Raw genomic sequence first — 72089 nt, 5'->3', positions numbered from 1 at the left:
CCGAGGACGAAATGCCACATGAACAATTTCAACTCAGCCTCAAGGTGGCGCTATAACTGGCCGAAAAGTGTTTTTACCTCTAACTGCACGGATCTGTGGATAACCTGGTGGAGACCTGTGCCCGGAAGGGCACTTTTTCTAGTTTATCATGATTTTAGCCTCTCTGTTAATTGATCTATTACTGAAAATCATGAATTTAGTTTTATTTAAATTTAGTGATAGTTTATTAATGTCGAACCATTTCTTTAATATTGTAAGCTCATTTTGAACTGTATCCAAGAGCTGATCAAGATAGATAGATAGATAGATAGATAGATAGATAGATAGATAGATAGATAGATAGATAGATACTTTATTTGTTTTGTGCACAGCAGTCATCAGGATATTCATAAAACATGCAAACAAACAGATCACACAGTACATAGACAAAGAAACAGTGCCAACAGAAGGCCACCAGTCATAGTTCCATGAGGCATCACATCACACTTTATGCACGGAACTGAGACGGGGCCTGCTTGTTCATAAGTCCTATACTTATGGGAACAAACGATCTTGAGGCCCTAGCCTGCAGGGAAGGTACCATATACTGTCGCCCTGATGGTAAAAGATGGTATTGGCTGTGTAACGGGTGTGTGTTGTCCCTAGTAATAGCTTTCCCCTTCCTGAGTACCCGGGTCTCTTTTTTGATTTTTTGATTTATATTTTTTTGTCCCACGATTTTGTAACCCATTTTTCACCCCTGTGTAAATCATCCTGTGATGTGATCCTGGGCTCTACACACCCTCCGCCAACCTAGGGAGAGCAACGGACTTAACTCATGCTTCCTTCATGCTTGAGTGTCCAAGTTGCTCCTTTACACCCGACAGGGGGGAGTTTTCCTGGTTGGACGTAGCGCGTGGAAGGAGCACGTTATTCCAACCAGTTCCTTTCCCCTCCATCAGGCGTCCCGGCTGGCCAGGGGGAGGCAGTTTAGAGACCAGGATTACTGCATGTTTTTGTGAGGGTACCTACCCTAGGGGACACGGGGAGAACATGCAAACTCCACACAGAAAGGCCCTTTCGCCAACCCCGCCTTCGGGTATGGGCACTGATGACGCGGAGGAGGAAACACGCCGCCAGCACCCACAGCGCCCCGAGCGGGAATCGAACCCAGGACCTTCTAGCTGTGAGGCGACAGCACTACCAACTGTGCCACCGTGCCCCTTGTCCCTCGAGTACCCGGGTCTCATACATTGCGGTCATACTCTCAAATCGTACCCCAGCTATTTTGCTGGACACGCTGATGATTTTATGGAGTTTGTTCTTATTAACCAATGATAATGAGCCATACCATGAAACAAAACAAAATGTCAATGCACTCTCCACAAAGGATCGATGAAAAAGTGCCATGATATGTTTTTCAACGTTATACTGTCTCAGTCTGCGCATAAAATGCAGCCTCGGCTGACCTTTCTTGTAGATGGAATGAGTGTTGGAATTCCATGTCAGCTTGGAATCAATCGTTGTACCCAAGTACTTATATTCGTCCACAATCACTACCCCATTGACCATTGACAATGACTATTTCCTGGTGTGTTACTTCAACTGCACAGAGCTGCCTTGGACCATCTTTATAGTTTTCCACCTTCTTACCTCCTTCCACATTGATTTTGACTCATTCAAGGTATAGAACTTTTAAAGAACTTGTCTGCTGGACAGGAAGTTGGCACGCTGAGTCTGATGCAATTTGTATGCTATGAATGAACCTATAGCCCTCTATGGATGATTGGATGGATCTATACTTTTTGAAATTGTTGAACTTTTATAATGGAAATCAATTGGTACCCAAGTACTTATATTCGTCCACAATCACTACCCCATCCCCACCAATGGCTATTTCCTGGTGTGTTACTTCAACTGCACAGAGCTGCCTTGGACCATCTTTAAAGTTTGCCACCTTCTTACCTCCTTCCACATTGATTTTGACTCATTCAAGGTATAGAACTTTTAAAGAACTCGTGTGCTGGACAGGAAGTTGGCACGCTGAGTCTGATGCGATTTGTATGCTATGAAAGAACCTATAGCCCTCTATGGATGATTGGATGGATCTATACTTTTTGAAATTGTTTAACTTTTATAATGGAAATCAATTGGGCTCTCTTCAGGCTGGAACCTTGCCCACATTTGGACTCATACGTCATAATTGTACACGGCTGACATCACAGGCTGGCCACATGAAGACCGACATCCACATTGAGACCACGTTATGCATGTTATGTTCATCACCCAATTTTCTTTTTGAGGGGCGCTCACTGCCGCGACGTCATGTGGACAGGCAAGTCTAGGGACTTTTTATGTTTGCTTTAACTATGCCCCCCTGTGACGTCAAGTGGAAGCCACAGTGGATGCCCCTCACGTCACACGAGTGTGATTGTGTTCTCTAGCTGTGGGTCAAGGGGCATAATCCTCACAAAAGGACCTCTATTTTCATCCACCGTGGAGCAGCAGTGCATAATTGGACCATCTCCATGTCGAGTGCACTTTTCACATGCTGCTTAAATGCTCAGGGAGGGAGCTGTCCAGCACCGAGGGGATGGGGGGGGGGGCCCGAGTGGAATAGTAAGAGAGTGGCGACACGCTTTGATGGGCTATAGTTCCAAACATTGGAACTATCCCATTGAGATAGAATTAGCACTTCCGCATTCCATTGTTTCAATGGGAGTCAACGCTAGTGTTGCCACTCTCTTATACTAGATTACCATGTGTCGCCTCTGGCTGAGAGAGCTGGGTGGCAACAGGATCAGCAGCGGCGGGGCTTTAGTGTGTCAGTGTGGGCTGTCAGGCTTAATGCAGAGAACCTAATTGGGGTGAGGGGCGAGCTGTCTTCAGTGACGTCTATTGAAAGGAGCCTGGCCGGCGCTGCATGCATGCTGGGAGTCGTTGGCGACGTCGAAGCGAAGGTCACACGGAGTGCAGCATGCGTTGGGGGAAACGTTGGGTTTCGTGTGCAAACAGGTGTGCTCACACTGTGAATAGTGAAAATGTCAGGGAGAGAGAGAGAGAGAGAGAGAGAGAGAGAGAGATGAGGCTTGAGCCCGATCTCACCCAAACTTGATGGTGAAATAGCACGGATTGGCAATTCCGTATATTATAGGCTACTACTGTTTTGACCGCGACAGAGGCGTGGCTTTCACTAGTAATTGCAGTTCCGTGCTACTTCACCGTGTTTGGGTGAGATCGGGTTTGACATTAATTACGATTCTGTGTCTTGGGTTACAACTCGGACGGGGCTGAGTCGGTTCTATACCGAACTTCGCAACGTGCGACGCGGCAACTCGCCCGCAGTTGCCGTGTCGAATAGTCCAGTCTTTAAGTTGGTCAAGTCAGTATTTAGATATTTGATATTCATTTTAGCTGCCTCAACCCCTTCCTATACAAACCCATTGTAACTTCAACCTCCATTTTAACAATAATAGATTCATCGAAAACACCCGTCCTTTTTTCTGTGAATGATACTCCCTTCCCTTCATTTTAAATAGCTTTTTTCATTTATTTTTAATAATTGCTTTGTAGAAGGAGGGAGACACGCACACTGCCACTTGCTGGTTCAAGAGCTGTCCACAATATGCAATGTTTCCGTCTTTTGACCTTCCTCAGGCATGGTGCGCCGACGCACCTGCGTCAATTAGTAAGTAGAGTGTGCGGAAGTCTCTCCTCAATAATAATTGCTTTGTAAAATGAAAAGCTTAAAGTTAAAGAATATGGCTTCATAAAAAGTATTACAAATAAATAAAACGGCAAAAACACAGGCACCTCACATAAGGAGGGTAGTATGAGTCACCAGAAAAAGGACGGGTGCTTTCAATTAATCTATGGTTAAAATGGAAGTTGAAGTTACAATGGGTTTGTATAGGGAGGGGGTGGGCCAGCTAAAATTAATGATTATCAAATATCTAAATACTGAATTAAGCAACTTAAAAAAGATCTGGGGTGTTCACATAAGCCCGAGTAGATGATAAAATGGCAAAAGGTTTTTTTTAAAGTGAAATATCCTGTGGTCAGATGGTCAGATGGATAGGCCACGGACGCCTTCATAATTCTTCAAATCCAGAAAAGGTTGAGAACCATCAATCTTCTATCTAGTAGGCCTACTGTAGGCTATACTACGAAGGTGCAGACACATAATTGACTAATGTGTTAATCAGAGTCGTTTCATGCTCAGCTTGACTTGGCTCGGTTTAACATGATCCAGCAGAGTGAAACAACCCACAGTGAATAAACGGACCATGAAAGCTATTTAATTGAGAACGTGCCGTGGTGCTCCATCCCCACATCTTTCATTCAGTGGATGCTGTTTGTTGGCATAGAACAGGTGGTGAGTACGGGCCAGAGTCATAGAACAGGTGGTGAGTAGGGGCCAGAGTCATAGAACAGGTGGTGAGTAGGGGCCAGAGTCATAGAACAGGTGGTGAGTACGGGGCCAGAGTCATAGAACAGGTGGTGAGTACGGGGCCAGAGTCATAGAACAGGTGGTGAGTACGGGCCAGAGTCATAGAACAGGTGGTGAGTACGGGCCAGAGTCATAGAACAGGTGGTGAATAGGGGGCCAGAGTCCGGGGTAACAGTGCATTCTCTATGCTACTCTCATTTTTAAAATGCCCCCATTTGTAACTAAGGAGTGTGTGCATAAAGCATCACGCTTGCGCAAGCACGGACGCACACACACACACACACACCCAAACACACACACACGCACACGCACACACACACACACACACACACACACACACACACACACACACACACACACACACACACACACACACACACACACACACACACACACAAAGACAAAATAGCCTTGAGATGAGAAAGTTGTAAATTGCTCCCATGGTGGAGAGGAGCAAAATGTATCGGGTGGAATTCTTTTACACTAGGTTTACAGAGTGTTTATAACATCGTTGGGAGGTTAAGTGACTATCAGACACAAAATGGGACACACACAGACACAGTCCCCAGGTAGAGCCTCCCCTACGCAGACAAGTTTGTGCAGGAAGCGCCGACAATATAATCCGGTAACTGTATCTGGACACAAAATAAGTATGTGACAATGAACGCCTCCTGACTCCCATCTGGCATTACTATATAATGCTGAGTAGCGCAAATGTCATAATGGAACATTCCACCTCAGGCTGATATCCTACACTTAACACACAAACAGCTAGACACAGGATGTCTTGGAAGTCAAAGAGAGCGAGTTGTACAGCAGAAACATAGCCATTATCTTCTATACCAGGGGTTCGCAATGTTTCACAATGCACCGGAAATGCTTTGGCCATGTCTCAGGAGTTGAGACCCCTGTTCTATACACTGATTGATTGACAGACAGACAGAGACAGAGACAGAGAGACAGACAGACAGACAGCACACTCTCTACTGCACAATGGTAGAAGTTGATCAACTGATCAGCTCGTCGTCGGTCACAGTCACGCCCAGAAAGTTAAAGTTCGAAACCCTCTCCACCTCCTCATTTCCCATGAGGAGTGGGGAGTGGCTGAGATGTCCGGACCTGCGGAAATCAATGATAATTTCGCAGGTCCGGACATCTCAGCCACTCCCCACTCCATCGGCCCTTTGGCCCTGAAAGCTTCTATACTTTATATAACTTGTGTATAATAGGGATGTGAACGACTCAGTATATGGCAAATTGATTACTCGAGGCAATTTACCGACGTGTTGATTGATTAAAAAAAAAAAAAAAAAAAAACTACACAGCAGTTGAGATCTGGTTGAGGAGAGCGCTATCGGCCGTTATGCTATGCTATCGGCTATGCCCCAACTCTCAACTGTCTTTGGCCTGCAGTGTTGGCCATATTTTCTGCAGTATGTCTCTCTCTCTGGCAGTGCTAGATCGTGTCTGTAGTTTGGCATTCTTCACAGCATCTGCTTTCAAAATAGTGAGCGGTATTGTCATATTGTCACACACTGTAAGACTCTGTTGGCAACCTGTCCATGCGTCAGTGGTATAAGTGCCCACTTTTCCCTATTTGGAAACAAAAAGACGCGTCCCGTAATTAACTGATACGGGACGCAGGTTGTTCCGTATGTTAATGTTCGGGGAATAAATATGAATGACGGCGTGATTTATTTGACAACGCTCTCCTCCTGCGGTTGATTACTTGGGGATCGGGATGCCTCCTCCTACTCCCAACAAGAAAGCAGACCTGAATGTGCATCTGTATGGGGGAGGGGTACACAGTGGATTTTTGCTGAAAAAAGATTAAGTGCTAGCGGGCAGAAAAGTGCTAGCAGGCATGGCCAGATGATGACTGTAAGCACCGCTCGAGGGCTCGTCCAAGGACAACCTGCTGCTAAAGTCAAAGTCGTACACTTTAGTGACACACGTTACGGCAGTGAAATTTGTTCTCCGCATCATCTCTTGGAGCGGAGAGCCGCACCGTGCGCCGCGCTCGGGAATCATTAATTGATTTGACCCCCATTCCAAGTCCAACCCATTGATGCCGAGTGCCAAGCAGGGATGACCCTGCCGGGGATCGAACCCCCAACCTCCCAGTTTCAGGGCAGACACTCTAACCACGAGGCCACTGTCTGGTCTGCAGATATATTTTAACTAGACACTCCTGGTTCACGTTCCCAATCACCACCACATCACACCTGCGAGTAACGACTCACCTTGTTTGTTCTGCTTCACATCCTCCAGATGCCGACGTACGTCCTCCTTTCTCCTCAGTCCTCTCGCTCCCCATCCCCCTCAGGCAGTGGTGGTAGCAGAATAGTTTTTTCCCCCGAAGTCTCCTGAACTTGAACACAGTATTTTGCGTTGAATTGATTTGATTCTAAATCCATGTCGTACGCCGCATCTCCACTAGCTAAAGAGTGCTGGGTTGCGCCCAGCAAATAGCTGATCTACAAGTAGATCAGCTATTTTTGTCCAAAAGTGCCCTCTCACGAGACTTTAGCCCCTGCTCCTCTAATACTCTCTGCACGTCCCTGTGTGAATGTGCACTGACCTGTGTAACACCTAAACCTATAACACACCCATTATTATTGCATTAGCTGCTGGTGCTGCTATGTTGCTTACTATCCTACTGTTTTTTGTAGTTTTAAAAAGAAATCTGCTGTAGTCTTTAAATGGAAAACAAACACCAACATCAGCCTACGGTTGAATGCCCCTTTTAACCACTTGCCTCTCTACTTTACACCATGTCTGTCTCACTGTCTTTGACCTCTCTCTCAGCAGAGATCAACGTTCAATTTGTGCCCGCCACCCCAGACACCTTGTCCATGACCTTCCCCACCAACAATACTGATTCACACAGCCTTGTGTATGAGTGCTACGTGTGTGGCTTAGTGTGTGTGTGTGTGCGTGCGTGTGTGTGGGCGTGTATTACCACATGAGCTGGGGTCCATGGTGATGGATTAGGGCTGGAACTAATGTGCTCGTCCACCTGTGAAATGAGAACCAGGGGAGAGGGAGCAGAGGGGGGGGTCATCACACTCACATCCAGCATCCCACGGATGTCACAAACATGACACGTCATGATGGTCTGAACGAACACACACGGATGCACGCACGGTCGCACGCACGCATGCACACGCGAACACGCACACGTGAGCACACACACACACACACACACACACACACACACACACACACACACACACACACACACACACACACACACACACACACACACTTTCAACACTGGCACATATACACACATGCACACATATTTACACATACACATAAGCAAGATTGCTTAAAACACACTATATGCACATGCACGCACGCACACAGACAGACAGACATACACATCTCAGTCATATAAGGGTCAACATTGTTTTCTTACTTACCAGTAAACAAACCAACATACAGTATAAGTGTATACACAGGGCATCTGCACATTTCTAAAGTTACAATTTAATGACCTTAAGACAATTTGGATTGTCAATTATTACAAAACATTCAAACATTGTGAAAATAGGCAATCTACAAGCACATAACGCTGCAATGTGCGCTTGGAGTTGGCTATTTTCACAATATTTATCTGTGTAACGGAGTCAAACTAAATGTAATTCCAATTCCAAGGGCACAAATATGATTATTGTTTTGGGGGGGGTCGCGGCGCTGAAATGTGTGGGAACCCTTGTCTTAAGTTACAGAACAGCTACAGTAGGTGCTCGGGTGGGTGCTCCAGTAAAGTATACTGCACCATGTCCAGGGAGTTGAATCCAGCACGGGGCAGCTGGCGTCCATACGAACACAATTTGACCAGCTCTCAGGGGAGGGACGCTGGGCGAGGAGGGTGATCTTTGTCCTAGATTTCCTACAGGATGTGCCTGGAGGCGTCAGGACAGCCAGTAGGACACCACACCAGTGGTAACACAGACATCTGCAGGGAGAAATTAATTGGGTATAAACTAATTGGCTGCGCTAAATAAAAAGAACGAAAACAACGACAACAAAAACATCCACTTAGCAACCAATGGTAGACGTTGGCCGCAATACCAAAAACTGAGGTCACACATCCGCAGCATTAATTGATTTAATTACGGACAAACATCTGAAGGGATAACCTTTGCAGGGATAGCAACAGTCATTCCTTGATGTGTTATGCAGTAGCTTTGAGTGAGAAACCTACAAGCCAAGAAAGAAACCTCGACACACTGTAACGTGTTTCACCGCAGCATAAAGCAGGCTATAAAGATGGAATGCAAAAAAATGCTAGAAAATGTTAAAATTATGTTTTTTTATGTGGACACGACCACCAGTTAATTAAAGATGAACACACACACACACACACACACACACACACACACACACACACACACACACACACACACACACACACACACACACACACACACACACACACACACACACACACACACACACACACACACACACACACACACAATTTCTTATTGTGCATATTATTCTCATTGCTTATTTCCTTCCTGCTTGGTCCTGCCTTATCGCTGCGATTTATTTTCTAGTTTTAACTTATGTTTGGCTCAGAACACGCTGAGAATCATCCCGATTATTCATTATTAGACTACAGAATAATCGGGATGATTCTCACTAGCGTGTTCATCGCAAACCTTTGGGTAAATAACCACGGTTATTACATAACCTCCAGTTAACTCCGTAGACACCTACAAAACAGAAAAAACACAAACACAAACATCACGGCACTCCATGTTTAGGTGGTTAAAGGAGAATTCCATACTAAAAGGCTTTCTTACCTTTCTTTGTAGTTGTTACGTCCCCACCAAAGAGGTCCAGGTGTTATTTTGTGCAAAAGCTCCTTATTGGCTATTTCCCCTACCATAAGCCCTAAATGAATTGCATTGAATTGAATGGGATGTATGGGGTGTTGTGCTAATTTGCTTATTTCCATCGAAATAAGTAGTAAAGTGTGCCACTTGGGTTATTATTTACATTATGAAGAGAGGATATATACAAAAAATATATAATTTTGAGCGATGGAAATAAGCGAATTAGCACAAGACCCCATACATCCCATTCAATTCAATGCAATTCATTTAGGGCTTATGGTAGGGGAAATAGCCAATAAGGAGCTTTTGCACAAAATAACACCTGGACCTCTTTGATGGGGACGTAACAACTACAAAGAAAGGTAAGAAAGCCTTTTAGTATGGAATTCTCCTTTAAGCGTACTGTACATACTGTACAAGCGGTAGAGTTTCACCAGCAGGGTTTAGCACACGGTGGCAGCACCCATCTGAACGGCCGGTCAGACGGGATCCGCTCCTAATTTCCAATGGCACATTAGTCCGACAACGTGGCTTCGTGCACGCCGTCAGAATAATTGACGCTGACCCTGTCAGACACGCATGCATCCAATCACACAGAATAATATTCAACCCTGTCCATCCAACACTGCTGTTTATTCTGTGAGATGGGCTTTGGCTCAGCCTCTGCAATAACAAAGGCCTGCGCTTTGTTCTCGCACCAAGGGAGTGCCAACTCCAAGTTCACTGAGCACTGTTTTCTCTAATTACTCTTTTAAAGTGAAGACTGGTGCAGTAAACAGGTTGTGCCTTGTCCATCTGTTCGCTGTCGGTTAGCCGGTGTCACCGTGTGTGAGTCGCTTTTGTGCCCTGGTTGCTTCCTGTGTGTTTGTGTACACAGAGAGATAGAGTCTGAGTGAGTGAGTGAGCGAGCGAGCGAGCGAGCGAGTGAGTGAGCGAGCGAGCGAGCGAGCAAGTGAGCGAGTGAGCGAGTGAGTGAATGTGTGTGCGTGCGTGCGTGTGCGTGCGACGTGCGTGCGTGTGAGTGCAACAGTACAATGCATGCGCTGCTGCTCCACGGATAAGTTTGTGTGCGCACGACCACAGATGTCCAAAAGCTACTCCTTGTGATTTACTCTAATGCGCTGCTGTGCTGCCGCCCTGTCGCCCTGTCTGTGATTCCCCAATAGCTTGGCATGGGACCACACACAGCCTCTGTGCATCATTTCATCAAACTTTCCCCTGACAGTGTTCAACACAGGGGGCAGTGAAGCCAATAGTGTCTGAAGCCAGTAGGAAAGCCTGACTTGGCTACCGTTGCAGTCTATGATCGGGACCCCCCCCCCCCCCCCGCTCGAGTCAAAATAAAAACCAACGAAGAAGAAGGGGGTAAGTCCCGCCTCGTTGTCTGGGCCAGCCAATGGCCAGCTGGGCCCAAACGGATCTAGAAAGATGGCGATTTACTGACAGGCTTCATCTTACGTCCATATCAGACCCTGAGAACGCTTTGTCCATATTGTTTTACAGTCTATGGTTCAACATCATTCACTGTGTTCCTGACTTGCACAAGCAGTCTGACGGCAAATTACACAGTCAGAAACTTTCAGAGAAATTGAGTGTGGCATGAGCTGGGATAGAATTAATAAATCATATTTGTTCATACATTAGTAAGGAGGGGAGATGATGAGGTGGAGGGAGGGCTGCGCCCATTGCCATCGACAGAACATATAACATCAATATTTAACTAGTGTAAACAGATGAGCCGTGCATACCGCATGCAGACTACGCTAGCTATCATCAGCCACGTGCGTGTCCGTTCGCAAGTGTGAGCAGGCGCGCATGCACGTACTGTATTGATGCATGAGTGAGTGTGCATCGGTTATGTGTGTGATGTGCATCAGTGAGTGTGGGTGTGCTGAAAAGTTTGATGAAGTCCTCATTGGCATGATGCCTTTCAAACACACAGCTTGTCTGTTTTTTCAGCGGATTACCCTCAAATAACACAGTAATAATGCAAGACAAATTCCACATTGATTCGATTCATACTATCCGACGGGTGCTTTCACTTCTCGTCTCCATGCAACTTAACATGCTCAAGCATGCAGGGGAGGTCTGAACTGGAGCCCTTTTTTGGGTGTGAGTGGGGTGGGGTTGTTAGAGGTGGAAGAGGGGCTCCTGAGACTGCAATCGCCTCAAGGTCAGCCGGAGCCCATAACACACACATCACAGTGATGCAACATGACAGGGTTGTTTGCGTGCCTGTTACACATCTTGTCACCGACCACACAGGGGACATATAAATGAGAGCTCCTCCACGTTCCTTAGCACCACTCGAGTCTCTGTTATTTCCCTGGAAGGGAAACGAGGGAATAGATGAGAAGCTGCCCCAGTAATTTGCATATAGATATATTAGCATCATAGATATCATTATGTCTGCCACGATGATACCATTTCAGTATTCCACCAGGTGACTGGCTACCTTTCCCTGCCAAATCATGTTTAGCTTGAGTTTGACGAATATTAATTGAACCATGACAAGAAAGATAAAGCATCAATGAAGATTGCATTAATGAAGATTGCGTCAATAAAGATTACGAAGATTTTGGCAGTGAAGCTTGCATCAGTGACAGGCATCACATGAGGCTACTTGTTTAATGACAAACGTTTAATGACAATAGGCTTTCGCCTTTATTTAATATGTATTATGGAGGGACAGACAGTAGGCTGAGAGGAAATGGGGAGACAGATGGGGGGGTGACATGCAGTAAAGGGAGTCGAGCCCGCGGCAAACTGCCAGACTGGATTGCCAGCCAAGGTGCCTTGACTGCTGAGCCACGGCCCAGGCCGAAAATATAATAATTAACATTAAATGTTGTGGTATTTTGTTTTTTAAACCTTGAAAATGTTTTCAGTGTTGTTACTGTTGTTGTAACAACGTAAAGTAGAACAAAAAGAGGAAGGAACGCATCTGTTTGGCCACAACAAGGTGCTCATTTGGTACAGCTTTATCAAACCCTCACCCTAACCCCCCACAGGGCAGCACACCTACACTTTGGGGTGGGATTGAAAGGAGAGGGTAGAGTTCAGGATGACATCCAGGTTGCGAACTTCAGGGGATGAAGAGATGGAACAGCCATCCACCTGGAGAAGAAAATGTCCTATCTTCTCAAGTTGCGTCTTGGGACCCATGACCATGAGTGAGTCATTGGGAGGCATACTTTGGTTAGACATACCATTGGTTAGACATAGCATTGGTTAGACATAGCATTGGTCCGACTGGATTAAGGTTGGTGAGGGGTGCGTTAAGACGACTGGATTCAGGTTATTTCATGAAGGCAGTTGACTATGGACTGTGGGGGGAGCAGAGTGGTTGGTGTAGTGCTGAGATACAGCTGTGTATCCAATACGCCTTCTTCCAACTCAAAAACATTTCCAGACTCCGCCTGTCACTCCCAAACTCCGTTGCAGAGACCCTCATCCACGCTTTCATCTCCTCCCGGCTGGATTACTGTAATGGTGTCCTGTTCGGCCTCCTCAACAAGTCCCTTGACCGATTGCAGTATGTGCAAAACTCGGCTGCCAGAGTGCTCACCCGCACAAAACGCTGGCAGCACATCACCCCCACACTCAAACGCCTCCACTGGCTCCCGGTTAAGTTCCGCATCAACTACAAACTGCTCCTCCTCACCTACAAATCCCTCCATGCCCTTGCCCCACAGTATCTGACAGACATCCTCAAGGACTACACCCCTGAGCGGAGATGGAGCTCCTCACCATCCGTCAGGCAAAAAAGCGGACCCTCGGCGAATAGAGCCTTCTATGTGGCAGCCCCTGCCCTCTGGAGACATTTGTTCACTCAGGCTTTTGGCAATTAGTTTGTTTTAGTTTTTCTGTTTTGTAAAGCGTCCTTGGGTTTCTTGAAAGGCGCTATATAAATTGAAGTTATTAGTATTACAGCTGCGTGACAGAATGGATGCACAAAAGAATGAGACCAAGACACAATTGTTGAACATTTTAAATGGCTTCAATAAAGTGGCTAATGGCATTCCAGGACTAAAAACTGCACTTGCACGTTGCGGCACAACAGCCTTCATCAGGGTGACGGATGAAGGCAGTTGTGCCGCAATGTGTATAGTTGAAGTCAGCGCCGTCGCTACGAATACGTGCAATACGCTCTGCGTGTAGGGCAACAGGCCGGGGGGGGCAACAAAATGTGGCAAAAAGTGCCAAGCCTCATAATAACAATTTTCTCCGCAACTCGGACGTGCAATGACGAAGTAGCCGATCTGAATGAGGAAACACAGCGCTCTTGTCGGGAGGGGGGGCAGCCCTACAGTATGCGATTAGGGCAACCAAATGGTCAGCGACGTCCCTGCGTACAGTTTTTAGTCTTGGAATGCATAAGCCATGCACTTTAAGGCATTTTCATCAAGAGTGCCTTGGTCTCATTCTTTTGTGCAGGAACATAAAGTATAATTTAAAAAAAGTATAATACGGAACCCAATCGGTTAGTTGTTTAACCGATTTAACATTAAAATAAACATTCTCTGAAAATGCACTTAACACAGCTCCAGAGGTGAGAGAGTGAGGAAACCACCGACTCACCCATTGTATTTAGGGACTACAGATCAGAGTCTGTGAGGACTACTGTATCCACCAAAAAGGTACGGTGCTTTCACAACAACAAGCCCTGGCTCAATGGGGACATTGAAGCCCTGTTTAAACAGGAAGAAGAGGGCTTTCACGGCAGAGGACACCTAGGGAGCCAAGGCCATTCAGAAGGAGCTCAAGAAGGAGCTGAGGTGGCCAAGAACAGCTAGAAAGACAAACTGGAGCGTAGGCTACAGGCCAACAGCTCCAGACGGGGGTGTGTGTGCGCGTGCGTAAAATAGAACTGTATAAGGCACTGGTTCCCAATCTTTTTAGCTCGAGACCCAAAGGAGAAATGTGATGTCTCTACTACTTATTTTTTAAACCCACAATTTTGAAAGCCTTCACCCAGTGAATTATTAATGTTATCCTGGGGTCTACACTCTCTGCCAACCTGGGGAGAGCAACGTACTGACCTCATGCTTCCAGAGTCCAAGCCGCTTCTTTTCACCTGACAGGGAGGAGTTCTAGTCATTGGTTAGACGAGTCATTAGTCCTATACAACCTATCTCAACCCTTAACGCATCCCTCACCAACATCAGCGCTGGAAGGGGGGTGCGGAGGGTGCTCCAGCACCCCCTGCTGGTGGAGAGGAGCATCTTTTGACATGTCTATCAGAGCGTGCTGAATGCAGAATGCACAGCGAGTGAGTTGACAGATAGACACAACATGACGAGACAGCAAAGACCTATTGTAGTTTTACTTTCACCTGCACCAGGTTTAAAGAAATATAACCCAAACAACAACACAATAAGAGTCACATACTGTTACTATGATTAACTCTGTTAACTAGGTCCTAAATAAGTCATTATTAGGCCAAGTATACCCGAATAAGACCCGAAATTTTTCGCGCGGCCGAGCGCCCACCCTTCAGCTCCCCCTGGTATAAATACCTTCCAGCGCCCCTGCTCACCAACCTTAATCCGGTCGTCTTGACGCACCCCTCACCAACCTTAACCCGGTCGTCTTAACACACCCCTCACCAACCTTATGTCTAACCAATGACTAGTCTTAACTATTTTTTGTGAGGTTACCTAGATAGTACCTATACCCTATAGGAGACAATGCAAACTCCACAAAGAAAGGCCCTTTTGCCAACCCCACATAGGGTATGGGCACTGATGACGCGGAGGAGAGAACACGCCCCCAGAGCCCAGATCGAACCCAGGACCTTCTACTGTAGTTTTCCACTACTTCTTGAACATTTGGAGTGCAGCCACTCCAATGACCAGCAATGTACATATTACTGTATATTCATTGTTGCTAGACTGTACTATACCTTTATATTCAAACACTGTTAATATGTTGATGTACTGTACTGCATACTGTACTCATTTACACACACAGTTGATTTGACCTAAGGGTGGCACTAGAGGAATGGCCATGAGGGATCACGAAAGTAAGTAGGGTTAATCCTCCAGGGAGCATGAACGTCCATGCATCCTTACAGCCAGACATCCTTAAGCCCCGGCTTTTTGAAAATTAGACATGAATTGAAGACAGACAGAGAGACGGACATCGAAGGGCAGACAGAATGACAAATGGAGGAGCGACACATACAATGCAGATATGATAAGGGGCAGGCAGGATAATAGGTGAGGAGAGAGAAGGAGAGAGAAAGAGTTGGGTGAGCATGGCAGGAAAGTCTCTGGAGAGGGTAAATGACTTGTGTCAGGCCCCTAGCACTGTATATATTGGAATTAATGAGGGAGAATGTTCCTGCAGGGAGATCTTGATACCATGTCAATTATTAATATACAAGAAGGCCTGAGACAAAGGAAGAAAGAAGGAGAGTGAGACAGACAGACAGACAGACAGACAGAGGCTGGTGGTAAAGCAAACCATGGAATTGCAGAGGAGGGTTGCGCAACACATGTTCGCATTCATGCGCACACGGGGAGGAGAGAACAGTCTGCCATTTTAGATGTACAGTATGTGTGGGTGTACAAAAGGCTGCCTGTGGACTGGGTTCAGTGTGCTCACTGCTCATTAAGTGTGGGTCATTGAGTGCACGCACGAACCTGCAGACTTAATCAATGATAATGAACCTGCACGTAGTTTGAGAGACTTTCTTTCCCTTCTCCCCGAGTCAGAAGAGAAGTGTGTTCAGACTGTCCAGTTCACATAGAGTGGTTTCTCCAGCAGTCCTCAAGTTTCTTCCGTTTGTGTGCGTTCATGCATATACTGTACACCACATAAAGGAAGTCTATTATTGTACTGTACTGTGCTCAGTCAAGACCAAGTAAAACACTTGAATGCGAGAAGTTGTCTGTCCTACAGTATGTTGTGTTCTAACCGGCACCCCTGGGTGAAATGGAGAAGCCAGACCAGCCAGCCAGTATAGACATTACCAATTATACAGTCCTTCTTTAACCCTCACTAACAGTGGGGTTGGTAAATAGAACCAAGTGTGCAATGCTCACACCTGTCACATGGTAACGATTAACGATTAATGAACGATCAGCAATATATAGTATTCATGTCAAGTCAGCAATCCTATAAGTATGACAATGAAAACATAGAACAAAATCTAAATGTTTTTCAACCGTCCGGGCACCTAGGCTGCTGAGCCAGCCTGGCGACATTTCCTGTCGGTCTATACTATAAAAAAATAATTGCAATTATCTCAAATAATTGTGATTATCTCAAATAATTGCAATTAGGCGATTATGTAATAATTGTGACGGCCCTATTTATGGGAGTCCCAGACAGGCCCAAATGTATTCACTAAAATGTTCTAGTGTCCCCCTGGACACAGGGCTCCATCTTACCCCTTATCCCAAAGCCATTGTTTACTATTTTAAAACATTTAAAAATAGTTCAACTACATCGACACGTTGTTAGCTTGTAGATCGGCTATTTGTACTATTTTAAAATGTTTTAAAATAGTAAAAAATGGCAAATAAGCTTAGGGATAAGGCAGGGGTAGGCAACCTTTATTATCAGGACAGAAGAGCCATTTTTGGCCCAAAAACTTATTACAATTCTATCTGGAGCCGCAAAATATGTTTGCTTTAATAAAGCAAACTTTAAGTATTTGCGATTTTTCTGGTCTTTCAATATTACATTTTATTGTTTGCTAATTTCTCAAGTATACTGTACCAGTAAGCCAGCAGCATTGGTGGTGAAAACAAACAAAGAATCATGAATACATTCTGCTATTCAGCTATTTTCCTTCATTCAATTTGATTCTTATCTTTATCTGGTTTATAGGCAATATCAATATCAAAATGAAAGAATAACTGTAGCCTATGCCTACTACAATAATAAATTATGATTAAATGTAAAACCTATTCCTTTTCATACTACTTTGCTGTAGCAACTGGGAGCCACAGGATAGCATCTATAAGAGCCACATGTGGCTCTAGAGCCGCAGGCTGCCTACCCCTGGGATAAGGGGTAAGGGGTGGCGCCAGATATACAGTAGGGCTGTATATGCACTCCATAAGTTGTTCTCATTGGTCTTTCTGTTCCATTTCTTTGTTATTCTTCTCATCTCCTTGGATACGTTTAGGGACCATTATATACAGCAAAGGTATTTGACCTTTGGTTTTCACCCTAGATTTTGTAACAACCAATAGAGTATGATTAGAGAACGGTATAAAGGTCCAGACTCCAGAGGGATCATACGTGGAATCAGAAAGGTCAAATATAGCTATGGGCCGGATCGATCTGAGCTTTAACAGTAATCAGTAACGATGTTTTGAATTGATTCTAAATCTCACAAGGAGCCAGGTGCACCAATTTCTGTGATGTGTTCAGTGCCAGTTCACTGGCTGATGCAATTTGAATCATGGAGAGACTTTTCGTCAATGAGAGAGTGCAGGCAGGCTTTACAACATAAACTCAATACGCTTGTTTTATTAATCCCACTAATCCCGCTACCTGGTGAGTGATCTAACTTTGACATCCCCGGTGGTTAACTCCCCCTTTCCTCTTACAAGACATTCAACAACTAGGAGAAGCTTCTGACCAGAAATCTATGGTCTTTCCTTTTTCAATATGTGACAGAGAGCTCTTTATTTGAAGGACGTTTTGGCACATCCAATCATTGATTTAATTAATGCACTGAAGCAGTGAATAGTCACTCAGTGAAAGAGCTATGTAAATTTGAGTGTCATCCACATAATGGTAAGCAACTTTATAATGTTGCATAATTTGTCCCAACGGGAACAAGTAAAGCTTGAATAAAAGAAGCCAGAGGGAGCAACTCTATAACATAGGTCACTCAAATACGTGCAGTAGTTAACAAAAGAGCAAAAGTAGGGATGCACCGATCCGGCTTTTTGGCATTCGATAACCAATTTCGATACATGGGGGTCCAGTATCTGCCGATACAGAGTACCGATCCGATACCCCCCACAAAGAAACGTAATAACCTATTAAGCTGTATGCCTCACTGTGTGGAGTCTGGAATCATTATTTTGTGTAAGGCAACATCAAGGCTTGACTTAAACTTATTATTATTACTTTCCCAACTTTGTAAAACAAAATGTAACAAACACAGATATAAATGCACTGAATTATTTATTAAATAACTGTGCAACAATTAGACCAGGTTAATGTGTGCGCAGGCTAGCCTGGCTGCATTCCACATGTTATACTGTCAATACTACACTGCTGTGTCACAGAGGAGGTAGAGTTGTTTTCATACTGTAATTACACATAATTATCGGATCGGATCGGATCGGATAATGGATCGGCCACCGATCCGATACCCGATCTAGACTTTTAGCCTGGATCGGCGCCGATCTCCGATACGAGTATCGGATCGGTGCATCCCTAAGCAAAAGTGCCTGTATTTTGTTAACTCATTGAATGCCAAAAAGCTCACACACACACACACACACACACACACACACACACACACACACACAGTCCATGGCTTCTTTGTTTTGCCCCCCTTTCCCCCCACCCCCACTCAATTATCTATTGGCGTGGCTGTACCAACTTTATGGAGTCTAAGTAATAGCAAGATTGGCTAAAAGCAGAAGGAATGGGAGTGGAGACAAAGTTCTATTAATGTTTCCTTTGTAATGGATATCATGAATAGAAAAGGGAATTATGCCTCAGCCGTGCAACTGACAGAGCATTAGAATAAACCCCGCTATTTAGGACAACAGTTAAACACTAAATACACTAAATACACTACCCCATCCACTTATTTGAATAGCAAAAGCAAACTATTGAACAATGTGCCTCTGCATATTCACAGTTATAATTGAAGCCAGACTGAGGCCATTTATTTTTATGAAGCGTCATAAAACACCATCCGCATGGATTCACAAACAAACGCATAAACTCAAATACAAAGCTGGCACGCACGCACACACACACACACACACACACACACACACACACACACACACACACACACACACACACACACACACACACACACACACACACACACACACACACACACACACTCTCTTACTTACTGCATTTTCCTTCACTGAATGCTAACAAGGCTGAATCAAACAGTACAGTACATTTTCTCTCAGTTAAGTACGGAGCCGAGTAATGGAAAGGAAGGGATAGGGAAACAAGCCACAATAGATACCTGTCAGAGGGAAGTAGAAACCGAGCAAGAGAGAAAGGAACAAAGACAGACACAAAGGGAACAGCTGACGGCCAGAGAGAAAGGGGACGGAACAAGAAAATCTCTTTAGTGTGCCCAGCAAAGACCAGCCTACAAAAAAAATGGAAATATAACCTCTGTTTGTTTCTCATAATATTGTGTCTGTTTTATCCAACACAATTCAATAAAGTCCTAGACACTTCAATAACCAATTCAACTCTAGCCAACTCCAGAGGGGTTATCCGTGCGCCGAGATCAAACTGTTATTGAAAAAGCTCACACGCTATTCCAGCCTTCCGTATATGAAATATGCCCCAGAGAGTCTCCGAATAAGGTCAGGCCATGCAAGCTGATATTGAATGGCATGGCCGGGCGGATAAATGGTAATATTGATATGTACAGGTTCATGGCAATATCAATATGGCCCCACTCTATATCTATGTAACCCGATAGACCAGGTGCCTATTACAGGACCTTGTGTGACATTACTGCATGCAGGGCTCCATTCTTTACAGGAAGGAGCCTGGCCAAGTTAGACAAGCTGCCTGCACTGTCATGGAGGAGAGGAGAGGAGAGGAGAGGAGAGGAGAGGAGAGGAGAGGAGAGGGGAGGGGAGAGGAGAGGAGAGGAGAGGAGAGGAGAGGAGAGGAGAGGAGAGGAGAGGAGAGGAGAGGAGAGGAGAGGAGAGGAGAGGAGAGGAGAGGAGAGGAGAGGAGAGGAGAGGAGAGGAGAGGAGAGGAGAGGAGAGCCGTTATAAACTAGCACCAAAGTCCTACCTGGGTCATGTTTTTTTTTCCCATTCTGAATTCCCATAGACTTGTTTATCGTGTCAAATAAGAACTATGTTCCAAAAATAAACATATGAGCACAGCGGTTGACTCATGAAGCATCTTTCCGCCTCCCTGAACGAGAGACTATTTTATATATTTATTTATTTATTTTTATGGTGACCGCTTTTCTTTTCTTTATTTATTTTCAACAGTTCTCCATACAAAATTACCCATTATCAACAACACTGTCGAACATATTCACAGATAACCCTAAGGAACCGATGCTTTGATGGCTTTTAAATGCCACACCATTTCGATACTGCAAAATCAAACCATGATAATCAGTGTGATTGCATAAAGTAAACTCGGGAGACATGTCACCTTTCCCTGCATGGTCAAGCTGTACTTACTGCATCAAGACAGATATGTTAAAATCCAATGACAGTTGTTGGCGTATTTTGTCTTGTGACGAGACAGGTATAGGATGGGGTTTCATTTCACTGGTCCTATCTATCCCTCCTGTTCCATCAGCTTCTCTTGTGTCATTGTCACAATCTCCTCCATCACCTCTGCTTTTAAAATGTCTTTGACCTGGTGATGAAGAGAAGACTCATAGCAGAAGAAAATACTGGTGTCGTGCAGTTGGACTTTGTGTGCAGACAAGGCTAGTAAGCAGTTCCTCAACCGTGACATCACTTCTCGATCCGACAAAGACACAGGCTCGGTGTCCCCAGCCACCTCGTCCTGGTGTGAAGGGGTTGGGTACAGCCACACAAAGCCATTGTTTCCCAGAATGATGGATGCTCCACAGGGAAGGATGTGGAAATGGTGTTTTTGCCTCTTGATCAGGGAAGGAGAGATCTGCACCAACACTCCCTGACCCAGCTTCCCATACTTTTAAGTGCGGGTGTGAAGCGATAGGGCTCCATCTGAAAAGACGGACTGTACCTCTGCACTTATGAGATCTCCTTCCTGGAGGAACTCACTCATGGTCAGTTCGTCTTCTGCTGATCTTATCCTCAGTTCTCCTCCAGGCGGATTAACTGAATGTAGCAGGAGAACCGAGTCCAGTCGGGAGTTGATCTCAACCTTCCAACGTCTTTGCTGCACCTCAGTGATTCGGCCAACCACCACATCTCCAACTTCTCCACAGTATCTCGTCTTGAGAGGTCTGACATAGATCAGTTTGTCTACTCTTTGCACCTGTCCAGCAACAGACGCTGTCAGGTTCTCCTCATCCATGTAAGTGCCATGACCTCTCATAAAGCCAGAGTCGGAAGTGATCACATCACCAGGGACAACCAGATCCTTTCCATCTGGAGAGGATTTTGACAGTAAAACCTGTTTACGAATAACTGGTAATTTCATGTCAGCAGCCATGGTTGTTGCAGTTATGAAAGCAGTTATGAAAGCATTGAGGATATAGGGGTACAATGGAACTCCATTTGTGTATGCTAATGAAAATATGCCTATTTCTAGCACTATTGTATTTTTTTATTGTTTTCTACTGTGCTAAATAAAATTTAAATTAAACATATACAGTATGTCATCAACAGGGATGACACGTATCTCCATATTTAGTCGATCGGTCGTATGGTAGTGGGTACAGCACTGGACACTTGGAGAACTGGTACAATATGAGTAATGGATACAGGCTGGGGTGTGCATTCCCAACTTGCATCATTCCTTCTTTGATTGACTGAATACTTTATTAGTCAGAAATGTAAACAGTCAGACATTAAAGGATGACTTCACCACTTTTCAACCTATCTTCATATAATAGCTCCTCACTGATGAACATGATAAAATGGCACTATTTTTTTCTACTCTGTCTGTGTCTCAGGAGGGCTGGGGGCAGTTCAGAAACCCGTCCACCAGTGACATCATTGTTAAGCAGATCTTTGTTTAAACAAGATATTTTTACAAAATATTTTTTATATCGTGAGAATGATGGCTTCCATTTTAGCATTGCAACTTTTCAGGACTAGAAAGCCTGCAGTTTCTATTAGCTTGGATTCCCCATCGATGATGTCACTGGTGGACAGGTCTCTGAACTGCCCACAGCCCACCTATGACTATGAGACACAGACCGAGTAGAAAAAATGGTGCCCTTTTATCATGATTATTAGTGAGGACCTATTGAAGATCCTTTAAGGCTAGGAGGATAACGCAAAAAAAAAGTCCTGCGGACTTGTTTCCATTGTGGTCCTATGTATTCAATTCATCCTTACTGGCATCGTTCTCAAGTAGGCCAGTGACTGCAGGTACAGTGAGTACTCGGTACTACTTACGTAACCGAATGGGTCATGTATTCTCAACTTGCACATTCCCAATTTACATTGTTGTGTGGTCTGCTGTCTCCAAATAGGGGCACCGGTCTAATTAAATAGAATAGCCATGTTTGTCCACTATTGAATTATAAACATGAATACTTATACAACATATTTAGTGCCACTTCGCACCTTTTGCAACCAGGTCAAATTTTAATGATGCTTGGGAGACAAGAAACACTTTCCTGGGGTTTGTATGTGGGTAATATGCATTTTTAGATAGTTTAGTATTTCAAAGTGTCTAGTGTCTATGTCACAGACACTGGTCTCACTAACTTCCTGGATTACATGTTGTGCACCAAAGCATTATGGGCATTGTAGTAATCCAGAAATCCAGTCAAACCCTAGTCAAACACACAGACTACATTATTTTTCTGGCCATAGGGTGCACATTTCAAATTGTGCTACTGTTATCTAAATATCCAAATACTATTAACATTCAGTGACTGTTTCTTCCAGCGGTGAAATGTCCCTTTAATCTGGAATTGTGATAGTAGCTGATTATTCTCTATATCATTTACTGTACAGTGATACAGTGATATCACAGTGATACATTTAGTAATAATTTTACTATATCATATTATAGTATGTCCATGTAGGTTCTGTGATTATTTGTGTCAAATTCAAACATTACAGAAGTCTTTGAAATTGTTAGCAGCACGCATACTGCCAGTCGAAATTCACCTCAGTCAGTAGGAGGAGAAAGCAGCTCTGCCAATTTGTCAAAGGTAAAGACTGGAGCTGACAGGAGTCTATAAACACCCATAACAGTAATAGAATTACTATAAACCAAGGTCCACTTCCAAAGCAATGAACTCAAAGGATTTAGTCACAGAATTTTCATTTAGAACTGAGGCCATGAGACTTTACATGAATGACGTATCATATTCCCCTCAACATCTTCTTTGACTAGGTTTCAGAGATAACAAGAACGTCAGGGCCAGGGTGGGTGTACAGGTAAACTAACATGATCAAGTTAGTGAGAGCAAAGGAGACTTCCAATGGACAGTTGATGAGTAGATCAGGATCTCAACATTTATCTGGGCACATGGCAGTGTGAGGGTCTTGTCTAATACTTAAGGTGCAACACAACACAAAGTCAGAGATAAGTTGCGCGCTCTGCTCGTGCACAAGTAGGCCAACTTGTGTTCTAAGTGAAAGTTGGCAGCTCGATAGAGTGCATTTTATTCACATCACGTCACAATTGTCACTCAATCTGTCACTCACAATCCTGGGAACTGTGCCTAGGTCTCCTGGTCTCGTGACATCCCTACGACATCATCAGGGATGATAGTAAAATCCCCATACTGTACATGGGGCATTTCATGACATGTTGATCACACCCTGTACACTCAAGACATGCTCCATATATGGCCAGTGCACGCTTCTCACCCTCAGGTGTTTTACTGGTAGTAACTGTTAGGGTGACTGGCTTTATCGTATTACTGATACTGCACATCCTTATTACTTGCGCAAGCAGAGCGCGCAAGTAATAATTTCGCCCGGTCTTCGTTCACCGTGACAGCCAACCCGCCATTTGATGCATATGCAAAAAAAACAGCAAATCCGTGCCTGGTTTGCTGGGACCAGATTACATAAATGACCATATGTCTTACGTCATCATTTAGAGCTAGTCATACGTATACTATATACATAATCAGTAAAATGAAATAGCAAATTGTGCCTGATATGCTGGGACCAGAGTACGTCGTGTGTATATGTATGACTAGCTCTCAATGATGACGTAAGAAATATGGTCATTTGTGTAATCTGGTCCCAGCAAACCAGGCACAAATCTGCTGTTTTATTTGCATACGCATCAAATGGCGGGTTGGCTGTCACGGTTTTTGGCGCAAAGTAACCACAGTATACCTCTAATCAACTTACAACTACATACTCTATATAGTATATGTATATGTATATACGTATGTCTTACGTCATCATTTAGAGCTAGTCATACGTATACTATATACATAATCAGTTAAATAAAATAGCAAATTGTGCCTGATCTGCTGGGACCAGAGTACGTGGTGTGTATATGTATGACTAGCTCTCAATGATGACGTAAGAAATATGGTCATTTGTGTAATCTGGTCCCAGCACCCAGTCCCTGGTCCCTAAATAGCCATGTGCTTGTTTGGTTACGCATGACAAGTAGCCATGTGCTTTTGTTTGGTTCAAAGTCGTGCACGAGTTTCAAAGTGCACGACTTTGAAAAAGAGGTGGGTTTTTTTTAGGAGATGAATATTTTTTTTTAGATGATTTTTTTTTTCTGCTCAAAGTTTTTTTTTTTTCCAAGAAAAAAAATATATATATATATAAAAAAGAAAAAAAAATGTCATCCCCTCAAAACAAAATATCTTTCCCCTTTAAAAACATTTTCATCTCCTAAAAATGTTTTGTCATCCCCTCCAAAAAAATTATCTTTCCACTTTAAAAACATTTTCATCTCCTAAGTCACAGCCTTGATTTATTTGTCACCCCCTCCAAAAAAAATCCCCTTTCAAAACATTTTCATCTCCTAAAAGAAAAATGTTATAGCCTTGTTTTTTTTCTGCCAACATCTAAAATGTTTTTCCATACCAGAAAACATAAACCACCAGCTCTTAAATAATCTACCTAGTGATGTCCCCTAAGGGGCTCCGTAGGTTGTCGATGAGGGAAGGTCGATTTTAGTCATGGATTTTGAACAATATGCTAAAGCAATTAGATCACAACTTACTGACTTGGACTGTTGCTGCCCCTCTTGATTTTAACACTACCAATGAGATTAAAGCAGACATTGACTTCTATTGAATTGTCCTTTTCAAGAGGTGATTACTGACAAATACCCCTTTGTTAATGTCATTGTGAATCTGTTTGACACCGATGGTGTCGAAGCATTAGTCCCTGTATCTAATACATAAGTATGACAATAAGGGTGTGCTCGAGTTACGTCTTGGGCTCCTTCTCAGAGAGTGTTGAACACTGCTGGATATCGTGTGGTATGTTATATTCTACCACAGGTAGTTTCGAGGAAGCAATCTGATTGGTTGAAACAGCCTTCTAGCCGTGGGTTAAACCAGCACCATTCACCACCTAATCAAAACAAAGAATTCAGCTGCTCTGTTCTCCCAGAGCGCTAGCAAACTCGGTGGCTAGGCTAGCTAGTTTCTTGGGACATTTGTGGTCGTAGTGACTACATCTGTCATTAAAAAAATATATTCTTTCAGCGATTTTCTTAGTTTTAAGGGTAACTGTTGTAGAATTGCAATATTACACCCGAGGGTATGGTTTAACGTGATTATTGCCACTTCAGTGATGATTGCGGAACTCAACTTCGTCTCGTTCCTGACTGCAACCCTGTCGTGGCAATAATCACATTAACCCACACCCTCTCGTGTAATATTGCTTAATTATACCTGCACTTTCATCTAAAGGTGAAATAAAATAAAAAGCGGTAGAAAGATGCTTATACAATTTGTTGGTGATTGTAACAGGTGTTTCCTGTGTGTGTCAAAAGCAACTGGTCGATGAGAAATAAGAGAGAATAGAAAAGAAGAGAAGCTCCCACACAACAGATACAAGAACCACAAAAACAAAACAAAAAACACAAAAAAACAGATGAAATGTAATAAATATATAGTATCTGCAATCTGAGTGGTGTGCATGGGTTTGTTTGTTTTAATCCAAATGGAGGTAGTACAGTCTCCTATGCATATTTGCACAAACAAATCACTATACAATACACTGGATACAGTAACTTCAAAATGCGACAAATGTCACAAATCCACTGAGATTTATGGACGAATCAGGCATTATACTGTCAGGCACATACAACCAAACATGCACCACCCACATTACATTCTTTTCTCACACACACACACACACACACACACACACACACACACACACACACACACACACACACACACACACACACACACACACACACACACACACACACACACACACACACACACACACACACACACACACACACACACACACACACACACACACACGCACGCACGCATAATACTACACGTTCCTTTATAATGGCTATGTGTCAGCGGCATAACGGATGTCCCCAAACAGTCCCATTTGTTCCCATCTCCAGCCAGCCTATGCCTGTCCAAACAGCAGCACAAAACAAAGGAGCCAGAACAACACGGGGCAGACAGACACATCAATCTGGCACACAAACACACGGCATAGAAACACACAAACACACATACTGCATGCTATAGTTAAGTACATGCGCCCGCAAATGTATACGCGCAAGCACACACACACACACACACACACACACACACACACACACACACACACACACACACACACACACACACACTTGCATGCATGCATCTGGGACACACGCACATGCACACGCAGATCCAAAGACACGCAGAAGCACCTCAGGCACATTGACTAATAGAGAGCACGGTGATATAGTCATGGATATGAATGGAGGGAAGCGAGCGGAAGGTATCCTCGGGTGACTTGAGACATCCGAGTGAGGCACTCGCACGGAAACAGCCTGCAATTACTGGCACAATTAAATCACAAGTCTCCTGCACTACACAAAATAAAACTCAGACACACACACAACCGTACACATATACCACCGTACTTGCTCACAGTGGCGGAGAATACATTAAGTACATTTACTCAAGTACTGTCATTTTTCAATTTACTTGTGTAGTGATTGTGAACTGAGTTTTCTCCAATTTGGTACAGTAAAATGTTACCATACCGTCTGTTTACCAGTGATATAGAAGATGGCCTTCTCACAGGGTTTGAAAAGAGAGAATTAACTGAGAAATGTGTTCGGTGAAAGTTCAGAGAATGATGTGTTGATAATATATGTAATTATAACACCAGCACCACCATTACACTATAATTAATGTCACGCACTCCATAGGCAGCGTGTGGTTCCCAGGGGGTGCACGCGGGCACCAACGTTTTGGAATACAGACCTTTAACAGAGTATTTCTAAATTGTGGTATATCGAATAATAATTTTAGGTGATTTAGGCCAGGTGTATTTTTTTCCATCAACAAATCAACAAGCTTACTTGCTGCGCTCTGCCCTCCTCCTTTGCAGTGGACTCCTCACCATTGCGCCATCGTGTTTTCATCTCGAAGGAGCAGAGGCAGTGATTAACAAACTAGCGGTGATGACATCCGTCAGCTGCATCTCTGAGGGGGGAGCTGGGGGGTCCGCAGGGTGCCAGACAGAGATGAAGTGAGTCTGTTACACAGAGAGGATCTTTGATTAGGACTGGGTTTAATGGGACCCCCGGCCGCGCGTGGAATTGGCTGCAGCATGGTGTGCACCTCGGGGGTCACAGTGCAATGCGTTTTGCCAGTGGTGGACAGCAAGTCAGCAACTCAACTATGTAGCGTTCTTGAGTTCCCTATACTCAACAGTTGTGGAAAAAGTACTCAAATGTTTTACTTAAAGGTATATTCAGTGATTTCACTTAATTCAAATATCACTTATTTTTTTGTTTTGTTGTGATAATCCTCCCTACTATAGAGTGTGCTGACCATATAAGGAGTTCCTCCCTGTCCCCAGTTAACCCCTGGGGGTCAAAAAACCTTAGGTTTCGTTTTTGACTCTCTATCCTGATTGGACGAAAGGCTGGGTCCCACAGCCAAAAACGAAACCTAAGGTTTTTTGAGTGAAATCACTGAATATACCTTTAAGTAAAAGTATCAATACTGTGATATAAATTCTAAAATATACTTGCGTAAAAGTACAAAAGAATTGGCTTCAAAATGTACTTAAACTAGCAAAAGTACTCATTATGCAGAATGTCCAGTTTAAAGTTTTACTTATGTGACCACCGCACTCTGACTGTAGGTGCGCTACCCGTTCAAAATAACGGTAGTGGGTCGCACACACCAAGACAAGTTCAAATTGTTTATTTCATATTTGAACAGGGACAAACGTTTCGGCTATCCAGCCTTCATCAGTGTGGAGTGTGACTGAATGTAGGTTCCTTTTAAAGGAGTGGTGGTGACATGGTGCAGGTGCACAAAATCACCGCTAATCACCTCACATCACACCCGGTGGGTAATCACAGATTGGGACTGTGTAATAAAGTCTCTGTTAGCAATCAACAATGTGACTAGCAATTACATCTCAAAATATACATATATACAAAGCGAAACAATTACGGCTAATGTAGGTCGCTAGGGACATCAGGCTTTTTTGCCGTTCATAGATCAAATCTTTTTAAAATAGCAGATTTACAAGCTCACAATGCTTTGTGAGCTTGTAGATCGGCTATTTTCACTGTACACACAGTGAAAATAGAAGGTTTACTAGCTCATAACACTTTGTGATGTGTAGTGTTGTGAGCTTCTAGTGTCACTTTACTATTTATATTTTTTTGGAAAAGTTCTGGAAAATCATTTCACAGGCCCCCAAACGCCCCCAAAACATTATACAGCAATACATGGTATTAAAATGCCCTACATGTACGTCGAAGAGGCCGGCTTCTGAGGGTCTGTAAGTATAGGGGGCATGTGGTAATAATATGTTTGGTAGTTTGTTCAGGCTCGCCACACTCTCATGCTGCGCTGTTTGCCAAGCCCCACTTCTTCACGGATCATTTGAAGCAGCCCAATTTGGTACCCCGGCCCTCAAGGACCCCTGGGGATCCCTGGGCCCCACATTCAACCAGTGGGTTAGGTTATTCAACAGCGTTGTCTAGCCTACGTCTTTGATATGAGATTTTACCAAACCGCATGTCATGTGAGAGTTAAAAACCATGCTATTTCCAATACGGTGTGAATCATTAGCTTATTTAATTTTTTTAAACCTATAGCATATCCAAAATCATGATGCTCCTTATTAGAAAAGAGATCTACCAAGTTGTGTTTTCTCATGGGCTATTATGTAATACATTATTTGGCATATTTCATGAAATAATATGCCATGGCAATGTTTTTGTTGTCAAAATTAATTACTGTATAGGTATTTGTATGGCCTGAATTAATAACAGTTGCAGTTAGTTATCCACACAATACAATATTAATAAAGTACTATATATTAGCATATTTCTTTCAGCCTTTTACCCTTTACTCTATACTCCAATTAATTGCTCCACATTTGTGTGTTGCCACTGCTGTTGCTCCTCACCGACTCATCTGCCAGTGAGGAGCCCCCACCGGGAGGACACTTATATAGTCATATAATTTGTTTGTTGTGATGTTGCAATGTGGCGAGCAACATAAGAATATGGTAGAGTATACTGTCTTACTGTAGACTTTCCCCAATTCATGAAACATCATGTCAAACATTGCAACAACGTAGCCCTTTTTCTTAGCTTAACTTTTCTGCCCAAGTCAAAAATAAGTTTTACTGCTACTCAGGAGAACTGAATAAAGTGATAAAATACTTAAAATTATAGATGCGCAACACGGCGTGCACGTGCACACACACACACACACACACACACACACACACACACACACACACACACACACACACACACACACACACACACACACACAATACAAATACAAACTCATTGCGGTCGCAATGAACTCATTGGCTACATTGTGGGATGTACTACACAGCAAAGGCACTTTCTTTGCAAACTATTAAGTGTGTGACAATGTGATTCAGCAACGCAACTAAGCTAGTGCTAAACCCTGCTTTGTGCCTGTGTGGCAGCCACTGATTAAAGGCCCTTGTTAGCATGTGTGACCCCTCATATGTTTCTGCTGTGTAATTGATAAGGGCTTTGTGCTCACACTCACTGAAGGGAGTCGGCTAATTAAAAAACAGTGACAGGCAGGCAGACTTGAGGAACAAAGGCATCTGTCCCACCGTTACAGATTCTGACGCGCTTTAATCGCTGTTCTTTTTCTTTTCATCATGCAAAAGGGCCGGGGAGTGGAAGTTTCCCCAGCTAGCTCGCTGTTAAATGTTTGTATGGAACTGGATATTCATTTGGGAACGACTACCGACCTAGAGCCAGGTTAATTAGATAACCATAAAGTTTACTGCACATTTCCAGATATTTCAAGGTTAAATCATGCATACAGTATAATGTCATCATGAGATGGGTAATCTTGCATAAAATGTCCCAGAATCTCACACCGTCTCCACCTGCCTCATCAACGTGCACACACACACACACACACACACACACACACACACACACACACACACACACACACACACACACACACACACACACACACACACACACACACACACACACACACACGGCTAGTAGCCTACAGACGTGTAATCCATTTCAGGCATATAGTCCCCTGGTTTTATTTAATCTAATACAGGTTCCGTCTTGTTGCAGACTGATTCACTGGCTGCTCTAATTAAACCATATGCAACCGAGCATGAGCGTCTGGCTGAGTACACCAATGTGCAGTGGTGCATTATCACAGTGGGGAATTGTGCAGGTTAAAAAGGTAGATGAGGTGCTCTCCATCCTCCCCTCCCCTCCCCTCCCCTCCCCTCCCCTCCCCTCCCCTCCCCTCCCCTCCCCTCCCCTCCCCTGTCCTCTTCTTTACTCACGACTTCTGGCATCTCCTCTATTCCCCTTTATCCCCTCCCCTCCCCTACTCTCCCGTCCCGTCTCCTCCTCTCCCCTCCTCTCCTCTCCACTCTTCCTCTTTCATATCCTCTCCTCCCCTCCTCTCTTATCCCCTGTACTCTCCTCTCCTACCTACCATGCTCTCCTCTCCTACCTGCCATGCTCTCCTCTCTTCCCCTTTTATCTCTCTCCGTTCTCCTCCCCTCCCCTGCTATCCTCTCCTCTCTTCTCCTTTTATCCCCTGCTATCCTCTCTCTCTCCTCTCCTACGGCTCCTTCTGCCAAACAGGGGAAAGCCACCTTATTACAAGATCACAAGCTGTCAGCAGAATCACACACACACATGCACACACACACTGCAGGCCTACGCTCTGTTGCAGCAGTCGGACGCATTCACACCTCCCCAGGAACACTTTTCAGATGCACACACACCAGTGTGTGCGTGTGTGTGTGTGTGTGTGTGTGTGTGTGTGTGTGTGTCACAGTGTGTGTGTGTGTATGTGTAATCCTGCAATGTACAAATATACTGTATATACTCAAACAAAATTAAAAGCATGTCACAAGTTCACAACACAACACACCGTGAGCTTATAGATCTGCTATATCTTTGCCAAATGTTAGGTATTTTTTTTGCCAAATGCTCACCTATTATGGCATGCCCAGAATAGGGATGCAAGGGTTCACAAGTATTTTTTTAAACGTATAATATGTGTTCAATACAGGAAGATTGAGCTACAGTGTATTGAGATGCAACAATGGTGGTGGCATTGCTAAGGAATGTAGAGAGAAACGTCACCCCATCTATTACACATGGTTGGTCAAATGATAAATGGTAGCTCAAAGTAAAACAGAAATGCCAATGAAAAAGCTGTCCCCGTTGTTTAGGAAAGCACTGAATTGCTTCGGTTGGTCAGAGCTGATCCATGGGAAAGTCTTTTTTTCCACATGGAATACAAGTTGGTTAAACTTTGCATCAATCTAGTTGTCCATTCCCTCACACATAGTTTTACAGTCTGATATTTTAGAATGTGTGTGGAGAATTACCATCACTCCATGTGGTTGTCAACCTAGACATTCAAATAGGCTCTAATGATCAGAAAGTTCATAGTACTGCACTGTACGTACAGTATGTAGATACTGTACTATACACCAAGCTCAGAGTATACACTGAGATATTTTCCTTTGAGAATATAACCTAACTATTAATAATATACTACTATTGAACCCTTAAAACAGAGTATTTTCAAAACACTGCAGACCCTGTTTCATCGTGAAAACGCCTGCGTTGCTTTTTAGTCTGAATGGGGGGTAACATGAATTTTCTAACACATTCTCACAGATAGGAATCAGTTATTGCCGCTCTGTCATTTTCACTCCCTAAATGCATCACTATAAGACAACAGAAATAAAAGGCACGCATTGGAGCTTCAAATCCTGCTGGCCAGCTGCTTCAGGGGCTTTAATACCTTGTAGCAACGCTTGTCCAATAAACCCCCGTAATCTAATCCCACCATGTACGACCAACAAGCTCCAGGAACGGCAGGTCAACGCTGAAGCTGCCGCTATACCCGACTGACCAAAGCTGGAACTGCACTACATTCCACCCTACTGACCTGCAGTACATTTCGGCACGTTCATAGAGGTGGACGGACGTCCACCTCAGTGACGTCATAATGTGTAAAGTACATCAACCCTGACCTCAAATTTGAGACGGCTCTCAATGTCCACTCGCTCGAGATATGGAGTTATAATGGTTCTGCCCTTACTATACGTTAGGTAGTCTGGGTGTATGGCTTGACAGCTAACAAAAGTGCTCCAAATAAAGCTCCTCAGACACTGACTTCGTTAAGGTTCTTTAGTGGTGGTCACTTATTTGTGTCATATACTGTATCATAAACCAAAAACATTCTGTTATTCATCACAAGATTGCAAAATGAACATGCTGTAGTCACTGTACTAATTGCATTCAATTAACCCATTCTGACCCGAGATCAGATTCTAAAAATGTCTTCTACATCCTGACAGTTTTCTGAAAAAGCTATGTTTCTATGTCCGTCGTTCTTCGATTAAAAAAAAAATAGCAGACCTACAAGCTCGTAGCGCGCCACTCGGTGGCGTGCTATGAGCTTGTAGATCTGCTATTTTTCAATAGCTAAAGCATAACATAATGCTAAAAGGGGTTCTCGCCCAGAATGGGTTAAATCAAATGACAAAACATGTTAGAACAAATCTCAACCACTTACAAAGCTTTAAGAGCTATGAGCTTTCACAAATAAACACAACTTACAGACTTTTCCTGTCCAAGGCCTGAGAGAAAGGTTCACTCAACATGCAGTGTGCGGGGCTGTCCCTCCTCGTCCGCTCTCTAGATATATTATAACTATTATAACTAGTCTATGGTAATAGATGTCGCACCAATCAGGTACAGCTGGGCATGTGCATGCTGGGGATATCACATAACCAATCGCATATGCCCATTGTAGTGAACATGAATGGTCATGCGATATGTCCAGCATGACCATGACCATGATGACGTGAAATGGTCATATGATATACATACTCAGGCATGGAGTATGGACTGATGCTATTCCTCTAATAAGGAGCTACGGCTCTCATGTGGACAGAGATGGTTCTACTGTATGTTAAAATGCTTATTGTGGATGTATAGCCTTATAGTTTCCAAAGGTAAACCTCCAGCGCGTGCTGCAGCAACCCAGCAGCACGACTATAAGGGTAATGTCATCCTGTGTGACGTTTAGTCTTTGTCAATAGCTTTGGCAGCATAATTCTGCCCGCATTATGCCTGTCACATTCCAGCGTAATGATGTTAGGCCTCAGAGGAAGGAGAATAATTTCTCTTTGCTTTCTCAATGACCTCATTATTTTCCCCCTGCCTCATGGAAATATCTGTAAGTATCATAGCTGTGAAATCTCACCACGGGGAATAACTAGATGATGGATCCTGATTGGTGCCGCCACACAAAACTTAACACACAGGACTTTCCTGTGATGGACTTTCTCTTGGTATGCTGGTTTAGTTTGCCTGTAGTCGGCTGCAAAATGAGTCTGCTGCAGCTTGCTGCAAAATGAGTCTGCTGCAGCTTGCTGCAAAATGAGTCTGCTGCAGCTTGCTGCAAAATGAGTCTGCTGCAGCTTGCATTATATGAATCCAATACCTATGTGTAGCAGAACCTAACGCAACAGACTGACCTCCAAATGCAACTGTTATGGTTCAACTAAATCAATTTGCAGCTGTTACCGTAAAGAGGTGTACTTTTGTGTGGCGTGCGTGTGTGCGCGCGTGAGAGAGAGAGAGAGAGAGAATGAATAAATCAAATACAGATAATGTAAGAAAAAAGAGAGAGATGAGAGGGAATCATCTAAGTTGCTATGTGAGAAAATCACCTCCTGCAATGATTCCATGTGTAGGAATTGAAGGGGCATTCCATCTGCACGATAGCTGTTGGCAAATTAGACCCTCAGCCAAAATAAGTGGGATCTCATGGTGCAACTTTTCTTTTTACGGTCACTTGATGTATTGAGAGGAGAGACATGGAAGCGAAACAGTCACAGCTGCTTAACCGAGCAGTAGCACTCGGTGGGAATTGCCCGGCGATGATTTAGTGGCACACCGCCCTGCAGTGTTAGAATGCAGTGTCAGACCATTACGTTTTTACACCTTAGCATTGATTGGTATAGTTGTGAAACAGTCCCTGTTCTTTTCGGAGGGATGCAGCAGGGGAGTTTAAAATAAACATAAGAAAAGAAGTGCAATCAATGACACTTCACGTATAGATGCCGTGTAAGCACTCCTGAGGCCAGAGAGACAGACTGACAGAAGGAGAGGGAGATGTACAAAGAGGAAACAAACTGAGTAAACAAAGGAAAAGCAAAAGGAAATGCACCCAAAAATGTACCAGCCTCACTGTCAAACTCTGCATTTACTAAACCAGACAGCAGAGCAGTGTTGTTTTCGTCGACTAATACTATGACCTTTTTTCACTGACAAATACTAAATAGAAACTAAATGAAAAGTAAGCTATGACTAAATATATTGACAATTTCGTCAACAAATAAAAACCACACTAAAATGTTAGGAAGGGACTGGTAGACAAGAGATCCAGTATTTAAGTGATTTTACACTTGGTTGCATGCTGAAAATAGCAGATCTACAAGCTCACAGCGCGTCACCCTTCGATGCGTTGTGAGCTTGTATATATCGGCTATTTTCAGCAAGTGTAAAATCAGCCATTACGACGGCATCAAGGCCCGCCAAAATACATGCCCCTGCCCTTTTACCCTAAAACAACTGCCCTCTCCAGACCACGAATGCAGCATTTACTATGGTGAAAGAAATGCAAATGCCACTCCTTTTTGATTGGAGATATCCTAAAAATTGTAAACAGCTCTCTACAATCAGGCGTCTTCCCAGACTCACTGAAGACTGCCATAGTTAGGCCCCTACTCAAGAAACACAATCTTGATCCCTCTGTTTTGGGTAACTACTGTATCGACCCATTTCAAATCTACCCTTTCTGGGCAAGGTTTTAGAAAAATGTCCCATCAATTGGATGTATTTCTACAGAACAATAATGTGCACAACAAATTCCAATCTGGCTTTAGGAAAGGTCACAGCACAGAAACAGCACTTGTAAAAGTAATGAATGATCTTAGGGTGTCTGCTGACAAGAAACATGTATCCGTTCTCTTACTTCTAGATTTATCGGCTGCATTTGACACGATTGATCATTCAATTTTAATACAGCGTCTGGAGCACTGGATAGGCCTGTCTGGTACGGCCCTGTCCTGGTTCTCCTCCTACCTATCAAACAGAAGTTACTTTGTCAATCTAGCCGAGTTTGACTCAGACAAACACGACATCCGTTCTGGTATTCCACAGGGCTTGATTCTTGGTCCTCTGCTTTTCTCCTTGTACATACTGCCATTGGGCGAACTCATTACCAATCACGGAGTCAATTTTCATTTCTATGCTGATGATACCCAACTATATCTTTCTGTGGCCCAAGATGATCCCTGTGCCTTAGACCCATTGCTGACCTGTCTGTCTAGCATCAAATGTTGGATGAGTGAGAACTTTCTCAAGCTAAATGAGGATAAGACAGAAGTTCTCATAATCGGTTCTAGCGAGCAGAAAGAATCAATAACAAGCAGGCTTGGCAACCTGACTGTAGAAAGTAACAGTACAGTAAAGAACCTGGGGGTCATTATTGATTCTGAATTTAATTTTAATTCACACATTAATCATGTTACCAAGATTGCCTTTTTTCACCTTAGAAATATTGCACGAATCAGAGCCTATTTGTCCTTGGACGATGCAAAAACGCTAATCCACGTCTTTGTTTTTTCTCGGCTTGACTACTGCAATGCGCTCTTTTCAGGATTGCCTAAGAAAACAACTGACAGACTACAACTTGTCCAAAATGCAGCAGCTAGAGTTTTAACTAGAACTAAGATGAGAACATATTACTCCAGTTTTGGCATCACTGCACTGGCATCCTGTTGTTTTTAGGATTGATTTTAAAATGATTTTACTTGTCTATAAAGCTCTCAATGGTCTCGCACCTTCCTACCTACATGACTGCCTCCCTAAATATGTCCCAAACCGGCCCCTAAGGTCTTCCACTGCTGGCCTGCTCGCTTTGCCTAAAAAAATGGCAACTAAAAAATACGGGGAAGCAGCTTTTTGCTTCTACGGGCCGTCGGCATGGAACAAGCTCCCACTGTACCTTCGTCAGGCAGCCTCTGTAGACATTTTCTCAGCTCAGCTCAAGACCCACCTCTACAACATTGCTTTTAAGTGATCTTTTATTTTTTGTTATTCACGTCCTCACTGTATTGTAATACTGCTTGTTTTTTAATGTCGTTGCCTTAGTTTATCTGTTCTTATCTTTGTACCACTGCCTTCTCCTGATTTGACACTGCATTATTGTCCTATTGTTTTAACTGCATGCCTGTTTTAATGCTGTTTTGTTTTGCTTTTGTTTTTATTATCTTTTCTGCTCTGTAAAGCACTTTGAGCTACATTTATGTATGAAAGGTGCTATATAAATAAAGTTTATTATTATTATTATTATTTCCATGCCGGAAGGCAGCATTCAGGAGAATTGCTTTTTTTCCGAAGTCTCCTGAACACAGTATTTTGCGTTGAACAAAATTTGTTTAGAAATCCATGTCGTTTTCGCTATTTTTGCCCAAAAGAGCCCACTTAACGGGATTTCAGCCACTGCCCCTCTAACACTCTCTACGCGTCCCTGTTGCACAGGCTAAGGTGGAGGGCACGGTAAATAGGAGAATGAGTAAATAAGAGGAATCACGCCTCAGTGTGCAGCAGGCTTGCTCCTTGAATGGCAGCGATCAATAAGGTGTTCAAACGGTTGCAGTGGGAGAGCAACAAGATGTTGCAGCCATCTGGAACTGCAAATGATAATAATCCATTTGGGGAGGCCTCAGTCTGCACATTTGTCAAAAAACAAACCAACTACCACATTCCCCTCATCCCGTGTAACCACCCCCCCCCCCCCCCCCCCCACCCCCCAGGACACAGCATAACGACACACAGTATACTAACCTCGCGTCACCAGGCTTTCCACCTCGGTTAAGCTTGCAGACGTACATGAATCATAATATTTCCCGAGTGTCTTCCCTGCAGCCTCTCGTGTTTAGCATGGCATTCAGAATGCCTCACAGATATACAGAGTGTCGGGATTGATATATATATATATTCCACGCATACCTACTACAGTGGTCGATATACTGTAGCACCAGAGGCTACAGTGAACATCTCACACTATATTACTGTAATTTTGGCATTGGTCAAAACACAAGGTTCCGTGGTCAGAAGATCATGGTGCATGTTATTGTTTCATATTTAAATGCATTGAATTAATCAAACTGCAAATGTTGGCGTGCCAACACACAAAACAAATGCTCACATTCACTGCCAAAATGCTTATCAGTTTTCATCTATAATGGATATAAGAATTGAGTCAATTCTGGAAATAAGTCTTGAATACAGCGGCAGTGGCAATACAGTGGCAGTGGAGAAAACAGATGATACCTTTTAGCCACAAAATGTTACACAAAAAAAGCGTGTTCAAATCTGTCTGAGTGGAGAGATGGAGGGAAGAAAAGGGGGAGGGAAATGGAAGAGACAGGATCTAAAGCATAATGACCCGTACAGTAGAGTTTCCGTTCTTAAATAAAGCATTAGGCGAGATTTAAGAACAAGCACATCTCCTCTTTACAAACGACCCTGTCCCCCCCCTCTCTCATTCTGTCTAGTCCAGTCTCCCTCTTCCACCCCACCCCCTCTAATTCCGTCCTTATCCGACGCCGTCTCTTCTCACTTTCTCTCTCCTCCTCTCCGTGCCCACCCCTCCCCTTCCTCTTCTCTCCCGCTTGGCATTAATGGCGCTTTGCGAGGAAGGATGCACTGGCCAGTAAACAAGTATAGTGTGCCGGCCACTCTTGCCTGGCTATGGAGCACTCCATTAGGAAGCCGAGTGCATTCGGTTTCTCCACACTGGATGCACAAATATAATAAAGCTCCACGCAGCGCTTTAGGATGCAGCAGTGGTCTGTGGCAAAACGGCGGAGATTGAAGATGTATGTGTGCAGGTATTGGGACAGACAGAAATCCCTCCTCACCAAATTACCATCATCCTATACACCCCTGCCGGGCGCTTTGTCTAAATATACACACCCCACATGGGCACACGTGGCTGCGCATGTAGGTGAGATAGAAAAGGGAGACATGCACGCACGCACACATTCACAAATACACAGCCCATGAAATGTCATCATGTGCTCGGGCATTTTTGCGTTCTCCAGTGTCATCCAGAAAAGAGGAAAATAGGAGGAAAGTAAAAGCCATATTTGAATGATATGAGAGTGGGGAAATCACTGGGACATTTCCACACACATAATAAGAATCAGGAAGAACAGAGGGATAAGAGGATATGTAATAGCAAAGGGCTGCCAGTGTAGTTCCCAGAGAGGGGACTCGTTGCACAGACTCAATCCTTGTGGAAAAAAACAAACAAAGGATATTATATCAAAACAATATTAAATCAATGCAGTGTGCAGAAAGCATGGCAACAACAAAGGACCATTCTGAAATGTCTCCTGCAATTATATTCCTGTGCAGCAGTACAGAGTTTGAGATTGTTTGTTTTATTTTTGGGGACCAAGCAGCAAAGTAGCTTGAACCCTATTGTTCTGGCAGGCAGGCAGACAGGCATTCCTGTCAAGACCTGGCAAGTCTTTACAATGACAGTGTAAACAATCAGCATTTGCAGCATTTGTCAGTGTGAAAAGGTCTAGACTAGAGACACAGTATAAACTGTACTAACATTAGGAGATAATTTAGTTGAAAGGTTTGTGGCAATGAGATGAATACAGTGCAGGCACTAGCCAATAATCAACAGTGTGTATTCTATGGTTAAACACCTCTAGATAACAGGCTAACAGATGCTCTTATACAAGATACTGTATGTCATCTATTATATTATTAGTAGGGATGCCACCGAAAATATTCGGCCGAAAATGGCTAAAAATGTATTTTCGGCCTATTCGGTTTCGGCTCAAATAAGCCGAAAAATATCACCGAATAGTAGTAGTGAATCGAACTAAACTGCGGGAAAAACACAGATGTACAAGCCCAACGCGCTGTGCATTGCGACGGGTAGATAGCTTGTAGATCTGCTACTTTCAGCGCAGGAAGGGCGCATGCTTATGACGCTCTTGTATCAGCTCAGCAGGCAGCAGTCACAACACAACACACGAGCAGCAGTCACGGAATGCTTCAATGCACAGGCAGATCCGACACAACTTTATTGCATACATCTGTGCTTTCATCCAAGCTTCCATAGCCTTTTAAATCTTATTTCCCATCCACGGGCACAAGCAACGTGATATCAGCAGCTCTTCCACCCGATCTGTGGACGGGTTCCCCAACACCTCACACAATGATACTGTATCGTTGCGTCTGCCCATGTTTAATGGTCATGAAGGGTTTCACTGTCCACAGCACGTGACAGCAGGCAGACCTGTGAAAACGATGCACTTCCCAAAATTCAGAGACATGCCACCACCTATAAATTCAAACCCACCTCTGGAATATTGCTATCTCATTCCACTTTAATTTATTTTATTCCACAGTCTTAGTTTTTCTCTAATAAAGTTGTTTTTATTTGTTTTCTCATGTTCTCCTTGAAAAGTGTCTAAGTACTCAGAGAAGCTTTATATAAATAATATTATTATCACTATTATTATTACTACTTGTTTTATTGCCTATGCTTATGTAGAAAAAAAAGCTCACTGCTCAGGTCAAATAGGCCTATTGATATGCGATTAAAATGTGATTAATTAATCACAAAGCCTCCAATTAATTAGATGTTTTTTAATGGACCCATAACTGTTTATTATTTAAGTTAGGTTTTGCCATAATCATGTCTTTTGCCATAATCAGGTAGCTTTACAACAAATATGTATTTGGCTATTCGGTATTCGGTTTTCGGCCAACTGTTTCCTATATTCGGTATTCGGTTTCGGCCAAGAATTTCCCTTTCGGTGCATCCCTAATTATTAGTCTATCAATCAAAGCACTAGCAGACAAGTTGAGGCACAAATCACTTACTGGTATTTATAGGCTTCAAATGCAAACACATTATTGTAAAGAAAGTTGTCATCCATACAGAAAACAACAATGACAGTGATCTCATCGCAACTTCCATCACAGGCGGGAGGAAAATAAATGAAAAGTGCATCTCCACAGCGGGACTGAGTGAGTGACTATATCCCAGGACCACGGACAGTTCCTCAATGACTATCCCAGACCACGGACAGTTCCTCAGTGACTATAGCAGGACCACGGACAGTTCCTCAGTGACTATAGCAGGACCACGGACAGTTCCTCAGTGACTATAGCAGGACCACGGACAGTTCCTCAGTGACTATAGCAGGACCACGGACAGTTCCTCAGTGACTATAGCAGGACCATGGACAGTTCCTAAGTGACTATCCCAGGACCACGGACAGTTCCTCAATGACTATCCCAGACCACGGACAGTTCCTCAGTGACTATAGCAGGACCACGGACAGTTCCTCAGTGACTATAGCAGGACCCCGGACAGTCCCTCAGTGACTATAGCAGGACCACGGACAGTTCCTCAGTGACTATAGCAGGACCACGGACAGTTCCTAAGTGACTATCCCAGGACCACGGACAGTTCCTAAGTGACTATCCCAGGACCACGGACAGTTCCTCAGTGCTCTCACAGTTCGATCTGCTCCTGACAGAGCGACTCTACACTAACTGTAGGCCACTGCAAGAAAAATGTAGGCCTAAAATAAGAATTAATTTGGAAATATAATATTTATGACTAATTTATGAATATTCAAAGATTACTCTTCATGCGACCACCGTCCTCTGACTGTAAGTGTGCTACCCGTTCAAAACATATAAAAACATAACGGTAGTGGGTCGCACACACCAAGACTTCAGTTCAAAACAGTTCATTACGTATGCCTGGTTTTCACCTTAGCACCTGCCACCACCCAGCTGAACTTAAGCCTTGCCCACAGCTGTGTGTTATGTAAGATAATGGCTGAGGGGTTAGGCCGGGTTATGATGTCACAAAAAATGTACTTTTGAATGGGCCTTTTGACTCAAAGGCTACATATTTGAATATTATAACCACACAGGGTCTATTGTAGAGTAATGTAAACTCAAACTACAAATTACAAAACTGCTTTTCAAATTGAGCAATCACAGATGTTACAGTTGCAATGACCTAAGAGCGTCAGCAGAAGACATACAACTTGTATAGCTTTAAAGTCACAGATGCGAGTGTGTATAACTGCACTGTGTGGAGATGCCTATTCGACTTTTTTCTTTCTTTTTTTGCCTTTCCATCTGCTAACGCTTGGAGCATGCCCCATCTACGTTTAATGCACAAGCACAGCGACGACAATCCCCTCCACTCACACATGCCATGTTGCATCGTCGTCATCATTCTCCAGTCCCTCTAAACCATATCTAGTCTATCTCAACTCAGGGTTATAAAAGATTTAAACACGCAGCTTACCCTCTACATCACCCGAATGCTCTTCCGCATGCACCGTGAGCGTTCCTTTCCTCATCCCTCCCTCATATATCCTCCATGGATCCTCTTTTATGTACTCTTCAGTTGTCTTTCTTGCACGTGTAGTAGAATGCATGCGCGACCAAGAATGTCTTGGCAGTTTCGTTTTTGACTTCCCCTCCTATTTGTGACGGCCAGCTTTGTGTGTTTGTGTGTGTACCACGGTTTGATTGAGGTGATTGGCTTAGCACGGAATGTGATGGATGATGACGTATGATGATAAGAGCGCCCTCACTGTGATTTAAAGTGTGATTTAAAAAAGAAAACTGCTCACTATTACCAACTCTCCACATTCAATGTCCTCTGTTACCACTTGTTCCATATTATCTCTGTGAACCTTAATTACCTCGTCAGATTTGGGACACAATCTAACTAGACTTCTAGAGAGTGGAGAGAAAAGGATATGTGTGGGGGGGGGGGGGGGAGATCATCGGCTGCAGTGGAAATTATGACAAACATACTTTGATTTTCCCCTTGGTTTGTAGTTTGACCTTTCAAATGCAGGCCAAGTGCAGTATCAGAATGGCCGGGGCGAAACGCGACAGCAGCGTAATGTCTCTTCAGCAGTTTGTGCTGAGGAAGTCTGAGGAAGATGGCCAGGGGGCCACTGGAAGAAAGTCATTTCAGGGATTTTGTTTCAACAAAATAAAACAGCTGCGAGCAACCCAACATATTGCACAGTAAAACAAAATCTATAGCAGTAGCAGAGTATGCACTTGGAGGCCAAGACAGACAGACAGTCAGACTCAGACACAGACAGTCAGACACAGACAGACAGACAGACAGACAGACAGACAGACAGACAGACAGACAGACAGACAGACAGACAGACAGACAGACAGACATGAGAAGCATCGTTTTATGTAACTGATGGTTACATTTATTAAATAGATTCCGCACGCAGCAACGTGGGCGCGGCACAACCTCAAGAGCAGTCGCTCTCGTGTGTCACGCTTGTTCCCTGCCCGAGACCACAAAGCGATATCCCCTCATAAACACCTGTGGTTACCCGCGGAGATGCTATCAGGTCTTACTGATGGCTGCGGCTTCATCTTCAGCTGTGTAATGTGCTGGCTCGCTTGTGGGGAATGGTGCGGAGGAGGCTTGGATCCAGAGACGAGGAGGGTGCGCTTTGCTGACACTGACACACACAAGTGCAGGGTGGCAGCGGCGCAAGTATTGATTGGAAAAAGGAGCCGATCTGGCTCAGATGAGAATGGTGTATGAGTGCAGTGTGCAAGGACAGTCATAAATCAATGACACATGAGGTCTATGACATTATCAGATCCCATTCCAAATATGAGCCTTATGGAGTCCAACAACGGAAGGGCCACACATGCAGCGCACACACAATACTGGTGCCATAAGCAGCTCCTGCTCCGAATAGATAGGATCGGTAAATAGAGATAACAAATGATATATGCATGGTGGAAATGTACTGTAGCGAATACCCCAACAACAACTAATGGGGAAACAGTTATTATATACGCACATTATGCAGTCAGGCCCACACGTCACACACACACACACACACACACACACACACACACACACACACACACACACACAATAACGTGGCCCCATAGAAAGATATGCATTTGTCTCATATTGTCATATGGAGTATTTGACAGCGCAATAAGCCCAGATTGGCCAAGCTGCACAACAAACAAGCTGTTAACAGATGATCTGCGTGTGTGCCGTGCGTGCGTGCCTAGATCATAATTGTATGGTTGCATGTAAACAGATTGTCAGGTACAGTATTAAGTAACTAATTTAAAGGAAGACAGAAATGTAGTAAAAGATGCCCATGCACATACAGATAAGAGACAGACTCGCACTCATTTGTGTTTATGTAGACACACAACGTCAAACTCGCACATGCAGACATACAGTATAGTGTATGAATGTGAAAAACACGAGTGCCTCATGAACTGCATGCATTTCTCTGTGCGCTTTGGTGATGGTGTGATGACCTTGTCAGGAGTTACTAAAGGGCTCTGCGACTTGACTAATCTCGTTCAGGCTCAGGACAGGCCTTGTTCTAATGGACAATCAGTGCTCCAAATCTCTCTGACATTTTCCCTGTGGCTGATCAGCTGATTTGTTTGGACGGCAGAGTGATGTTTAGGCCTTTGATTATGCCATGACCTTTAGCTCGATATGGCAGATAAACAGCACAAGGAAAAAATATCTGTTAAATAGCAGCGCTAGTCAAGTGGCATCCTGTGCATCCAAAATTAACTTGAGCACAGATGGGGAGCTAGAGAATAAGACACTTGTTTGGGTTATTTCTTGTTGTTGTGGTGGAACGTTAAAAAGTTCAACATAGTCAACACTGTCTAGTAGTTCTTTGCATCCTTACTTAACCACATGGACCCTATAGCGTCCCTATTCTGGACATGTCAAAATAGGCAAACTTTCCACAAAAATAGCAGATCCATGGTGTGAGTTAAAAAAGGAGGAGACTATTCTGATCAATAATTTATTTCATCAATCAATCAAACAATCAATCAATACATCTGTGGGACCCTGTTTGATCAAATATACAGCCTTAGCCTATAGTTCAAACCAAAAGATGTGCAACAAGACAAAACTATATTTTAAACCTGATGTATACTATGTCGTCCAACGGTATCTCATGCAGAACATAGCCGTGCTATAAGCTCATAACATGTCACATACACATTGGAACTTTGCAGAGAAAAACATCAGTGGCTTGAATTACCCTTTAGACCCATCCATCCATTCTTCTACCCAACGCTGTTCTCTCCCCCTCATTGATTTCGGCATCTCCAGCTATTACTGTGATTCCCCCGCTATTGACTAATCATATCTGCCTGTACATTCGTTAACAATTCGTTAAGCAAATAAAGGAAGCCAAAATTATCGAAGCTCCAATTATGACAATAACTTAGCTCTGGCTGACACGAGCCCACCACAGAATTGTTTTCCCAATGCACTTCTGCAATGGCCACACACCAGGTGATTTTCATTGGCTAGTGTGTCTTTGGTTGGTGCTGCCCACCAAAACAATACAGCCGCTTCCATTTAGCGATTCAGATTTAGCAATTCAGATTTGAATTTGTATGTCCAGTTCTGAAATAAGTACAGTATCAATGCTGAATTAGGCACATTTACTTTTATTTTTATGTACTATGTGTACATTTTCAAAATGCATTATAGGCTACTAGCCTAGTAGACAAAAAATGAACCCGGACATGTTGAGTACACCAACGTTTTATGTTAGAAATGTTTAGTATGGGTCCCCACCATGTAGAAACTGCCGGATGCTAACTTTCATATGTTGAGCAATTTTCATAATTGGCATAATATGTGACCATACCATTAACAACCTATCAGGCAAAATATTCAAAATGTCATCATGCTTTATCTAGCATGTGACGTGTCAAACTAGGGGGTTTTCATGATGCTGAATCCATTCCAAGCATTAGTTTAGCAAAAAAACACTCATTGGGCTTAAAACGACCATGCCCATGTGATGACGGAAAAACCCCTAGTTTGACACATCACATGCTACATAAAGCATGATGAAATTTTGAATATTTTGCCTTCTATATGTCGTTAATGGTATGGTCACATATTATGGCAATTATGAAAATTGCTCAACATATGCAAGGTAGCATCCGGCAGTTTCTACCTGCTGGGGACCCATACTAAACATGTCTAACATAAAACCTTGGTGTACTCAACATGTCCGGGTTCACAATGGGGCTCTATGGGCTGGCTACTAGACTATACTGTTTCCAACCCTATCAGAATGCAACTCGAATGGTGCTGATAAGTTGCCATTGCACTGCACAGTGCGGGCACTCATTTGCCTTGCTGTGGCGCATGTCACGGAGAAGTCATTCTAATCTAATGTTATCTGGAACTATACTTTTGTTGTATCTATATTGTGTGAAAGAGACAACTAGATAACAGACTCCTTATCTTCCGGCTTTGTTTTTGTCCTATAAGCTCCATCCACGACATTGAGATAAGCCAATGAAACAAACTGGAGGCATGGCGACATGCACAGGTGTCTTGAGGGGGAAAACATTATACACAACTCCACCTCCTCTGATATTAATGTGGGGTGGATGTTGGCTGATTTAAGCATTCACACCTGTGACTAAACACCACAACACCTGTTGTGCGTCTATCCAATCGATGCATAAGATAAATTGGCCATCCATGCAGACACTGGGCAAGTGTGCATATTCCATCTGCTCTCCTTGGAAATCCAATATTTCCATGTGGTGATACAGTACTTACACGGTGAGTTTATATCTAAGGCATGGCAAGCATCATGCATCTAGGGTGAGCGAAGGTTCTGCAAAACACTGGATATGAAAGTGTACTTTGATCCAAAACCCTGCTGTGATCTGTCCGCTCTACCCTGCCCCATTACAATGACATATGATATAACACATGTTGTTGTGACCAATAAACCACCATGTGTGAGAGAATTGGTGAGGCAGGTGGCTTATTTTCAGTTAATGTCGCCTTTAATGTTGCTCTTTTCCTTGTTATTATTTGGACATGTGTTTCGAACTTTGTACCACTGTGTTTGGATCACTCTATACTAATAGTTGTTGCCATTATGCCAGTGCCCGTTTAGTTACAAACCCCATTAAATGTTGCCTGGTATATAACCCTAGGTGCAATCTTAAAGAGCTTGGATTTTCTTCCACGGTTATCCTTTTTAATGCTATGCTCACAGCTGATGGAATGAAAATGCTCAAAATGGCATTTGCACATAATGTTCAGCTTGTCCGGGCGGATTTTACTTCAAGGTTCAAAAGCAGGTCAAAGCATGCAAAACTTGGCGTTTCTTTTATACGCAGAAGTTGAATCCACAACAAACTGCCTTTCTTTCCCCCTTCTATACAAGTGCCCCGCAGGCGGTGTGACACGGCAACAAAGACCTGTCTTCCGTGTGATGTGTTGCATCCTGAGCAAAGCTACGTCTGACAGGTGACGCCGTCTGAAAAGCAACAGCCGGTGCACAGCTCTCGATCCGCTCTAAAATGTTGGTATTACGTGGATCAAAACTATTCTCCCTGACCCTGAGTTCCTTGCTCACCCCTGACTGACCATTCCTGACAACTTTCGATCAGCACCCGACCGATATGCCTCCACGCTCTGCTCCACAGAATGCTACTCTCAAACAAAATGCCTCCTTGATTGGCAGGATAGCAGGCAGTGCGGTATATATACAGTAGTTATACCTCTGGGTAGGAGTCAAGGTTTTTATTTTAACCCATTCTGACCTGAGATCAGATTCATACGAGGTTTCCACTGGACACACACTGGTCTGATGAACCCATTCTGACCCGAGATCAGATTCTAAAAAATGTCAGTCATTCTTAGATTTTTCAAAAATAGCAGACCTACAAGCTCGTAGCGCGCCACTCGGTGGCGCACTATGAGCTTGTAGATCTGCTATTTTTCAATAGCTAAAGCATAATATGATGCCAACACCAAAATGGGTGCCCGTTCAGAATGGGTTAACCCATTCAGGCCCGACGTCGAAATTAAAAACAAATGTTTTCTAAATCATGACAGTTTTCTGAAAGATTTGAGGCACATTTTAACAATTTTTCAAAAATAGCAGACCTACAAGCTCGTAGCGCGCCACTCGGTGGCACGCTATGAGCTTGTAGATTTTGTAGATTTTTCAATAGTTAAATTATAACACCAAAAGGGGTTCCCGCCCAAAATGGGTTAAGGCAGGATTTTGTAGCTATATACAAATCAAATGTTGAGTGAAGGATGTATGCATTATATCACAGAGCAAGTTACTTGGATTCAAATCAGTTCAGTCCACATGATTACTACCAATGTCGTATTTATGTCAGGCCAAATGGATAACCTCATTACAACATCAAACCATCAATCCTCGAAGGTTTCAAGCGCAACAAAATTACACTCACTGAGGCTGGTATTTATAGGTTGAGGCTGGTATTTATAGGTTGAGGAACTGGGGAATGCAATTTGAAATGAGATATGCATAACATAATGACAACTACTTTACCTACATAACCACTCTCAGCATGGACGCATGGCACTATGACTCATCTGAAGGTCTGTACCAACAAAACAGAACGGAATCATTTGACTGAATAACAGCTTGTCTATATTGCATTTTTTAAACAAACATGCATATTTGTCAGAATCACCCACTATGACTAATACAGAGGAATACACAATATGAGATGTGCAGGAATTTCAGGAATAAGATGGCCGCACCGTTTTCCTTTTCTGTATACATCACGTTTATTTTCACCACAACACACGCCTAGAGGCACACCAGTATGACATATCAGTTACCCAGAGAACCCTCAAAGGGACAATGTTGCCAGATAGGGTGCATTCTGTGAGTGAAACAAAGTCTCCATACAGATCACTACATGTGATAATTTACATTTTAGATGCAACACCGATATATATATATTATTCACCATCCGTCTTCCTGCCAGACCCATAGGGGTAGCAATATATCTTATTAACTATGTATGAGTGTGCCGTGACAGCTCTATTCTGCATTATTAGAGATGAGGGGTGCATATATTCTCAAATTTCACGTACATTTTAAACATTAATTCCCAGGCACGGACCTGTGGGTGGTGTCATGAAATTACACCCATTTTTCTGATGTCTGCATGTGTCTGTGACTGTGTACTATGGACCTCTGTGCGTGTCTTAAAACTATGAGGACTGTTTGTGGTTAGGGTTATAAGCTTTTGGGGGTTATGTTATAATTTTGTCTCATATCATTAGGCTTTCATTATTTGTATGGTATCTTTATTCACACTAGCGATAAACAAAATGTGTGCGTGCGTGCGTGCGTGTTTGACCTGAGGAAGAGTCTCATCCACTACTGGTGCGAGGTCTAACCATCTCATATTTTAGTTTGACAATATAGCATTTCGCTGCCACGTTGTGAGAACTCGAGGCGAGGTATAGGGTTCAGTACATATGGAGAGGAGCGACCTCTGCTTTCCCCACTGCGGAGGGAGGGGGAGCTACTGCAAGCAAGACACAGAGCATCAAAATTGAGAAAAGTTCATCTTAGCCACTGCTGCGGAGCGCCCAGAAGACCAACCACAACCAGCCAACCACAACCAGAAGCATATACTCTGAGGTATAGGACTGAACGTATACACTATGAATATTGAACAGTTTGAAGCAGAAACGTATCAAGATTGAGAAACTACATGGCCTATTTCTTACCTAAAATGTACAAATCCGTCACAAACGAGCATCGAGTGTCTGTACTTCTCCTCCCTGTCTGTGAGCTACGCTGCCGGTCGCAGCTGCTGGCCTCGATGCGCTCGGAGCAGCGGATCTCTTGGAGCACAACTCCCTTATATTTACGAACACGGTGTCCGCGGTGTGGTGAATTTGGCGTTAAGGTTAGAGATAGAGATTTTGAAGTTATAATATTAGCGTTGGGTTTCAGGTTAGGTGTGGTTTTAATCAAGGGTACGGTTGGGGTTAGGTGGGGCCAGTTGGTTAACCCATTTTGGGCGGGAACCCCTTTTGGTGTTAGCATTATGTTATGCTTTAGCTATTGAAAAATAGCAGATCTACAAGCTCATAGCGCGTCACCGAGTGGCGCGCTATACGAGCTTGTAGGTCTGTTTATGAAAAATCGAACGACTGACATAGAAACATAGCTTTGGTAGAAAGGGAGTCTACCAACGCGCCTCAAGCCTGAAACGGCTGATCCGGTGCTTCACAGGTGCAGGGACATCAAAGTTGCATAAGGAGAAGAGACTGGAGCAGCACGGACATTTAGAGCCTTTTATTTAGGTGCTGAGTATACAAAACGACTAACGTCATAACTCTGTTTCGACCTTGCGGTCTTCATCAGAGTCATAACTCTGATGAAGACCGCAAGGTCGAAACGTTAGTCGTTTTGTATACTCAGCACCTAAATAAAAGGCTCTAAATGTCCGTGCTGCTCCAGTCTCTTCTCCTTAAGAAACATAGCTTTTTCAGAAAACGTATACATATACAGTATGTGTATGCCCAAAAAGGAGAAATGCAATAGTGTGAGACATGTGGCCAGAGTCAATTGAATTGTAGATGTTAGAAATACATTAGTCACCGCAGGGACCTAAGAGTGCACAAATGGACTGAATAGAGAGACAAGGTGTCACCAGTGCACACTGCAAAAGAGTATACTCTGTCTGATTATAGGTTAAAATGTTCCATTCAACCAGTGATCATCACAGACCTTGAAAGCCTCAGGGAGGTGTGTGTGTGTGTGTGTGTGTGTGTGTGTGTGTGTGTGTGTGTGTGTGTGTGTGTGTGTGTGTGTGTGTGTGTGTCTGCGTGTCAGACAATCTCCATTTCTACAGGGAGCATTTTGGTGTCGAGAACAGAGCAAGATTTTTTCTTTCCATGCGGATGCCTTTGGCATCACAATAATCTTTAATCAGCGAGCAGCCTGTGAAATAATACCCTCACTGTGTTCCCTCCATCAGGGATTTGTCTTCAGTCCCGGCCCCTGGAAGGTGGCAGAATTGGCAACAGTGCCTGGGTTCTATTCTCAGTGGGGGGGGGGGGGGGGGGCAAAGATCAAGATTGAGCAGTAGATAGATCCAGTATGCTGTTTTCAAATTTAATTAGGGTCTCGCTCCAGACAAAGACAAACACCTGTCCTGAAGAGCAACAGCAGTAGACTTAAAATAAGAGTAAAAGCGGGGCCAATTGGCAGCAGAAGAACACTGCTATATGGTACTGTACCTTGATGGATTATATCAATGTCTGCACGCACGCGCACACATTTATTTGTTCTACCTTGCAATTGGATTTCCAAATGTCAGACACCTCAAAAACCAATCCAATCCACTTTATTTATAGAGCACATTTAAAACAACAGTGTTGAACCTAAGTGCCAGAGATCTTTACAAATGCCCATAACTATGGAGATTTATACATGCACTGAACTGATGCACTTGTCACTCAGACAACAGAAACCATTCAAAATGAACTGATGTCAGGCACAACAGAAACCATTCGACATAAACTGATGTCAGGCACAACAGAAACCATTCAACATAAACTGATGTCAGGCACAACAGAAACCGCCAGAAAGAGCGAGTGCGTTCTCCGGCACCAGCGATCAGATGCGGCGCTGCCGCGGAAAGGGGGGGGGGGATTATGACACTCTGCTGCTCCGTTCCGCAGCAGTGTCGGCCCGTCGGCAGCCACCGCTCCAGATGTCGCAACTGCCGATAACAGCTGTGGCAGTGTACCGTACGTGGCTCCCGTCATGCGTTGCCGGTATAAGACACAGGGCGTGGCTGGTTAAAACTTAGGGTTAGGGTTTGGGGTAGGGTGTCAGTGTCGCTGGTTAAAACTCACCCGTGCATGGCTCCCGACATACATTGTCGTTAAGACACAGGCTCAGCGGTCCAGGCACCTTGGCCGGTAGTCCAAGTCTGGCAATGTGCCGCGGGTTCGACTCCCGATCCCAACGGCCTTTACTGCATGTCAACCCCCATCTCTCTGCCCCAATTCCTGTGAACAAAAAAAGATATATAAAATAAAGGCGAAAGCCACAAAAAAGCATAAAAAACCCAGAAGAAACTTAGGCTTTGGGCTAGGGTGTGAGTGTCGCTGGTTAACACCATCGGGGCCCATGACGTAAATCACCGTCAAGTTCAAGTGCACGGTCATGTGCCCGAGATTGGTAATCTCCGTCAAATTCGTGCTATGAAAACTGATCGCATCGCTCTACAGCCTAGAGGCTGACGATGGGCACATTTTATTAATGGATTAAATAGGCCCGTGCCCTCAAGGTGTTAAAACTCACCTGTGGGTCCCGACATGCGTCGTCATTAAGACACATTTGTGGCTGGTTAAAACTCACCCATGGTTCCCTGTGAGGTTAGGGTTTGGGGTACGGTGTCAGACTAATATGGAAATACTACTACTACTGTCTACTTCTACTCACTGGCTACTGTCGGCATTTGGCAGCGACGCCGGGGTTGGCGCCGGTGCCGAAAAATGTCCTCGCTCTCTCTCAAAACCGTGGACCGCATGCACGCACACACATGCACATGATGTCACCGTCTATGGGTAATTGACCCGTAAAGGTCTCAATCACCCCCTCACCTTGCACTGGCAGCAGTGGGAAGCACTAGGCCCCATAAAGTCTTGTTAGTGTCACTCATCCTCTCCCAATCACCTCGGCTCGGCTCCCACACAGAATAGATACATATGTCGAGCTTGGACTGTCGAAATGTGAGCCACATTGACGCGCTGCGTGGTGCGTAGAACAATGCAGAATTAATTTGCCCTATTCATCTTCACCTGCATATCGTCATCGCTGTCGACGAATTCATGTTTTACTCCATTGTGTCTTAAGCTGTTATAAGCTTGTTGATCTGCGTATAGAACCATTTTGTTTCTTTTTTTTAATGTTCAACTTTAAAATATGCCCCAAATAGAGATGCAATGTTTAAACTAAGTGGTTAAGTCTGTCTGACTGTGGGTTTTTTCAATATTTAACCAGTGAAAAGTATTAACAAGAGCTTGTGTCTGAATAATACAGATGTGCCATTTGAGAACTTCACCCATCATGATTCATGCCACATCACACCATGTCTAGGCAAGACAGTGGATTGTCAGTACATTGTCAGAACATTGCCAGTGAGAAAGTAGGGCATTTGCAAAGGTGGTGTAAATGCCATGTAAATGCCATTCAGAATCTGTCTAAAAGGGACACTTGCTTTCAGTAACAAAAGAAGAATTAGAAAAGCTAAACAGTGAAAATAACTTTGGGGAAACAAGTATTTCCAGAAGAAATGCAGGAAAAGTACAGGAAAGCCTGAAGTGTTGGAATGGCACATCTGTAACTACACTGGATTCATTGGTGAACTCATTTTGTCCATTTTCTGAAAATGAACCGTTTTGGCAAGGTTTCTGCCCAACAATGAACGATGCATATCGCCCAAGGCAGATTGCATATAGTGTCGCTCAATTGTGGGCGTATTTCACACACCAGCAGTAGTATAGGACCAACCAGGGCCCAGTGTGCAAATATAGGGTGGGCTTACCAGACTACAACCAACCAGAGCCCAATATGTGTGTGACGTAGCGAGGTGCGCTGCTCTGATTGGTCTAACCAATAGAATCTGTTTGTATGCTTTTGTAACTGCCCCTTGGAAAATATCAGACCCGTCTGAACTGAGTGGTGCTGTACTGTATTTGTACGTGTGTGTGTGTGTGTGCGCGTGTACGTGTGTGTGTGTGTGTGTGTGTGTGTGTGTGTGTGTGTGTGTGTGTGTGTGTGTGCTAGGCTGCACAACAGTGACACTTGGTGGTGAAAAAACGCTATTTCCGTGCTCATACACATGCATACACACATTGCTGCGTATAGGAGCAGCTAGCACCACTCAAAAAATCTAAATACTGAGCGGAACCAGACTAATGAATCCATGCAATGATATTAGTAAATATGGCTATGTGAGGCTAGTGTTTTGCATGGATAAAGAACTCCTTCCTGTGCATACTTCTCCCAAGAGGGGAGGGGATTTTCTAGATATTTCTTTTCAAATCCTAAACTGTGACTGGGTATGTGTACCTGCGTGTGTGTGTGTGTGTGTGTGTGTGTGTGTGTGTGTGTGTGCGCGCGCGTGCGTGCGTGCATGCGAGACTGTGTGTGAGAGAGAGAGAGAGAGAGAGTATATGCGCTGTCTATACCAGCACATATACTTCCCTACACAGTCCGCCGGCACTTCCCCATGCTTGCACTTTCCTAATGTCTCAGCTGAGAAGGAGATGACAAATGCACCCGATCCCATTTGTCATGCATGCGCCGAATCCAAAACGTCAACAAAGGAAAGAAAAGCAAGAAGTGGAATGGCGGCGTGGCCGTGCTGCGGTGGGGATTATAATGTTAGCCTCGCCGGCGCAGGGTGAGAGCAGACACTGAGCTGTATAATACACAGTCAAGTGATAAGCATTTTAAAGCCCAACAGTGCATTAACGCTACTGCACTTTGCTCTGCATGCTCAGTGAGATAACTAAGCTAGTATGAAATACAGAAGTGGGTGTTGTGGGAGGGAGGGGGGTTACTAAGAGGGTGATTCTGAAGGGTGTTGTTTTGCAACTTCTGGGAAAAGTCAGTGTGTGTGGGAGAGAGGTATACTCATTACTGAGGATTGGCTCAGAATCATAATGTGTACCTTTAGCATTCTACAGGCGTGTAGGCTCGTGATGGGAGGTACAAAGTCTTGATACTGTATACATACAGTATGTCTCCATTATGTTTCTAGTCGCCCCGTTTCACAGCGTAACTTCCAGCTATAAAAACGAAAATATGCAGGCCAGACACCTTCCCACACAAAAAATACATGTATTCTTTGGGTTTTTCTGTCAGACAGACAGGACACAGGGAGAGAGAGAGGGGGGGGGGGGTGGGGGGGGTGGCAGGGTGGTGCAGTGACACGCAGCAAGGTCGTCGAGAACAAAATGTATAGGATATACACCAAAAAAATTCCTGCATATGTACAGTATACTAATCAACCCACAAACGTGCTATTTGAGTTGACGCTGCAATTGATCAAAATTGCCATCTCAATTTTTCACGAGAATGTTTTCTGATACAGTCACTAACTTAAATTAATGTCACCATAAGTCCACTCTGCTTTTCATTGGTGTATGCACATGTGGTCCAAAAAGAGCTGTATGAGAGATGAGTCATAAATAAACAGCTGCATAAAAGATGAAGCTTTTCATTGTCACCAACGTTCAGTCTAATGCGCTGTCTCGCACATTGTCCAAAACAACCGCCGATATCCTTGTGATGTCAAGTGAATAAAAATTCAATAACCACTGCTTTTCTTTGTGAGCCTTTTGGGAGATGATGTGCATGACTGCACAAATCCCAATGCCACAAATTAATGCACGCACAGGGCTTTGATGGCGGTAGCCAACAACACGGGCACACACGTTCGCGCGCACACACACACACACACACACACACACGCAACATTTCTAAGTAAGACCGTGGGTGCGTGTGCGCGCACACACACACACACACACACACCAAATGTGCCACAGGGCAATTACTTGCCTTGTATCGGTTGACTGACTTTAATATTTGATCAAGGTTGTACAAACAATAAGCCATACATAATGCACATAACATATATTCATGGAAACCATCAGCCAGTGGGTCGTATCGTAAACAAGGTTAATAGTTCTACTTTGCAACACATCTGTTTCCTTTCTATTATTTTGAAATGGACAATTGTATCAATGTATTGACTTGAGTAAGTCCTGCGTAGAATAACCCCTAGACCAGCCATCCATTAACCTTTTTCTTGACAATATTCCCGGCCTATACAGGTTCAATACAGTACCCTCCAGGCCGATGTGTTCCCTATACAGGTTCAATACAGTACCCACCAGGCCGATGTGTTCCCTATACAGGTTCAATACAGTACCCACCAGGCTGATGTGTTCCCTATACAGGTTCAATACAGTACCCTCCAGGCCGATGTGTTCCCTATACAGGTTCAATACAGTACCCTCCAGGCCGATGTGTTCCCTATACAGGTTCAATACAGTACCCTCCAGGCCGATGTGTTCCCTATACAGGTTCAATACAGTACCCACCAGGCCGATGTGTTCCCTATACAGGTTCAATACAGTACCCACCGGGCCTATACAGGTTCAATACAGTACCCACCAGGCCTATACAGGTTCAATACAGTACCCACCGGGCCTATACAGGTTCAATACAGTACCCACCAGGCCTATACAGGTTCAATACAGTACTCACTGGGCCTATACAGGTTCAATACAGTAACCACCGGGCCTATACAGGTTCAATACAGTACCCACCAGGCCTATACAGGTTCAATACAGTACCCACCGAGCCTATACAGGTTCAATACAGTACCCACCGGGCCTATACAGGTTCAATACAGTACCCACCAGGCCTATACAGGTTCAATACAGTACCCACCGGGCCTATACAGGTTCAATACAGTACCCACCGGGCCTATACAGGTTCAATACAGTACCCACCGGGCCTATACAGGTTCAATACAGTACCCACCAGGCCTATACAGGTTCAATACAGTACCCACCGGGCCTATACAGGTTCTAGTACCCACCGGGCCGATAGCCAATTATTAGAAAAAGTAGCAATTATGCATTTTGCAGTCACTTGCAATAGGCCTATAGCGTTTTGGGGGTAAAGTACAGGTGTTTGAAATAGTACATACTTGATACTTCATCAGAATATGAACAACTAAAACATTTCCCCATGTATGCATACGAATTGTAGTATGATTTCATAATATAAACATAAGTACATGCATTGCGTGGTAAATGTTGAGTTGTGTTTATGAAGCAAGACCAATATTCCATGATCTTCATTCACATGACGGTGTACAGTGCACCGTGAAAGCAGTGAATGCACTTTAACAAGTGGGGCCAGTAATCTGCCTTGTGTTGAAATCCTTCGGCACAGATCCGACATCTATAACGAAAGTATTTTCTCCCTGTATGAATCTCCATGTGGGAGTTCATATCGTAAACTGATTTGTCACAAACGGTACAACTAACTGGTATCATGCTTATCTTGTATCTCTTCTTGCTTTTCTTCACAATTTGAATCTTCATGGTTTGGGATTTTGACTTTTTGCTCAAAGGCAATATTTGTCCGTTCAAATTCTTTCGTTTGCGTGATTTCAGTGCGTTCAAAGCTACCTGAACTTGTCTGTTCTCTTCCCACTCGTCACAGTTCATTATATTATTTCGTGAGAAGAGGAACTGGTCATCACTCCTCGGTTGTGATACTCGATCCCAGTCATCTGCATTGGCTTGTTTTTCCATTTCAGTTGAGGTGGTGACGACTAGAGACTCTGTCTCTTTGATAATTATGTGTTCAAGAGGTAGTGTAAAGAATATCTTAGAGTTGGCCTGATACCATTTATTTCAGACCAAGTACTTATTTTTTAGTACTCGCCGATACAGAGTACCGATACGAGTACTTTATTTTTGTTGAGTAACCACTTATTTTACCCCTTTTTTCTCATAGATGCAGATTGATCTCCAATCTACACTTGTGAGTTGTCATTTATGCTTGTAGATCAGCTGTTTTTGGCGATTTGCTGCAGTGTTGGGTCAGACTTGCTCCCGTTACATTCGTTCAGCCTAGTGTCCATTGGATGTTTTGGTACTCGGGTCAGAGTATCAGGCCGGTTCCGAGTTCCGAGTACGAGTACTTGAGGGTGGTATCAGCCCGAGTAAACCGATGCCAGTATCGGTATCGGAACAACTTTAGAATATCTTCTATCTGTATACTTATGCACGTGTCTGTCTACTGTCTAGTGGCATGCTGTTGCTGAAAAACGCTGTAAAGTCTACAGTATAATCATGTCAGTTTTCATGCTGGGTAAAGAAATAAAAAATATAAATAATAAAAAAGCTGCATGTCTTTGGGACGATGTAATGCACTGGAGAAAAGAGACAGGGGGTACTGAAAAGAGAGGCACGTACCGCAGAGGGATTCAGAGAAAAAATATATTCATGGGGGGAGAGAGAGAGAGAGAGAGAGAGAGAGATTTGGGAAGAGATAATAAATCAGTGAGAAGCAGTCAGATTTAGTCTAACGAGGGATAGAGAGAAGGGGGGGGGGACTCTGAAAGAGGAGTAATGACTAATGAGTGGAACCTCAGACGATGCAGAGATTTAGAGAGAGTGACGGCTGTGTATGGTCTCTGCCAGACTTCATTCTTTCTGACTGAGATGTTGTCAAAGGACCCCTCGCCCCCCTCCCAACCAGAGTGTGTACTTAGTTAGGAGTTCACGGTCTATGTGCACATCTCCCTGCAAGTGTGCATGTCTTTACGTATGCGCACACTTGCGTGCTCATACCTTATAAACTGTATGTAGTATTTCCATTTTCCAATATACTTTTACTACATTTCAGAGGCAAAAATTGGACTTTTACGGCAGTACAATTATTATTACTTGCGCAAGCAGAGAGCGCAAGTACTGCGATCGGCTGGGTATATGTATGTATGTATGTATGTATCCTTTCTTGCCCAATCAGGGACCAGCATTAATTTGGTTACGTCACCAAGAATGGTGCTCTCTTATTGGCTGTTGATGGTGACGTTGATGGTGACACAATATTATATCATAAGATATCAGTTTCTTTTAAGCGGTGATGCCAGTGGTGAGCGCGCTCTGCTTGCGCACAAGTATAGGCGATACATCGCCTACTTGTGTGCAAGGCGCAAGTTGGCGTCTCTCTACAGAGTGCCTTTCTAGTTTGAAAACTTTAGTTACCAGTTACTTTGTAGATTTGGATTACTATTATTACAAAATAAAGCAATAAGCCACAAGAGGTCTCAGGTTACCGTGGACTTTACAATTCGTGGCGTGGTGAGACACGAGCGCAGCGGGAGACCTATTCATTTTCGGTGAAGAGGTGACCACTGGTTAGTAGAAACAGAGATATGTGTGACGGCGTGACGTCATGTTGTAGCTTTCGGTGGTCACCTTATCAACTAAAACTGGAATATGAATGGGCCGCTTATATTATCTCACTTGAGACGTACTTGGCAGCCTGAAATACCCACAGCAGAATCTTACACAATAGAATACACAAGCACAATGCCATTCACATACCCGCATAGTGTGATGTAGTCACAGAGCAGCGCGCACACACACGCGCATAGTGTGATGTAGTCACAGAGCAGTGCGCGCACACACACGCGCATAGTGTGATGTAGTCACAGAGCAGCACACACACACACACACACACACACACACACACACACACACACACACACACACACACACACACACACACACACACACACACACACACACACACACACACACACACACACACACACACACACACACACACACACACACACACACACACACACACACACACACACACACACACACACACACACACACACCTCTATCTCTCTGTTGATGGATGGGGACTGTGGTTGAGTCAGGATGCTCATAGAATTCACAAAGAGGATTTTAATAGAGTCCTCTAATGACAGCCAAAATCATACATTATATCATGGGCATTTCCGGAATCGGTTCTGAACCGTTTCCGGAAACCATTTTTATCACTGTCAGAGCCGGTATGTGGAGAACTTCAGTGGTTCAGTCAGGACAACTCATGACTGGAATATATATATATTTATTGAATATAAAATGAGCAATATATTTACGCATCCAGTAGATAAAGAGTGCTGGGTTGCGCCAGAAAATATCTGATCTACAAGCTCTCAACGCGTTGCAGCGCGACGCGTTGTGAGCTTGTAGATCAGCTATTTTCTATATTGTTTTTCGATATTCTGATATTTTTGTTCAAAAGTGCCTTCTTACAAGATTCCAGCCCCTTCCTCTCTAACACTCTCTGCACGTCCCTGTATGGATGTACCTACAGTATGACATGTGCATAGCGGTTAATTGGATCAGTGGCACTGGACAACCGAGTCACCATATATGCCTATGGGCGTTTCTGGTGTGTTTCTGGTTATGTCTGAGTCAGAGGAGTCAGAGTGACATGGCCGTGGTCCTGCCAACACATGGGCGTATTGGATACGTTTATGGTTATTACTACCTTTAACTATAGGGTTCCTTCCATTTACTCTGCACTTGTAATGTTGGATACGTCTGCTGAATGGCTAAATTGTAATCTCTGGCGGAAGAACTTTTTAGTTTTGGACCGAAAACGTATTTCCTGTGTCAAGTACAGTAAATGTTTTAATGTGACAGGAAAGGCAGTCAGAGTTCGAGAGCCTGTGAATTTTATTTGTTCGGATTTATAAATTAGCTGGCAATTCTGATCTCTTATCTACTGCTCACTTTATTACTGCCTCAAACAGCAGGTTAAAAACTAAACAAAAACATGGACCATGGACCCCACACACACACACACACACACACACACACACACACACACACACACACACACACACACACACACACACACACACACACACACACACACACACACACACACACACACACACACACACACACACACACACACACACACACACACACACACACACACACACACACACACACACACACACACACACACACACACACACACCTCCACCTTTGCAGTCATTTTCATCTCCCACTTCCAGTTTTACTTCTTTAGAAACATCTGTTTACTGGAGTCCTCTTCAAATCCAAAGTGTATATGGTACCTTTGCCAAAGCATCTGTTTACTTTGTTTCTACATTCATTCCTGCCTGGATTTTTTTGCAGTCATGTCTGCCTGTTACGGTTCAGTTGGTAATAGAGCAGAAAAAATAGGGGATGGCAAACACAACTTAAAACACAAGCCAACAACGCGACGCGTTGCGACACGTGATCTTGCACATCAACTGTTTTTGCTAATTTCAGCAGGGGAAACAGAATGTTTGAAGATTTCCGACGAATGATGTCATACGAAAAATGGGATGCCAAGTTTACAGTAGCCTTGAAACCAGACAAATCTGTCACAGCTGGAAAAAAATTAAGGCCAGGCAGTGCCTCGGGCCAGCCCAGTTAGGGCCCAGGAAGGGCCGGGCCTAAATTGACAGGCCTGTTGAGACCTCTAGTTTTCGCCGGCTGCCGGGCGTGTCTGTGCTCATAACTTTGGGGATCCAGTCTTCTCCATGTCTGGCTATATAGGGTTTGATGAGGTCAGTGTCGTGTTCTTCATATAATGGAGACGGCCATATATTGAGCGTGTTACGATGAGTGACGGAGTGACGGCCATATATGGAGGGTGTCACGAGGCGTGATGGACGGACAGATGGACGGACTGACTGACTCACTGACTGACAGTGTTTTGCAGGTTTTCATAGTAATCTGCGACCTACAGTCGCAATATATAAATCTGGGCAGATTGGTCTGTCACTCCTCGGTTTGAATTACATCTCTCTCACCCAGGAGTGTGGCTGACCAATCAGAGCCCACTTTGCTGTGTCGTTTGTAACCAACCCTTGGACAGAAATATTCCACACAGGTCGAAGATCTCAGACTAATATCTATTCTACGCAGTTAGACAGGCCATGCCAGGCTAGGTTTACAGTGGTTAAATTGCAGACAAGAAAATCTATAACAATTGTCACATGTCACATGTAGATGGACAGGCTTGGCTTGAGATGCACTCGGCACTCGGCAGCATTGATTTTAATCAGAACATTCCGCACAAATCTACAAGCCAGTTTGTTTTGTTTTTTTGTTTCCCTGAAACCAAAAACAAGGAAGCAGGATAGATGATAAACCAGCAAACAAAACAAAGAAAACATCCGCTGGTGTTGAAGTACCAATATCCTTTTAGGAAGCAAAGCTCATTACCAGATATGCATAATTCAGCTTCTCTGAAATGCAGACCATGAATGTTATTTGTCACCCCAGCACTTCAACTACCGTACCTGCTAGAAGAAAAAGCAATTTTTATTCCACGCCACCCATCCATTTATCTTCAAACGAAGTGAGGAGGTATAACTTCGAGCTTCCCCGGAAACAAATGGAAACTCATGCTGATTGTGAACATCATAGTGACAGCAGAATGGCCTTCTCTATATCGGCTGTGAATGACTACAAGATGAACGATGGTGTGCAGAGCTGTTTGTCAGCCGAATAGTGAAGACAGTCCTGAGCCAGACCCTGAATAAACAAAAGCAGACAAGACAGTCGCTGGAACAATTTGTGTGTGTGTGTGTGTGTGTGTGTGTGTGTGTGTGTGTGTGTTGCACAATGTATCATTATCGTATCATTATAGAGGTATGAACATGTGCAATATCAGTATCGCAAAAATTGTCAACAGATCATCCACTTCTGGAGCCAGCAACATGCCTCTGTTTTAGCCTGTGCCCCTTGGAAAATAAACCACCGCTCCGTTTCTCCCTCTTTCATGCTCCTGTTGGTGTTTGCATGCTGTTCTCTACCAGAGGTGTAGTGGTGGCAACCGCTGGTATAAGTCTAAGGCTGACAAAAGCCCTGAGTTCATCATTAACTCCCAGCCCATACGTGTGTATGACCTACATGAGTCATACAACTACCTAGAGCATAGATTTAATATAGCAGGGGAATGGAAAGAACAGGTTGAGTACATAACTTCAAAGTTTACAGCTAGGCTGAACCTGACCACTACCACTGCTGATGAAGTTGGAGGCCATTAGCCAGGTTGCCCTGACTAGAGTACAACACCTCTTCTCCAACGTCCAACTAGCATGAAAAACACTTAGGCCCCTTTTCCCCCCCGGTTGGTTCCCAATGGGAACCGGTTCAGTTAGTTTTGGTTCTTAGTCCATGAGCCAGAGCTCCAACATTGGAACGTCAATTACGAATTGAGTGGGCAAAACCATACCTATATTAGATTGTTATCACCATGACGCTTCCCCAATTGAGTACTTGCACGAAGACAATGATTTATTGTATTACAAATTTAACATTTAATATGCAAATGAGGCATTTTGTAGGAAAATATATATATATTTGGGGTGTCGTCAGATTGGCCTGACCTCAATGACCTCTGTGTGAGAACTGGAGTATCCCTGTGTTAGGTTCGACCTGACTCTGAATCTGTAGCAGTTTCTGAGGACATTATTACCAACTGTTTGATCTCAGTAAGGGGTACTGTAATTGATACAGAACACCATATATCACCAGTCAATGCACGGAGGTACCTTGTAATGTAACAGCAAAAACAACAACACTTAAAACTACAGGGGAAGCTAGCCTGCCTTCCCGATGCAGACCACACTGTATCTCATACAATATTCAAGAATTATGCAGTTGATGAGGATATAGCACCATGACCACACTCCATTTACAGAAACACTGTCACATATTCTTAATGGCTGCTATGTATATAATAATAATATAATAAACTTTATTTGTATAGCACTTTTCATACATAAATGCAGCTCAGAGTGCTTCACAGGGCAGGACAAAAATAAAATACAATAAAACACAAGTAGTTAAAATGATAAAACAATAGCAGAGAACAAAACTGAATATAAGAACATAAAATAAATAAAAACACATAAAAAAATAAAAATAAACCTCAACTAAAAGCAAGGGTGAAGAGGTGAGTCTTGAGTTGAGATTTAAAAATGTCTACAGAGGGTGCGTGTCTGAGCTCGAATGGAAGTTTATTCCAGGCTGTTGGGCCATAGAAGCAAAAAGCTGCCTCACCATACTTTTTTGTGCACTTTTTTTTAGGCACTTCAAGTAGGCCAGCATTGGAGGACCTGAGGGGGCGGCTAGGGACATATCTAGGTAGGCAGTCACGGAGGTACGGAGGTGCGAGACCATTGAGAGCTTTATAGACAAGTAACAGAATTTTAAAGTCAATCCTAAAAACAACCGGAAGCCAGTGCAGTGCTGCCAAAACTGGAGTAATATGTTCTCTCATCTTAGTTCTAGTTAAGACTCTAGCTGCTGCATTTTGGACAAGTTGTAATCTGTCAGTCGATTTCTTAGGGAGTCCTGAAAAAAGTGCATTGCAATAGTCAAGCCGAGAAAAAACAAAGGCATGGATTAGTGTTTTTGCATCATCCAAGGACAGATAGGCTCTGATTCGTGCAATATTTCTAAGGTGAAAAAAGGCAATCTTGGTAACATGATTAATGTGTGAATTAAAATTCAATTCAGAATCAATAATAACCCCCAGGTTCTTTACTGTACTGTTACTTTCTACAGTCAGGTTGCCAAGTCTGCTAATTATTGATTCTTTTTGCTCGCTAGAACCGATTATGAGAACTTCTGTCTTATCCTCATTTAGCTTGAGAAAGTTCTCACTCATCCAACATTTAATGCTGGACAGACAGGTCAACAGCGGGTCTAGAGCACAGGGATCATCTGGGGCCACAGAAAGATATAGCTGGGTATCATCAGCATAGAAATGAAAATTGACTCCGTGATTGGAAATTAGTTCACCCAATGGCAAAATGTATAAGGAGAACAGCAGAGGACCAAGAATCGAGCCTTGTGGGACACCAGAGCTGATGTTGTGTTTGTCTGAGTCAAACTCGGCTAGTTTGACAAAGTAACTTCTGTTTGAGAGGTAGGAGGAGAACCAGGACAGGGCCGTACCAGACAGGCCTACCCAGTGCTCCAGGCGCTGTATTAAAATTGAATGATCAATCGTGTCAAATGCAGCCGTTAAATCTAGGAGTAAGAGAACCGATAGATGTTTCTTGTCAGCAGACACCCTAAGATCATTCATTACTTTTACCAGTGCAGTTTCAGTGCTGTGACTTTTCCTGAATCCAGATTGGAATTTGTTGTGCACATTATTGTTCTGTATAAATATATCCAATTGATGAGAGATGCATTTTTCTAAAACCTTGCCCAGAAAGGGTAGATTTGAAATGGGTCGATAGTTACCCAAAACAGACGGATCCAGGTTGTGTTTTTTGAGTAGGGGCCTAACTACGGCCGTCTTCAATGAGTCTGGGAAGACGCCAGATTGGAGAGAGCTGTTTACAATTTTTAGGATATCTCCAATCACACTGTCTAAGACCTCTTTGAGAAAGGTGGTGGGAATTGTATCCAATGAACAGGAGGAAGATGTCATCTGTGATATGGTTTTGCGGAGTTCGTCTTCATCAATTGCGCAAAACGATAATAGGCTCCCCCTGGAGAGATCTACCCTGGGACCATGAGCTGCTGTTTGAAGGTTTGCGGCAGCACCATTCATAATATCAGCTCTAATGTTAAGGATTTTGTTATCAAAAAAGCATGCAAACTCATTACACTTAGCTTTAGAGGCCGGGAATGACTGTTTGTAGGACTGGGGGGGGGTTTAAAAGTCGATCAATGGTAGAGAAAAGGACTCTGGCATTATTCTTGTTCTCATTAATAATGCCAGAGAAATATGCCTGCCTTGCTAGACGCAAGGCTTTGTTATAGGCGACTGTTGACTTTTTAAGAATCTCTAAGTGGATGGTGAGTTTATATTTTCTCCAAGTTCGCTCAGCTCTACGACATTCTTGCTTCAGTGAGCGTGTATGCTCATTTAACCAGGGCGTTACTCTGGTGTTATGTTTCTTTTTTGTTTTAAAAGGAGCCACTATATCAAGAGCTGACTCTAGTTTAAGATTAAAAATTTGAACCATATCATTTACTGGGGGAGTATCGGGCAGGGGAGGGCCCAGATGACGAGAGAACTCATCGGCTGCAGAAGAGCTAAAAAAACGCTTTGTTATGGTATATTCAGTGTTATTTTTCTCAACATCAGGGACAGCCATACTGAAACACAGCAAAAGGTGGTCCGATAGATCAGGCCTTTCAATAGTCCTTTCCATAGTGATGTTCATCCCTCTAGAAATCACCAGGTCCAGAGTGTGCCCATGTTTATGTGTAGGCCCAACAACATGTTGGATAAACTCAAAGGAGTGCAATAACTCTAAGAAACCCATAGCCACAGCATCTGTAGCATCATCCAGGTGCAGATTAAGATCACCTGAGATGAGAGTTCTGTCATAGTTAGTGGAGCAGATAGATAAAAGTTCTGATATTTCTGTTAGAAATATTGCTTTACTGCATTTTGGCGGGCGATAAATGCTAATCATTGGCATAGAGGATTTACCAAGTAATATAGTGGCCTGGTATTCAAAGGATGTAAAGCTGCCCAGGGTCAGAGCCTTGAATTTTAATGTGTCTGAAAAAATTATTGCCAGTCCACCTCATAAGGGAATGTACATTGCTAGGCACGACAGAATTGTTGACCTATTAGCTAAGGACATAAGTTCATACGTTTCATCATCTGCCAAAATGTATAAGCACTCGATCACGTGTTTCAACTGCCATGTTCATGCGCAATAATTAAAATGCCTTTTCAGATGTCACAGCTAATACACGAGATCATATTGTTGTTGTTGATGAGAACAATAAAGAAGTGACCATTTTGGAAGTGGCATGTACATTTGACCACAGTCTGGAAGAGACTTTCCTTCCAAGGTGCTTAAGTACCAGCGTCTTAAGGATGCTATTATACAGCTTGGCTACAAATGTAAACTACTTGTGTTCATATTTGGAAGCCTCGGTAATGTCCATAAATCAGTCGTGACTAGTGAGGGGCCTGCAGATTGCAGGCATACCCAAGCCGAGAGCTAAGGCATCGGCAACATTCTGTTCAGTGTCTGCAATAATTGGCAGTCGCCATGAGAAGGCGATGCTGTCTGTACCCCTGATCTGTATCCTGAACTTGTAGAGTTGTAGAATTTTTCAAGTTTGTGCATCCACTATTGTTTGTGTTCAAGAAGTTCTTGTTAAATGTGAATGCAAATAAAGATGTTAAATGTGTGTGTGGAGGGGGGGGGGGGGACTGTGCTACGTTGCATTGTTCATGGCCCTGCGGTCCAGTGCGTTAGCGAACTCACTAACACCTTTTTGAATAATGTTTTGTTTTCAATGTTGCAACACTTAAAATATAGAATATCGATATCGCATTATTTGGCATAAATACAGATGACATTTTGTCCATATCGTGCAGCCCATAAGTGTGTGTGTGTGTGTGTGTGTGTGTGTGTGTGTGTGTGTGTGTGTGAATGCCTGTGTGCATGTGTGCAGGTTCAATAAAAGGCAGCAAAACCCATCGTGACACATCAAACCACATGCTTCGTGTAAATGCCACCGTTGATGACGTAGCAATATATACAGAATGTGAAAATATGTTTTTGGGGGGACTGCGAGAGTCAGAGCTAAAAACAGAGCTGGATTAACACGTCTTAGGGCACAGAAGCACCCGTTTCAAAACATCAACGCATGCACTGAATGCCAACTGTCTGACACCAGACGGGTTGAGCCCAATCACTAAGAAACCACTATGCTTCATCACATTATTTATTTTAATGACCTTCAATCAATCACAATTAACATACCCCTTAGCTCTTGCTCATTCAATTAATTACATTCAATAGCTCAAGTCTTATGTTGAGCCATCTATTTCATTATCACCAATTAACAATAGAGAGGTTTTTAAACAGAAATATGGCAGTTATTCAACACTGCCGAACCGGATTTAATTACATGCCAAGGTGAGAGATATAGAACATGAGGGAGCATTCATACTATTGCTGATTACTAAATTGCAAGTCTCTGGGGACTAGAAAGGTACATTTCATCATCTGTGTGACTTTACACAAATATAGCTAGTGGCAATCTTCAAACGGAAACTCCTAGCTGTCTCATTGCGACGCATTGCGAGCTTGTTAGATTTTCAAATAGCCAAAATGCAGGGCTGAAGTGGTTAACACTCTGGCCGGCCAAGACCGTGGTCTCAGTCCTATTAAAGAATTAAGCCCGACGCCCAGGACGGAGATTAATCAAAAGACGGAACATTACTCGTTTCATAACAGAGCGCACCAGTCTACACCTGGGAGCGTCGATGGGGCAACAGTCAATGTCATTTCCGGCTAGTCCGTCATCCAAAGTGGTCCAGCTCCATTCACTCTTAATCTAAATCAATGATTCCAATTTTAACAAAAGATTGTGTTTTTGACGGCGCATCGCGGTCCTGCCGCTTGTCGTGTTAGAAGTAATGAAGTAAAGTGGAAGTGGATACGCGCGCATCTTCAAATGGCCGCGGCCACTGTCCCACTTTGACTGTTATATGCTAACGAGAGGCAGCTATCGATTCGATCCGATGAAAACATGGATTAAAGAATATAAACCCTGGAAAACGTAGGCTACAGTTTGGCGGGCTGCACAACTAATTTAATCCTACGGTTACTACGGTTCTGGCGATCTCCATGGAGCGCGATGCTGTGCAGGCATGCAAACAATTATAGCAGATCTACAAGCTCACAACGCGTCGCAGGCGACGCTTATAGAGCTTCTATTTTGGGTGCGCTGCACCGCGCACCCAAAACTGTGAACTGGTACGAGACAGATAATAGGATATAAGTTTACTGTTCATTCAAATAATTTATCTCTCTCTCTCTCTCTACAATTTTCGATCACACAAACGTTCCGAGTTCTGACTGACAGGCACGTCTAGGCAATCAAGCGAATGTGATTATGCGATACTTATTAATAACAGTCATTTGGGGCTGCAGGGCAGACTGGTTGGGTAATTTCCTACTAGTCAGTGTTTAAAATTAGATATTCCCCTAAATCTGGGTAGAAATGTAAAAGAAAAAATAAAGGTGCCTTTTCGAATTCAGCCTCCGCCTTTCAATTCCCCTCTGCACGTCCCTGCCCCTCCCCTCTCTCTCTCGAAAACAATTGAATGGACTGGATTTGCTGGGTGTTGAAAAGCCGGTCATTAGGCTACTTTTTATTGGTGCGGGCTGGCTCCTGTGGCGGGACGGGCGGGTTCTGAAAAAAAGACGGCCTGCGCATCACTACTGCGCACGCATGCATGCATGCATGCACACACATTCAATAAAAAATAATAATGCATTTGTATCATGCCAGGTTTAGTCCTCTATGATTCCATAGGCGAGAAAAGTCAAACTCAATCACCATGTATGTTTCATATTACTTTTTCTATCATGGCTGGATTTGAAGAAAAGTCATGTTGTGCATGTTTCCCTGCTCTTTGTTTTTTGTGGCCTATATCTAAATCATGTAAATACAGCACAGAAGGGGGGGGATAAACAAACGCATCTCAAATCCCCTAAAATATAAATGTATCCTTCCTTCCCAGGTGATTGAGCAGGGAGAAAAGGATTATGAAGGACAAACAACATCTGAGTAACGAACTGTTTTTGACAATTGCAGAATAGAATAGAATGCCTGGCAGGCATCTGAGATGTTTCAAAGCCCAGGGCTCAGGAAGTGTTTTTACACCCGTGAGACTGCCTAAACCAAGGACCACAACAACAGGAAATCAAAAGAACCTGGGGATATCAAAGCAACTATTATTGTCACATAATTGTAGTAGTCTACTGTTTGTTCTAAAACAATACGGAAAGTTAATTAAATTAAATTACAGAAAAGCAAAAAAGCTCACAGGCACAACTCTGAATGCCCAACTTCGAAACATATTGGATTCATCAAAACTTCGGTTTTGAGAAACTTGTCGTTAAACTGGTTGGCAAATCTAAGCAAGTGATGCCACCTTTGTATCTCAGATATTTTTATTTTCATAATTATAAAAGAAATGTTTAGTCATGCCACCGGTACACACATTTATAGCAATTTTCAAACGTAGAAATTACAGTGTCACAACGTCGCATAATGCGATGAGTTGTTAGCGTTGAGATCGGCTATGTCTTCTCCTACAACCAGTAGTGGGAAAAGTACTCAAATGTTTTACTTAAAGGTTCAGGACACCTCCCCTCGTCAAAATGTATCGGCATCAAAATGTACTCAAGTAAAAGTACAGAAGTATCAGCATCAAAATGTACTGAAAGTAGGCTACTAAAAGTAAAAGTACTCATATTGCACAATGTCCCAAGTTCAAAATGTGTAAAACAAATCTTTTGAAAATAGCCGATCTACAGTACAAGTAGATCTGCTATTTTCAAATGGCCGAAATGTATAGGGTTGAAGTGGTTAATGTATGTTTTCTAGTACCGGTAAAATATTTTTTACCGGTACTAGAATTATTTTCGAAGAATTGTAAGTACAAAGTTAAAGTACAAATTTTGGCTCTGAGATGTAGTGGACTAAAAGTAAAATTATTGGAAATTGGAAATACTCAAGTAAAGTACAAATGCCTCAAAATTACAGTACAGTACAGTACTTAGTTACTTTACAGACCACTGCATACAATGATACAGCGGTGCCGGGATCAATCTGGTTTAAGTGTCTTATAATATTAAGCCACAATGGGCACCTACAGCTATTACGCCAGCAGAGGAATGATGCAAAGACAGCAATTAAGGAATCAAATAAAACCAAGACATTTACCTCATTAAAGTTATTAAATGATCCTGCTCGTAGTGCCTGCAGTTAAACACAGTAATGCAAATCATTATGTAGTTTAGTGTATTTAGCACTGTCTTATTAGGTTGGATAAAGCATCAAGCCCAGTCTTGCATGCCTTATTGGGGAAATCTCACTTCACAATAACCTACACAAAGTACACAATACACACACTTCCAATAACAGCACATTTTGGAATTGCAGCTGAAATGCCTTGGAATAACACAGAACATGAATATTCAATGTCTCAGTGGTTGTTTAGACTTCAACCTGTATAAAAATGTATTAAAAGCCAATACTTATATAATACATTTGATTTTAATTTAAATGCATGGTGTAGCGGTACTGTAGCCCATGTGGTTCTCAAACTCTTTCATGTCAAGGACCCTCAAAATGATACTAATTAGCCCACGGACCCCCATTGGAAAGAAGAGCCCCATTAAGGACGAGCCCCATATAAGAAGATTTTGACGGCTCTAGCAGTGATTCTCAACCAGTTTAATTTCAAGGATCCCCCAGTCTGACCTGCATTAGGCTACGGACAGACCCCCATTTGATGGCATTTCTATCTCCGAGACCCAATTTATATTGTAAAATCAATGTTAATTTAACTCAGAGTGTACAAATGGAACCACATTTGGTTACAAACTGTCATTTGGCTGGGGACCCCCTGGAACTCCCTCAAGGACCCCTGGGGGTCCCCGGACCCCAGTTTGGGAACCACTGCTTGTATAGCCCCTTTAAAAACTGTATGGGGTGTTCACAAACGCCTGAGTAAGTGCCCCCAATTTAATGATGCCCAGAAGCGGCACTGAATGTTCAACTCAAGTGATATCACTTTACGAGAAAATGCTGCGTCCAGTGTGAAAGTGACATGTTGAAAACACTGTGTGAAAGCAAGAGAGTGACATGTTCCCCACAATCTATAGGCGATGTCATTATGTTTTTGTGAATGCACCTTTATATGGTACACAGCTAAATCCTACTCTAAAGTAGAAAAGTCATGACTCAATCGATCAATTTGGCATGCATAAATGTGTCATAATAAAACAGTCCCTGTGGCCTGACCTACAGTATGGGCCTGTGTTGGTCTGTGCATATCGTGTCCCTTAATTCCCACAACTCCTGAGGCTAAAGGAGTAATCAGGTGCATTGTGCCACGCTGCCATTCTCAGTCTCTTTCTCTTGGGCCAGGTCGTGACGAGCGTCATTCAATCGATAATTTGCTACATTCAGGGACCATGCAGCTTAGCAAGGCTAATGTGTCTAATACTTTGTCACATGTCTGTCGAGTGGCGCTTGTCGAATGTATGAATTAAAGCCTGAGAGTGCAGTCGCACAGAAAGGGGTCTCACACACCTCAAGACATTATGAACTGCATGGAGAGCCTCTTGACATTCAGCATCTTGCAGGTTTTATCAGTGGTTAAAGCGTGGTTTACTCGGTCGATGGTTGCTTTACGCCACAGCACTTGGCCTTTCCCACATACCCTGTCACCCAAGTCTAAATGTCAAGCCCACATTAGCCTGTGGAGCCCAGCATGCTACTGCTGGCCTATACACGGGCGCACGCACGCACGCACGCATGCACGTGCACACACACGCACACAGTATTCATGTCCCCATAAAGAAGAGCATACAAGGACAGTAAACTGACCCATTAAACCCGGGAAAGCTTCCGTGTCATTTTAGTTAATGATAATAATAATAATTAATCTTCCGGGGGTCCCTGCCTGGCACAAAACCTTTTCAGATGGCGGTCAGTGGCCAAATATATAATTTGGCCACACTCACACTCTCACACACACACACACACACGCACACGCACACACACACCTGATGATGCAGGCCCCATTATTCCTGTGGAACAAATTGTCATTGCC

At 43.5% G+C, this 72089-nt stretch overlaps 1 pseudogene across 1 annotated transcript; it reads right to left on the bottom strand.

The window, feature by feature from the left end:
- Positions 1 to 20766: 20766 nt before the first annotated feature.
- LOC310857464 (exosome complex component RRP4-like) lies at positions 20767 to 21636 on the bottom strand (annotated as a pseudogene). The gene has a single exon. The product of its transcript is annotated as an exosome complex component RRP4-like (transcript).
- Between the last annotated feature and the right edge of the window lie 50453 nt (positions 21637 to 72089).

This window comes from Protomyctophum parallelum (genome assembly GCF_964188405.1).
Source record: "Protomyctophum parallelum genome assembly, chromosome: 1".
Lineage (NCBI taxonomy): Eukaryota > Metazoa > Chordata > Actinopteri > Myctophiformes > Myctophidae > Protomyctophum > Protomyctophum parallelum.
This window is presented reverse-complemented; position numbering and strand designations above follow the sequence as displayed.